This window comes from Hordeum vulgare, chromosome 7H (assembly GCF_904849725.1).
Source record: "Hordeum vulgare subsp. vulgare chromosome 7H, MorexV3_pseudomolecules_assembly, whole genome shotgun sequence".
NCBI lineage: Eukaryota > Viridiplantae > Streptophyta > Magnoliopsida > Poales > Poaceae > Hordeum > Hordeum vulgare.
Genome location: NC_058524.1, coordinates 569,311,832 through 569,383,920, shown reverse-complemented (window position 1 = coordinate 569,383,920; position 72,089 = coordinate 569,311,832).

Sequence of the window (72,089 nt, the reverse complement as noted above, 5' to 3'; positions counted from 1 at the left end):
TCATCAGGCATAGTATCAAGAATAGCATCATCAGGCATAGTATCAAGCATAGCATCATCATAAGCATCATGGGCAACAGAAGTAGCATCATCAAGCACATGCGACATATCAAGATTTCTAGCAGGAGGTGAAGTCGCAAACTTACTCATAACTGAAGGTGAATCAAGTGCAGAGCTAGATGGCAGTTCCTTACCTCTCCTCATAGTGGAAGGCAGGATTTTAGTTCTTGGATCTTTCGGATTCCTCATAGTGATCAGCAGACGTCAATCCGAAGTGACTCAGAGAATATAGCTGTGCCTCCCCGACAACGGCGCCAGAAAAAGGTCTTGATAACCCACAAGTATAGGGGATCGCAACAGTTTTCGAGGGTAGAGTATTCAACCCAAATTTGTTGGTTCACCAAAAGGGAAGCGAAAGAATATTCTCAAGTATTAGCAGCTGAGTTTGTCAGATTCAACCACACCTGAAAGATTAGTGTCTTCAAGCAAAGTATCAGTAGCAAAGTAGTATGATAGCAACGGTGCCAGAAACGATCTGTTGACGGCAAACTATTCCTAACTGTTGTATCAATGGCGCCAGTAAGTTGCACGTGGGCGAGTAACTATTCTTCCCCGACAACAGTGTCGGAAAAGATCTTGCAACAAGTAACAGCGAAGTAGCAAGGAATAGCAGTAGCAGCAGCAGCAAAGTAACAGCAGTAGCAACAATAGTAGCAAAGTGGCACAATCCCTTTTGTAGCAAGGGACAAGCCTAGACAAAGTAACGTAGCAAGGACTAGTAGTAAAAGACTCGTAGGCAGTGGATCGGTGATGGATGAGTGTGACGGATGTGATTCATCATGTAACAACTATAACACGAAGAGATAAGTAACTAGCTCCCGTTCGTCAATCTAATGTAGGCATGTATTCCGTATGTAGTCATACGTGCTTAGGGAAAAGAACTTGCATGACATCTATTGTCCATCCCTCCCGTGGCAGCGGGGTCCTAATGGAAACTACATGATATTAAGGTTCTCCTTTTAATAAAGAACCGGACCAACGCATTAACACTTGGTGAATACATGAACTCCTCATACTATGGTCATCTCCGGGAGTGGTTCCGGCTATTGTCACTCCGGGGTTGCCTGGTCATAACACATAGTAGGTGACTACAACTTGCAAGATAGGATCTAAAACCCACATATATTGGCGACAACATAATAGGTTTAGATCTAAAATCATGGCACTCGGGCCCTAGTGACAAGCATTAAGCATAGCCAAGTAGTAGCAACATCAATCTAGAACATAGTGGATACTAGGGATCAATCCCCATCAAAAACTAACTCGATTACATGATAGATCTCATCCAACTCATCACCGTCCAGCAAGCCTACAATGAGATTACTCACGAACGATGAAGAGCATCATGGAATTATCGATGGAGGAAGGTTGATGATGACGATGGCGACGATTTCCCCTCTCCGGAGCCCAAAACGGACTCCAGATCTGCTCTCGAGATGAAGAACAGGATGTGGCGGCGCCTCCGTATCGTAAAACACGATGAAACCTTCTCTATTATTTTTTCCGGGCGAGACTGAATAAATAGAGCTGAGTTTGGGGGCGGTGGCGCCACGTGGGCCCCACAAGCCCTCACGGCGCGGCCTAGGGGGGTGGCCGCGGCCTGTGGGCTTGTGGCCCACTGGCACGCCCCCTCCGGTGGATCTTTGCGCATGTATTTTTCTTTTATTCCAGAAAAAATCTCCATAAATTTTCAGGACATTCCGAGAACTTTTATTTCTGCACAAAAACAACACCATGGCAATTCTGCCGTAAACAGTGTCAGTCCAGGTTAGTTCCATTCAAATCATGCAAATTAGAATCCAAAACAAGGGCAAAAGAGTTCGGAAAAGTAGATACGACGGAGACGTATCACCACACAAGATAGTTTTGTACCATCATATTTGGTAGACCTTTTCTCAATACTGTCAATGCTCATATTGACTGTGAGAAGCAAACTGTCACTATTGGCTTTGAAGGTGTGTCACATGAGTTCAATTTCTCCAAGTTTGGTAGACAACCTCATGAAAAAGAGTTGTCTAGTAAGGATGAAACTATTGCCTTAGCTTCTATTGCCGTGCCTCCTACTGATCCTTTAGAGAAATACTTGCTTGAGCATGACAATAATATGCATATGGGTGAAAGGGATGAGATAGATAGAGTTGTCTTAGAACAATATCCTATCCTTAAGAATCACTTGCCTATTGAAGTGCTTGGGGATCCACCCCCACCAAAGGGTGATCCTGTGTTCGAGCTTAAACAGTTGCCTGATACTCTTAAGTATGCTTATCTTGATGAAAAAGAGATATATCCTGTTATTATTAGTGCTAGCCTCTCAGAGCATGAAGAAAAGAAGTTATTAAAAACTCTGAGGAAGCACCGTGCCGCTATTGGATATACTCTTGATGATTTTGGGCATTAGTCCCACTCTATGCCAGCACAAGATTAAAACTGATCCTGATTCCAAACCAGTTGCTGATCATCAATGGAGATTGAATCCTAAGATGAAAGGGGTAGTAAGAAAAGAAATACTAAAGTTCGTGGAAGGAGGTATTATCTATCCTGTTTCTCATAGTGATTGGGTGAGTCCGGTGTATTGCGTCCCTAAGAAGGGAGGTATTACCGTTGTCCTAATGATAAGGATGAATTGATCCCACAGAGGATTATTACTGGCTATAGGATGGTGATCGACTTTAGGAAATTGAATAAAGCCACTAGGAAAGATCATTACCCCTTGCCTTTTATCGACCAAATGCTAGAAAGACTGTCTAAACACACACACTTTTGCTTTCTAGACGGTTATTCTGGTTTCTCCCAAATACCAGTTGCACAAGCTGATCAGGAGAAAACCACTTTCACCTACCCTTTCGGTACCTTTGCTTATAGACGTATGCCTTTTGGCTTATGTAATGCACCTGCTACCTTTCAAAGATGTATGATGGCTATATTCTCCGACTTTTGTTAAAAGATTGTTAAGGTTTTCATGGATGACTTCTCCGTTTACGGGTCTTCTTTTGATGATTGCCTTAGCAACCTTGACCGAGTCATGCAGAGATGTAAAGACACCAACCTTGTCTTGAACTGGGAGAAGTGCCACTTTATGGTTAATGAAGGCATCGTCTTAGGACATAAAATTTCTGAAAGAGGTATTGAAGTCGATAAGGCTAAGGTTGATGCAATCGAGAAAATGCCATACCCCACAAATATCAAAGGTATAAGAAGTTTCCTCGGTCATGCTGGTTTCTATAGGAGGTTCATTAAAGACTTCTCTAAGATTTCTAGGCCTCTTACCAATCTCTTGCAAAAGGATATTCCTTTTGTCTTTGACGATGATTGTGAGGAAGCCTTCCAAATACTTAAGAAGGCCTTGATAACTGCACCTATTGTTCAACCACCTGATTGGAACTTACCTTTTGAAATCATGTTGATGCTAGTGATTATGCTGTTGGTGCTGTTCTAGGACAAAGAGTTGATAAGAAGTTGAATGTAATTCACTATGCTAGTAAAACTCTAGACAGTGCCCAAAGAAACTATGCAACTACGAAAAAAAAAATTTAGCAGTCGTGTTTGCATGTGAAAAGTTCAGGTCTTGTATAGTTGATTCCAAAGTCATTATTCACACTGATCACGCTGCTATTAAGTACCTCATGGAGAAGAAAGACGCTAAACCTAGATTTATCAGATGGGTTCTCTTGCTACAAGAATTTTATTTGCCGTCGCGGTTCATACGATGAGATCATCGTGGAGCAAGTTGGAGCCACCATGGGTATCCAGACCCCGCTGATGGTTATTGACCGGAGAGGTGTCTCGGTCATGTCTGCCTGTCTCCCGAACCCGTAGGGTCTACACACTTAAGGTTCGATGATGCTAGGGTTATAGGGAATTGTTGTACGAGGTTACCGAAAGTTGTTTGGAGTCCCGGATGAGATCCCGGACGTCACGAGGAGCTCCGGAATGGTCCGGAGGTAAAGATTGATATATAGGACGGATGGTTTCGGACACCGGAAGTGTTTCGGGCGTCACCGGTAGCGTACCGGGACCACCCGAAAGGGTTCCGGAGGTCCACCGGGAGGGGACACCAGCCACAAAAGGTGACATGGGCCAAAAGGTGGAAGGGAACCAGCCCAGAGTGGGCTGGTGCGCCTCCCACCAGGGGCCCAAGGCGCAGGGGAGAGGGAAGGGGGGGGCAAACCCTAAGCCAGGTGGGCCTAAGGCCCACCAGGGGTGCGCCACACCCCTCCTCCCCTCCTGGCCGCCCCCTCCTGGCGCAGATGGGGGGGGCTGCCGCACCCCTTGGGGGTGGGAACCCTAAGGGATGTGCCCCTCCCTCTCCCCCTATATATAGTTGAGGTTTGGGGATGTTTTGAGACACAGTTTTCCCTCTCCCTCGGCGCAGCCCTGCTCTTCTTTCTCCTCCTCTCTGCCGGTGCTTGGCAAAGCCCTGCCAGGAGACCTCGTCTCTCCATCGACACCACGCCGTCGTGCTGCTAGAGATCTTCCCCAACCTCTCCCTCCTCCTTGCTGGATCAAGGTGCGGGAGACGTCACCGGGCTGCACGTGTGTTGAACGCGGAGGTGCCGTAGTTCGGCACTAGATCAGAATCACACCGCGATCTGAATCGCAGCGAGTACGACTCCATCAACCGCGTTCTAGTAACGGTTCTGCTTAGCAATCTTCAAAGGTATGAAGATGCACTCACCCCTCTCTCGTTGCTGGTCTCTCCATAGGAAGATCTGAATAAGCGTAGGATTTTTTTTTTGAATTTATGCTACGTTACCCAACACTCCGAATCATTAGGGCACTTTTCAACCAAAGTGGATTCATATCCAGCCCCATAATCATTAGGTTTGACACGAGAAAACAAAGATTCAATGGGATTCACACCAAGCACTTTAAGAACTTCGTGATTCTCATCACGAGAACACGCCTTTTTAAGCCATTCATGTCTAGCACGAATTTGGGCGGTTCGTTCTTGGCTCTCAATCATGGAAACACGCATAGCTTTCAAAGTTTCATCCATGTTGATTTTGGGAGGAGCACATCTAACTTTCAAAGCATCAACATCACAAGAAATTCTATCCACGCTCTTAGCCAAATCGTCAATTTTGAGTAGTTTTTCCTCTATGGACGCATTGAAAATCTTTTGAGAGTTGATGAACTCTTTGATATTACTCTCTAGATCAGAGGGTATTCTATTGTAATTTCCATGAGTATTGTTGTAGGAGTTGCCAAAGTTATTAGAGGAGTTACTAGGAAAAGGCCTAGGAACATAGTTTCCTCTAAAAGCGTTGTTGTTGCCAAAGTTATTCCTACCAACAAAATTAACGTCCAAGCTAGCGTTGCTACTCTCAATCAAAGAAGACAAAGGCATATCATTAGGATCCGAAGGAGCACTCCTACTAGCAACCAAATTCATTAACTCATTGATGTTTGTTGTGTATCCCTTGCAAAAGCGCCAGAAATAGTTGTGTCGACACCACCGGGAATCCTTCAGCTGCGGCTACGCCTTAAGGGACTTCCTAGGCAAGTATGCAAAGGATTTCCCCCGTGGCCTTGGAGCCTTGCGTTGGTGTTCCCTCGAAGTGGAAAGGGTGATGTAGCACAGCGACGGTAAGTATTTCCCTCAGTTTGAGAACCAAGGTATCAATCGGGCGGAAGAGTATCTCAAGATCCTGCACAAACACAAAAGCTTGCACCCAACGCTATGAAGGGGTTGTCAATCCCTTATAGATTGTTTGCCAAGTGAGAACTAAAATCAACAAAGTAACAAAGCAAAGTAAAAGCACAGGTGCAAATGATGGATGTGAATAGACCCGGGGGCCGTAGTGTTTACTAGTGGCTTCTCTCATGAAAGCAAGTAGACGATGGGTGAACAAATTACTGTCGAGCAATTGATAGAACCGCGCAAAGTTGTGACCATATCTATGCAATGATTATATCTATAGGCATCATGTCCAAAACAAGTAGACCGATGCTTTCTGCATCTACTACTATTACTCCACACGTCCATCGCTATCCAGCATGCATCTAGTGTATTAAGTCCATAAGAATAGAGTAACGCCTTAAGCAAGATGACATGATGTAGATGGATAATCTCAAACCAATGATAAAAACCCCATCTTTTTACCCTTGATGGAAACTACTTGATGTGTGCCTTGCTGCCCCTAATGTCATTGGGAAAGGTCACCACATGGTAGAACCCAAAACCAAGCACTTCTCCCATTGTAAGAATCAAAGATCTAGTTGGCCACACAAAACCCAAGACTCGAAGAGACTTACAAGGATACCAAATCATGCATATAAGAAATCAGCAAAGACTAAAATATATATCATAGATAATCTGATCACAAATCCATAATTCGCCGGATCTCAATAAACACACCGCCAAAGAAGATTACATCCGATAGATCTCCATGAAGATCATGGAGAACTTTGTATTGAAGATACAAGAGAGAGAAGAAGCCATCTAGCTACTAACTACTGACCCGTAGGTCTGAAGTGAACTACTCACGAGTCATTGAAGGGGCGACGATGATGATGAAGAAGCCCTCCAACTCCAAAGTCCCCTCCGGCAGGGTGCCGGGAAGGGTCTCCAGATGAGATCTCGCGGAAACGGAAGCTTGCGGTGGCGGAAAAGTATTTTCGAGGCTCCCCTGGTTTTTTGCGGAATATTTGGGAATTTATAGGCCAAAGATCCAGGTTAGGGGGCGGCGAGGGAGGCCACAAGCCTGCCCACCGTTGCCTCCCCCTAGTGGCGGAGTGGGGGCTTGCGGGCTCCCTGGAGCCCACCTGGCCTGGCCCAAAGGCCCCCTGATCTTCTTCCGTTCGGGAAAAAATCATTTCGGGTTTTTTATTCCGTTTGGACTCCGTTCCAAAATCAGATCTGAAAAGAGTCAAAAACACGGAATAGCAGGAACTGGCACTTGGCACTGAATTAATAAGTTATTCCCAAAAAAGATATAAAAGGTACATAAAACAACCAAAGAAGACAAGATAACAACGTGAAACCATCAAAAATTATAGATACGTTTGAGACATATCAAGCATCCCCAAGCTTAACTCCTGCTTGTCCTCGAGTAGGGAAGTGATAAAAAATGAATTTTTGATGCTTTCATGCTACCTAGCATAGGTGTCCTTTGTAATTCCTCTTATGTGACGTGAATGGTCAGATCCATTAGATTCAAACAATAGTTTTCTATTGACGTGGAAACAATAATAATTCAAGCCAACTAGCAAAGTAATCATGAACTTTCAAAATAACAAGGCCAAAAGAAAGTTATCCCTACAAAAGCATATAGTCTGGCTATGCTGTATCATCATTGCACAACGAATTTAAATCATGCACAACCCCGGTATTGGCCAAGTAATTGTTTCACACCTTTACTTTCTCAAACCTTTTCAACTCTCGCGCAATACATGAGCATGAGCCATGGTTATAGCACTATAGATGGTGTGGAATGTGGTGGAGGTTGCAAGACAAAAAAGGAGAAGATAGTCACATTAACTAGGCATATCAATGAGCTGTGGAGATGCTCATCAATAGATATCAATGTGAATGAGTAGGGATTTCCATACAAATGATGCAATAGAGCTACGAGTATGTGAAAGCTCTTAAAGAAAACTAGTGGGTGTGCATCCAACTTGCTTGCTCACGAAGACCCAAGGCAATTTTGAGGAAGCCTATCATTGGAATATACAAGCCAAGTTATGTAATGAAAATTTCCCACTAGCTATATGGTGGTGACAAAACGGGAGACTCTCAATCATGAAGATCATGGTGCTTAGTATGCACAAGTGTGGAAAAAGTGGTAGCATTGTCCCTTCTCTCTTTTTCACTCATTTTTTTATTTGGTGGGATCTTTGGCCTCTTTTTTTTGTGGGCTTCTTTGGCCTATTTTATTTCCTCACATGGGACAATGCTCCATTAATGATGATCATCACACTTTCAACTCAAAACTTAGTAACGATGACTCTATATGGAATGCCTTCGGTAGTGTACCGTGGCAATGATCTAGCATGGCATAGACATCAATGGAAACATCATACTAGCTATCTTACGATCACGCATTGGCAATGTAGACGTGGTGGCACATGTCATGGTGGTAGTTGCATGGCAATATATCTCGGAATGGCTTTGAAAAAGCCATAGTAGGTAGGTATGGTGGCTGTTTTGAGGGAGGCTAATGGTGGGTTTTGTGCACCGACAAAAATTCCACGGCACTAAGAAGATAGTGATGGTGGTAGGTGAAAGTGCATCTAAACCATGGACTCAACATTAGTCATGAATAACTCACATACTTGTTGCAAAAGTTTTATTAGTAATCAAAACAAAGCATTCAACGCATACTCCTAGGGGAAGGGTTGGTAGGTATAAACCATCGCGCGATCCCGACCGCCACGCAAAGGATGACAATCAAAAGACTAATCATGCTCAGACTTCATCACATAGCGGTTCACCATACGTGCATGCTACGGGAATCACTAACTTCAACACAAGTATTTCTAGATCCACAACACCTTACTAGCATGACTTCAATATTACCAAAACCAAAACTCAAATCTAATTGAGATGAATCAAATTTCTCTAACTATTCAATGCACATGAAGGTGGAAGTTTTCGTATCCCTTTGGATAACTACCCCTTTTGAGACTACTTTCAAAGCATAGATCAACTACCAAGACACACACCGCTGTGCTCGAAAATATATAAGTGAAGCACATAGAGCAAAAGTATCTAGCTCAAAAGATATAAGTGAAGGACATGTGAGCTGAATTGTCTACCAAAAGATATAAGTGAAGCTCGACAAAATCACGGTGTGTGCATGTATCTCTCTCTAGGTGTGCAGCAAGGATGATTGTATAACAGCAAAAATAAAAGACTCCTACGATACAAGACGCTCCAAGCAAAAACACATAACATGTGGTGAATAAAAATATAGCCCCAAGTAACGTTACCGATGGATTGAAGACGAGAGAGGGGATGCCTTCCCGGGGCATCCCCAAGCTTAGGCTTTTACGACATCCTTGAATCTCTTTGGGTGCCTTGGGCATCCCCAAGCTTGGGCTCTTGCCACTCTTTATCTCTTTGTCCATAAGAACTTCACCCAAAACATGAAAACTTCACAACACGAAACTTAAACAGAAACTCGTGATAACATTAGTACAAGAAAGCAAACCACCACTTCCTCAGGTACTGTAGAAAACTTAAATTCTACTTGTGCTGATGTTGGGTTACTGTACTTCCTATCTTCCATGTCTAATACCCCCCGATACTATCCATAGTTTCATCAAAATAAGCAACCAACACAACAAAAACAAAATCTGTTAACAGCAGACCAGTCTGTAGCAATCTGTATATTTCGTATACCTATGGTACTTCAAAAATTCTGAAACATTACAACAGTGTGAAGAATTTGCCTAGAAATCATCAGCAAAACGAATCAACTCAAAAGCTCTTCTAGAAAAAAATGAAAATTCTTTTCGTGACCAGAAAGTTTCTGTCTTTTCCAGCATGACCAAACGATCATCCCCAAGACTAATCATAACGGTTTTGCTTGGCACAAACGCAAAAAGAAACACAAAAAACACAATCATAACAGAATTATGAAAGTGTGCGAAACACAAAACAGAAATAAAAAGGATAGATTCGTTGGGTTGCCTCCCAACAAGCGCTTTTGTTTAACGCCCTTAGCTTGGCGAAAGGTGATGAAATTACGTATATTCATCTTTGGTGCTCAAACCATAGGTAGCCCTCATCTTAGATTCATAAGGCAATCTTATTTTCTTTCCATGAAATTGCTCCATGCCCTTCTTCAAAGGAAATTGAAATCTAATATTCCCTTCCTTCATATCGATGATAGCACCAATAGTCCTTAGGAAAGGTCTACCAAGAATAATGGGACATGAAGGATTGCAATCTATGTCAAGTACAATGAAATCCACGGGTACATAGTTCTTATTTTCAACAATAAGAACATCATCGATCCTCCCCATGGGTTTCTTGACAGTAGAATCCGCAAGATGAAAATTAAGAGAACACTCTTCAATCTCATGAAAACCAAGAATATCACATAAAGACTTTGGAATCGCGGAAACACTAGGACCCAAATCACACAAAGCATTGCACTCATAGTTTTTGATCTTGATTTTGATAGTAGGTTCCCACTCACCATGAAGTTTTCTAGGTATAGAGACTTCTAGTTCGAGCTTCTCTTCAAGAGATTTCATCATAGCATCTACGATATGCGCGGTAAAGGCTTTGCTTTGGCTATAAGCATGTGGAGATTTTGCAATGGATTGCATCAAAGAAATGCATTCAAACAAGGAGCAATTATCATAATTGAATTCCTTGAAATCCAAAGTGGGAGTTTCATTACTACCCAAAATTTGGACTTCTTCTACTCCACTCTTCACACCTTTATCATCAAGATAGGAGGACTCTGAATCATTGGGGCGTTTTTCAACCAAAGTGGATTCATATCCAGCCCCTCCATAAGTAGGTTTGACACGCGAAAACAAAGATTCAAGAGGAGACACACCAAGCACTTTAAGTTCTTCGTGATTTGCATCACTAGAACGCACCCTTTTAAACCATTCATGTCTAGCGTGAATTTGGGCGGTTCTTTCTTTGCTCTCATTCATGGAGATACGCATAGCTTTCAAAGTTTCATCCAAGTTGATCTTGGGAGGAGCGCATCTAACTTTCAAAGCATCAATATCACAAGACTGTTGGGAAACGTCGCATGGGAAACAAAAATTTTCCTACGCGCACGAAGACCTATCATGGTGATGTCCATCTACGAGAGGGGATTTCCGATCTACATACCCTTGTAGATCGCACAGCAGAAGCGTTAAGAAACGCGGTTGATGTAGTGGAACGTCCTCACATCCCTTGATTTGCCCCACGAACCGTCCCACGAACCGTCCCGCGATCCGTCCCACGATCCGCTCCGATCTAGTGCCGAACGGACGGCACCTCTGCGTTCAGCACACGTACAGCTCGACGATGATCTCGGCCTTCTTGATCTAGCAAGAGAGACGGAGAGGTAGATCAGTTCTCCGACAGCATGACAGCGCTCCGGAGGTTGGTGGTGATGTAATCTCAGCAGGGCTCCGCCCGAGCTCCGCAGAAACGCGATCTAGAGGTAAAACCGTGGAGGTATGTGGTCGGGCTGCCGTGGCAAAAGTTGTCTCAAATCAGCCCTAAAACCCCACTATATATAGTAGGGAGGAAGGGGAGGAGGCAGCCTCAAAACCTAAAGGTTTGACCGAAATTGGAGGTGGAGGAGTCCTACTCCAATCCTACTTGGAGTAGGATTCCACCTTCCCACTTGGAAACTCTTTCCACCTTGTGTTTTTTCCTTCTCAAACCTTATGGGCCTTAGTGGGAATTTATTCCAGCCCACTAGGGGCTGGTTTATCTCTTCCCATAGCCCATGAGGCCCCTTGGGGCGTGACACCCCCCCTGATGGTCCCCGGCACCCCTCCCGGCACTCCCAGTACACTACCGATGAGCCCGAAACTTTTTCGGTAATGCACGAAAACCTTCTGGTAACCAAATGAGGTCATCCTATATATCAATATTTGTTTCCAGACCATTCCGGAAACCCTCGTGTCGTCCGTGATCTCATCCGGGACTCCGAACAACATTCGGTAACCAACCATATAACTCAAATACGCATAAAACAACGTCGAACCTTAAGTGTGCAGATCCTGCGGGTTCGAGAACTATGTACACATGACCCAAGAGACTCCTCGGTCAATATCCAATAGCGGGACCTGGATGCCCATATTGGATACTACATATTCTACGAAGATCTTATCGTTTGAACCTTAGTGCCAAGGATTCATATAATCCCGTATGTCATTCCCTTTGTCCTTCGGTATGTTACTTGCCCGAGATTCGATCCTCAGTATCCGCATACCTATTTCAATCTCGTTTACCAGCAAGTCTCTTTACTCGTTCCGTAATACAAGATCCCGCAACTTACACTAAGTCACATTGCTTGCAAGGCTTGTGTGTGATGTTGTATTACCGAGTGGGCCCCGAGATACCTCTTCGTCATACGGAGTGACAAATCCCAGTCTTGATCCATACTAACTCAACGAACACCTTCGGAGATACCTGTAGCGCATATTTATAGTCACCCAGTTATGTTGCGAGTTGATACACACAAAGCATTCCTCCGGTGTCAGTGAGTTATATGATCTCATGGTCATAGGAACAAATACTTGGCACGCAGAAAACAGTAGCAACAAAATGACACGATCAACATGCTACGTCTATTAGTTTGGGTCTAGTCCATCACATGATTCTCCTAATGATGTGATCCCGTTATCAAGTAACAACACTTGCCTATGGCCAGGAAACTTTGACCATCTTTGATCAACGAGCTAGTCAACTAGAGGCTTACTAGGGACAGTGTTTTGTCTATGTATCCACACAAGTATTGTGTTTCCAATCAATACAATTATAGCATGGATAATAAATGATTATCATGAACAAATAAATATAATAATAACTAATTATTATTGCCTCTAGGGCATATTTCCAACAAAGACATCCTATCTACGCTCCTAGCCAAGTTGTCTATTTTGAGTAGTTTTTCCTCTATGGACGCATTGAAAATCTTTTGAGAGTTGATGAACTCTTTGATATTACTCTCTAGATCAGAGGGTAATTTGTTGTGATTTCCATAAGTGTTGCCGTAGGAATTGCCATAATTGTTAGAGGAGTTACTAGGAAAAGTCCTAGGAACTTAGTTTCCTCTAAAAGCATTGTTGTTGCCAAAATTGTTCCTACCAGCAAAATTCACGTCCAAACTAGCGTTGCTACTCTCAATCAAAGAAGATAGTGGCATGTCATTAGGATCTACGGTAGCATTTCTACTAGCAACCAAATTCATCAACTCGTCCATCTTAGCACTAAGCGAGTTAATCTCTTCTATAGCATGCACCTTTTTGCTAGCAGGCGACCTTTCAGTGTGCCACTGAGAGTAGTTGGTCATGATATTGTCTAGGAGTTTTGTAGCGTCTCCTAACATGATTTCCATGAACGTTCCACCTGAGGCGGAGTCCAAGGTATTGCAAGAAGCAAAATTCAAGCCAACGTAAAAGATTTGTATAATCATCCACAAATTAAAGCCATGAGCGGGACAATTTCTAATCATAAGCTTCATCCTCTTTCAAGATTGTGCAACGTGTTCATGATCAAGTTGCTTGAAATTCATGATATCGTTACGTAAGGAGATGATCTTAGCCGGCGGAAAATACTTGGATATGTAAGCATCTTTGCACTTATCCCAAGAATCGATACTATTTTTAGGCAAAGAAGAAAACCAAGTTTTTGCGCGATCTCGCAAAGAAAAGGAAAAAGTTTCAACTTAATCACGTCATTATCCACATCTCTTTTCTTTTGCATATCACAAAGCTCAATGAAGGTATTGAGATGGGATGCGGCATCTTCACTAGGAAGGCCAGAGAATTGCTCTTTCATAACAAGATTCAGCAAAGCTGCGTTGATTTCATACGATTCCACACTAGTGGCGGGAGCAATCGGAGTACTAATAAAGTCATTATTATTAGTGCTCGAGAAGTCGCAAAGTTTGGTGTTTTCAGACATGATGACTTCAACAACCAAACAAGCACACAAGCAAGCAAGAAAACGGCAAAGGCAAAAGAAAATGGCGAAGGTGAAAGGCGAATGAAAACGACAAATGTGAAGTGGGGGAGAGGAAAACGAGAGGCAACTCGCAAGAAAAGTAAATGGAAGAGAAGAGTTTGTGAGACCTACTTGGATAGATCTTGTTTTATCCTCCCCGGCAACGGCGCTAGAAATACTTCTGATGTTTGTTGTGTATCCCTTGCAACGACGCCAGAAATAGTTGTGTCGACGGCATCAGGAATCCTTCAGTTGCGGCTACACCTTAAGGGACTTCCTAGGCAAGTATGCAAAGGATTTCCCCCGTGGCCTTGGAGCCTTGCGTTGGTGTTCCCTCGAAGCGGAAAGGGTGATGTAGCACAGCGACGGTAAGTATTTCCCTCAGTTTGAGAACCAAGGTATCAATCCGGTGGAAGAGTATCTCAAGATCCTGCACAAACACAAAAGCTTGCACCCAACGCTATGAAGGGGTTGTCAATCCCTTATAGATTGTTTGCCAAGTGAGAACTAAAAGCAACAAAGTAATAAAGCAAAGTAAAAGCGGAGGTGTAAACGATGGATGTGAATAGACCCGGGGGCCGTAGTGTTTACTAGTGGATTCTCTCATGAAAGCAAGTAGACGGTGGGTGAACAAATTACTGTCGAGCAATAGATAGAACCGCGCAAAGTCGTGACGATATCTATGCAATGATTATATCTATAGGCATCACGTCCAAAACAAGTAGACCGATAGTTTCTGCATCTACTACTATTACTCCACACGTCGACCGCTATCCAGCATGCATCTAGTGTATTAAGTCCATAAGAACAGAGTAACGCCTTAAGCAAGATGACATGATGTAGAGGGATAATCTCAAACCAATGATAAAACCCCCATCTTTTTACCCTTGATGGCAACTACTTGATGTGTGCCTTGCTGCCCCTACTGTCACTGGGAAAGGTCACCACATGGTAGAACCCAAAACCAAACACTTCTCCCATTGCAAGAATCAAAGATCTAGTTGGCCAAACAAAACCCAAGACTCGGAGAGACTTACAAGGATATCAAATCATGCATATAAGAAATCAGCAAAGACTCAAATATATATCATAGATAATCTGATCACAAATCCATAATTCATCGGATCTCGACAAACACACCGCCAAAAAAGATTACATCGGATAGATCTCCATGAAGATCATGGAGAACTTTGTATTGAAGATCCAAGAGAGAGAAGAAGCCATCTAGCTACTAACTATGGACCCGTAGGTCTGAAGTGAACTACTCACGAGTCATTGGAGGGGCGATGATGATGATGATGAAGAAGCCCTCCAACTCCAGAGTCCCCTCCGGCAGGGTGCCGGGAAGGGTCTCTAGATGAGATCTTGCGGAAACGGAAGCTTGCGGCGGCGGAAAAGTATTTTCGAGGCTCCCTTGGTTTTTTGCGGAATATTTGGGAATTTGTAGGCCAAAGATCTAGGTGAGGGGGCGGCCAGGGAGGCCACAAGCCTGCCCACCGCCGCCTCCCCCTGGTGGCGGAGTGGGGGCTTGTGGGTTCCCTGGAGCCCACCTGGCCTGGCCCAAAGGCCCCCTGATCATCTTCTGTTCGGGAAAAAATCATTTCGGGGTTTTTCTTCCGTTTGGACTCCGTTCCAAAATCAGATCTGAAAAGAGTCAAAAACACGGAAAAAACAGGAACTGGCACTTGGCACTGAATTAATAAGTTAGTCCCAAAAAAGATATAAAAGGTACATAAAACAACCAAAGAAGACAAGATAATAGCGTGAAACCATCAAAAATTATAGATACGTTTGAGACGTATCACTCGTCTATCTTAGCACTCAACGAGTTAATTTATCTAGTAGGTGACCTTTCAGTGTGCCATTGAGAGTAGTTTGTCATGATGTTGTCTAAGAGCTTTGTGGCTTCTCCTAACGTGATTTCCATGAATGTTCCACCTGAGGCGGAGTCCAAGATATTTCTAGAAGCGAAATTCAAGCCAGCGTAAAAGATTTGAATAATCATCCAAAGACTCAAGCCATGAGCGGGACAGTTTCTAATCATTAATTTCATTCTCTCCCAAGCTTGTGCAACATGTTCATGATCAAGTTGCTTGAAATTCAAGATATCTTTACGTAGAAGATGATCTTAGCCGGCGAAAATACTTGGATATATAAGCATCTTTGCACTTATCCCAAGAATCGATACTATTTTTGGGCAAAGAAGAAAACCAAGTTTTTGTGCGATCTCGCAACGAGAAAGGAAAAAGCTTCAATTTAATCACGTCATTATCCACATCTTTTTTCTTTTGCATATAGCAAAGCTCAATGAAGGTATTGAGATGGGATGTGACATCTTCACTAGGAAGGCTAGAGAATTGCTCTTTCATAACAAGATTCAGCAAAGCGGCATTGATTTCGTATGACTCCGCACTAGTGGCGGGAGCAATCGGAGTACTAATAAAATCATTATTATTAGTATTCGAGAAGTCACAAAGTTTGGTGTTTTCGTTCATGGTGACTTCAGCAAGCAAGCAAGCACATAAGCAAACAAAGAGTAGGCGAGAAAAAGGGCGAACGAAAACGCGAACGAAAAAGGCAAATTGGTGAAGTGGGGGAGAGGAAAATGAGAGGCAAGTGGCAAACAAAGTAAATGCAAGAGATGAGTTTGCGACACCTACTTGGATGAGTTCTTGACTTGATCTTCCTCCCCGGCAATGGCGCCAGAAATTCTTCTGCTATCCCACAGACAACAGCGCCAGAAATTGACACATTGACAGAGGCTGGGCTTGCGTTGGTTCTTCCCTTGAAGAGGAAAGGGTAATGCAGCACAGGAGCAATAAGTATTTCCCTCAGTTTGAGAACCAAGGTATTGATCCATAAGGAGGGTCTTGTCAAGTCCAGAGTACCTGCGCAAACACAAACAAGCTTGCACCCAACGCTTCAAAGGGGTTGTCAATCCCTTCAAGATTGTTTGCAAAGTGAGATCTGAAGGCGAAAAGTGCAATGAAGTAAAAAGTGTAAGGCTGGAAATATGGTGTGGAGTAGACCCTGGGGGCCATAGTGTTCACTAGAGGCTTCTCTCAAAATAGCAAGTCTTACGGTGGGTGAACAAATTACTATCAAGCAATTGATAGAATCGCGCAAAGTCATGACGATATCTAAGGCAATGATCATACATATAGCATCACGTCCGAGACAAGTAGACCGACACTTTCTGCATCTACTACTAGTACTCCACACATCGACCGCTATCCAGCATGCATCTAGTGTATTGAGTTCTTGACGAACGGAGTAATGCTTTAAGCAAGATGACATGATGTAGAGGGATAATCTCAAACCAATGATGAAAACCCCATCTTTTTACCCTTGATGGCAACAACACGATGCGTGCCTCGCTACCCCTTCTGTCACTGGGTGAGGTCACCGCACGGTATGAACCCAAAACCAAGCACTTCTCTCATTGCAAGAATCATAGATCTAGTTGGCCAGACAAAATCCACAACTCGAAGAGAATTACAAGGATATGAAATAAGGCATAAGAGAGATCATAAGAAACTCAAATAAGATTCATAGATAATCTGATCATAAATCCACAATTCATCGGATCTCGACAAACACACCGCAAAAGAAGATTACATCGGATAGATCTCCATGAACATGATGGAGAACTTTGTATTGAAGATCCAAGAGAGAGAAGAAGCCATCTAGTTACTAGCTATGGACCCGTAGGTCTATGGTGAACTACCCACGCATCATCGGAGAGGTCATGGTGTTGATGAAGAAGCCCCCCGTGTCCGAATCCCCCTCCGGCAGGGCACTAGAACGTGCCCTAGATGGGATCTTGCGGAGACAGAAGCTTGCGGTGGCGGAAAAGCGATTGCGATGATCTCATGATTTTTTCTGAAATTTATGAGAATATATAGGAGAAAGACCTAGGTCAGGGGACGTCCAGGGGGCCCACAAGCCTGGATGGCGCGACCACCCCCTGGCCGCGGGGTAGGGGCTTGTGGGTGTTGGAAATATGCCCTAGAGGCAATAATAAATTAGTTATTATTATATTTCTTAGTTCATGATAATCGTTTATTATCCATGCTATAATTGTATTGATTGGAAACACAATACTTGTGTGGATACATAGACAAAACACTGTCCCTAGTAAGCCTCTAGTTGACTAGCTCGTTAATCAAAGATGGTCAAGGTTTCCTGGCCATAGGCAAGTGTTGTCACTTGATAACGGGATCACATCATTAGGAGAATCATGTGATGGACTAGACCCAAACTAATAGACGTAGCATGTTGATCGTGTCATTTTGTTGCTACTGTTTTCTGCGTGTCAAGTATTTATTCCTATGACCATGAGATCATATAACTCACTGACACCGGAGGAATGCTTTGTGTGTATCAAACGTCGCAACGTAACTGGGTGACTATAAAGATGCTCTACAGGTATCTCCGAAGGTGTTAGTTGAGTTAGTATGGATCAAGACTGGGATTTGTCACTCCGTGTGAACGGAGAGGTATCTCGGGGCCCACTCGGTAATACAACATCACACACAAGCCTTGCAAGCAATGTAACTTAGTGTAAGTTGCGGGATCTTGTATTACGGAACGAGTAAAGAGACTTGCCGGTAAACGAGATTGAAATAGGTATGCGGATACTAACGATCGAATCTCGGGCAAGTAACATACCGAAGGACAAAGGGAATGACATACGGGATTATATGAATCCTTGGCACTGAGGTTCAAACGATAAGATCTTCGTAGAATATGTAGGATCCAATATGGGCATCCAGGTCCCGCTATTGGATATTGATCGAGGAGTCTCTCGGGTCATGTCTACATAGTTCTCGAACCCGCAGGGTCTGCACACTTAAGGTTCGACGTTGTTTTATGCGTATTTGAGTTATATGGTTGGTTACCGAATGTTGTTCGGAGTCCCGGATGAGATCACGGACGTCACGAGGGTTTCCGGAATGGTCCGGAAACGAAGATTGATATATAGGATGACCTCATTTGGTTACCGGAAGGTTTTCGTGCATCACCGGAAAAGTTTCGGGCTCATCGGTAGTGTACCGGGAGTGCCGGGAGGGGTGCCGGGGACTATCGGGAGGGGTGTCACGCCCCAAGGGGTCTCATGGGCTATGGGAAGAGATAAACCAGCCCCTAGTGGGCTGGAATAAGTTCCCACTAAGGCCCATAAGGTTTGAGAAGGAAAAAACACAAGGTGGAAAGAGTTTCCAAGTGGGAAGGTGGAATCCTACTCCAAGTAGGATTGGAATAGGACTCCTCCACCTCCAATTTCGGCCAAACCTTTAGGTTTTGAGGCTGCCTCCTCCCCTCCCTCCCACCTATATATACGGAGGTATTAGGGCTGATTTGAGACGACTTTCTCACGGCTGCCCGACCACATACCTCCATAGTTTTTCCTCTAGATCGTGTTTCTGCGGAGCTCGGGCGGAGCCCTGCTGAGACAAGGTCATCACCAACCTCCGGAGCGCCGTCACGCTGCCGGAGAACTCTTCCACCTCTCCGTCTCTCTTGCTGGATCATGAAGGCCGAGATCATCGTCGAGCTGTACGTGTGCTGAACGCGGAGGTGCCGTCCGTTCGGTACTAGATCGTGGGACTGATCGCGGGATTGTTCGCGGGGCGGATCGAGGGACGTGAGGACGTTCCACTACATCAACCGCGTTCTCTAAACGCTTCTGCTGTACGATCTACAAGGGTACGTAGATCACTCATCCCCTCTCGTAGATGGACATCACCATGATAGGTCTTCGTGCGCGTAGGAAAATTTTTGTTTCCCATGCGACGTTCCCCAACAGTGGTATCAGAGCTAGGTTCATGCGTAGATGTCTTCTCGAGGAGAACACAAAAGGTTTTGTGGGCGGTGATGTGCGTTTTGCTGCCCTCCTTAGTCTTTTCTTGATTCCGCGGTATTGTTGGATTGAAGCGGCTTGGACCGACATTACTCGTACGCTTACGAGAGACTGGTTTCATCGTCACGAGTAACCCCCTTTGCTCAAAGATGACTGGCAAGTGACGGTTTCTCCAACTTTAGTTGAATCGGATTTGACCGAGGAGGTCCTTGGATGAGGTTAAATAGCAACTCATATATCTCCGTTGTGGTGTTTGCGTAAGTAAGATGCGATCCTACTAGATACCCTTGGTCACCACGTAAAACATGCAACAACAAAATTAGAGGACGTCTAACTTGTTTTTGCAGGGTATGATTGTGATGTGATATGGCCAACGATGTGATGTGATATATTGGATGTATGAGATGATCATGTTGTAATAGAAATATCGACTTGCACGTCGATGGTACGGCAACCGGCAGGAGCCATAGGGTTGTCTTTATAACTAACGTTTGTGCCTGCAGATGCGTTTACTATTTTGCTAGGACGTAGCTTTAGTAGTAATAGCATAAGTAGCACGACAACCCCGATGGCGACACATTGATGGAGATCATGATGATGGAGATCATGGTGTGGCGCCGGTGACAAGAAGATCGTGCCGGTGCTTTGGTGATGGAGATCAAGAAGCACGTGATGATGGCCATATCATGTCACTTATGAATTGCATGTGATGTTAATCCTTTTATGCACCTTATTTTGCTGAGAACGACGGTAGCATTATGAGGTGATCTCTCACTAAAATTTCAAGACGAAATTGTGTTCTCCCCGACTGTGCACCGTTGCTACAGTTCGTCGTTTCGAGACACCACGTGATGATCGGGTGTGATAGACTCAACGTTCACATACAACGGGTGCAAAACAGTTGCGCACGCGGAACACTCGGGTTAAGCTTGACGAGCCTAGCATGTGCAGACATGGCCTCGGAACACATGAGACCGAAAGGTCGAGCATGAATCGTATAGTTGATATGATTAGCATAGAGATGCTTACCACTGAAACTATTCTCGACTCACGTGATGATCGGACTTGAGATAGCGGATTTGGATCATGTACCACTCAAATGACTAGAGAGATGTACTTTTTGAGTGGGAGTTCTTAAGTAATATGATTAATTGAACTAATTGTCATGAACATAGTCTAATGGTCTTTGCAAATTACGATGTAGCTTGCGCTATAGCTCTACTGTTTTTTATATGTTCCTAGAGAAAATTTAGTTGAAAATTGATAGTAGCAAACTTTGCAGACTGAGTCTGTAAAACCGAGGATTGTCCTCGTTGCTGCACAGAAGGCTTATGTCCTTAATGCACCACTCGGTGTGCTGCACCTCGAGCGTCGTCTGTGGATGCTGTGAACATCCGACATACACGTTTCTGATGACTACACGATAGTTCAGTGCAAAGTACTTAATGGCTTAGAAGCAAGGCACCGAAAACGTTTTAAAATGTCACGGAACATAAATGATGTTCTAAAGAGATGAAATTGTGATTTCATGCTTGTGCCCTTGTTAAGAGGTACGAGACCTCCAACAAGATTCTTTGACCACAAAGTAAAGGAGAAAAGCTCAATCGTTGAGCATGTGCTCAGATTGTCTGAGTACGACAATCACTTGAATCAAGTGGGAGCTAATCTTCCAGATGAGATAGTGATGGTTCTCCAAAAGTCACTGCCACCAAGCTTTGAGAGCTTCGTGATGAACTATAACATATCAAGGATAGATACAATGATCCTTGAGCGATTCGCGACGTTTGACACTGCGAAAGTAGAAATCAAGAAGGAGCATCAATAGTTGATGGTTTGGAAACCCACTAAGTTTCAAGAAAGGCGAGGGCTAGAAGGGATACTTCGTGAAACGGCAAAACAGTTGCTGCGCTAATGAAGAGACCCAAACCCAAACCCGAGACTAAGTGCTTCTGTAATGAGGGGAACAATCACTGAGGCGGAGCAACTCAAGATACTTGGTAGATAAGAAGGCTGGCAAAAGTCGAAAGAAGTGTATTTGATATACATGATGTTGATGTGTACTTTACTAGTACTCCTAGTAGCACGAGGGTATTGGATACCGGTTCGGTTGCTAAGTGATTAGTGACGCGAAATGAAAGCTACGGCATAAACGGAGACTAGCTAAAGGCGAGGTGACGATACGTGTTGGAAGTGTTTCCAAGATTGATATGATCAAACGTCGCACGCTCCCTCTACCATCGGGATTGGTGTTAAACCTAAATAATTGTTATTTGGTGCTTGCGTTAAGCATGAACATGATTGGATCGTGTTTATTGCAATACGATTATTCATTTAAAGAGAATAATGGTTACTCTATTTTCTTGAATAATCACCTTCAATGGTTTATTGAATCTCGATCGTAGTGTTACACATGTTCATGATATTGGTGCCAAAAGATACGAGTTGATGATGATAGTACCACTTACTTGTGCCACTGCCGCTTGAGTCATGTTAGTATAAATTGCATGAAGAGGCTCCATGCTGATGGATCTTTGTACTCACCTGATTTCGAATCACTAGTGACATGCGAATCATACCACATGAGCAAGGCCTTGTTTTCATTGAGATGAAATAAGATAGTAACTTGTTGGAAGTGATACATTTTCATGTATGCAGTCCAATGGGTGCTGAGGCACGCAGTGGATATCATTATGTTCTTACTTCACTGACGATTTGAGTAGATACAGGAGTATTTACTTAATGAATCACAAGTCTAAAATGTTGAAAAGTTCAATTCCGTTTCAGAGTGAAGTTCGTCGTAACAAGAGGATAAACTGTCTACGATATGATCATGGAAATGAATATCTGAGTTACGAGTTTTGGTACACAGTTAAGACAATGTGGAAATTGTTTCGCAGTTCATGCCACCTGGAACATCATAGTGTGATGATGTGTCTGAACGTCATAGCCACGCACTATTTGGTATGGTGCATACTATGATGTCTCTTATCGAATTACCACTATCGTTTATGGGTTATGCATTAGAGACAACCGCACTCACTTTAAATAGGGCACCGCGTATTTCCGTTGAGATGACACAGTATAGACTGAGGTTTAGAGAAATCTAAACTGTCGTTTCTTGAAAGTTTGGGGTTTTGACACTTATGTGAAAAAGTTTCAGTCTGATAAGCTCGAACCCAAAGCGGATAAATGCATCTTCATAGGATATCCAAAATAGTTGGGTACATCTCCTATCTCAGATCCGAAAGCAAAGTGTTTGTTTCTAGAAACGGATCCTTTCTCGAGGAAAGGTTTCTCTCGAAAGAATTGAGTGGGAGGGTAGTAGAACTTGATGAGGTTATCGAACCATCACTTCAACCAGTGTGTAGCAGGGCGCAAGAAGTTGTTCATGTGGCGCCTACACCAATTGAAGTGGAAGCTGATGATGATGATCATTGAGCTTTGAATCAAGTTACTACAAACCTCGTAGGTCGACAAGGTCACGTACTGCTGCAGAGTAGTACGGTAACCCTGTCTTGGAGGTCATGTTGTTGAGCAACAGTGAACCTACGAGTTATGGAGAAAGCGATGGTGGGCCCAGATTCCGACAAATGGCTGGAAGCCATGAAATCCGAGAGAGGGTCCATGTGTGAAAACAAAGTGTAGACTTTGGTAGAACTACTTGATGGTCATAGGACTATTGAGTAAAAATGGATCTTTAAAAGAAGACAGACGATGATGGTGATAAGTCACTATTAAGAAAAGCTCGACTTGTCGCAAAGATGTTTTCGATAAGATCAAACAGTTGACTATGATGAGACTTTCTCACTCGTAGCGATGCTAAAAGTCTGTTAGAATTATGTTAGTTGTTGATGCATTATTTATGAAATATTGCATGTAGGATGTCAAAACATTGTTTTCTCGACGGTTTCCTTGAGCAAACATTGTATGTGATACAACCAGAAGGTTTTGTCGATCCTAAAGATACTAGCAAGTATGCAAGCTCCAGTGATCCTTCAATGGACTGGTGCAAGCATCTCGGAGTTGGAATATACACTTTGATGAGATGATCAAAGATTTTGGGTTTGTACAAGGTTTACGAGAAACTTGTATTTCCAAAGAAGTGAGTGGGAGCACTATAGAATTTCTGATAAGTATATGTGGTTGACATATTGTTGATTAGAAGTAATGTAGAATTTCTGTGAAGCATAAAAGGTTGTTTGAAAGGAGTTTTTCAAAGGAGTACCTGGATTGCGCTACTTGAACGTTGAGCATCAAAGATCTATGGAGATAGATCGAAAGCGCTTAATAGAAGTTTCAACAAGATGCATGCCTTGACAAGTTTTTGAAGGAGTTCAAAATAGATCAGCAAAGAAGGAGTTCTTGGTTGCGTTGTGAGGTGTGAATTTGAGTAAGACTCAAAACCCGACCACGGCAGAATAAAGAGAATAGACGAAGGTCGTCTTCTATGCCTTAGCCGTAGAATCTAAAGTATGCCATGCTGTGTACCGCACCTGATGTGTGCCTTGACTCAAAGTCTGTTGAGGGTACAGAGAGTGATCCATGATTGAATCACTAGCAGCGGTCAAAATTTATCCTTAGTAACTAATGGACTAAGGTATTTTTCTCGATTATGGAGGTGGTTAAAGAGTTCGTCGTAAAGGGTTACGTTGATGCAAGCTTTGACACTAATCCGAATAACTATGAGTAGTGAAACGGATTCGTATAGTAGAGTAGATATTTGGAGCATTTCCGAATAGCACGTAGTAGCAGCATCTGTGAGATGACATAAAGATTTGTAAAGAACGCACGGATCTGAAAGTTTCAGAACCGTTGACTAAAACCTCTCTCACGAGCAAGACATGATGAGACCCCATAACTATATGGGTGTTGGATTCGTTGGAATCACATGGTGATGTGAACTAGATTATTGACTCTAGTGCAAGTGGGAGACTGTTGGAAATATGCCCTAGAGGCAATAATAAATTAGTTATTATTATATTTCTTAGTTCATGATAATCGTTTATTATCCATGCTATAATTGTATTGATTGGAAACACAATACTTGTGTGGATACATAGACAAAACACTATCCCTAGTAAGCCTCTAGTTGACTAGCTCGTTAATCAAAGATGGTCAAGGTTTCCTGGCCATAGGCAAGTGTTGTCACTTGATAACGGGATCACATCATTAGGAGAATCATGTGATGGACTAGACCCAAACTAATAGACGTAGCATGTTGATCGTGTCATTTTGTTGCTACTGTTTTCTGCGTGTCAAGTATTTATTCCTATGACCATGAGATCATATAACTCACTGACACCGGAGGAATGCTTTGTGTGTATCAAACGTCGCAACGTAACTGGGTGACTATAAAGATGCTCTACAGGTATCTCCGAAGGTGTTAGTTGAGTTAGTATGGATCAAGACTGGGATTTGTCACTCCGTGTGAACGGAGAGGTATCTCGGGGCCCACTCGGTAATACAACATCACACACAAGCCTTGCAAGCAATGTAACTTAGTGTAAGTTGCGGGATCTTGTATTACGGAACGAGTAAAGAGACTTGCCGGTAAACTAGATTGAAATAGGTATGCGGATACTAACGATCGAATCTCGGGCAAGTAACATATCGAAGGACAAAGGGAATGACATACGGGATTATATGAATCCTTGGCACTGAGGTTCAAACGATAAGATCTTCGTAGAATATGTAGGATCCAATATGGGCATCCAGGTCCCGCTATTGGATAATGATCGAGGAGTCTCTCGGGTCATGTCTACATAGTTCTCGAACCCGCAGGGTCTGCACACTTAAGGTTCGACGTTGTTTTATGCGTATTTGAGTTATATGGTTGGTTACCGAATGTTGTTCAGAGTCCCGGATGAGATCACGGACGTCACGAGGGTTTCCGGAATGGTCCGGAAACGAAGATTGATATATAGGATGACCTCATTTGGTTACCGGAAGGTTTTCGTGCATCACCGGAAAAGTTTCGGGCTCATCGGTAGTGTACCGGGAGTGCCGGGAGGGGTGCCGGGGACCATCGGGAGGGGTGTCACGCCCCAAGGGGTCTCATGGGCTATGGGAAGAGATAAACCAGCCCCTAGTGGGCTGGAATAAGTTCCCACTAAGGCCCATAAGGTTTGAGAAGGAAAAAACACAAGGTGGAAAGAGTTTCCAAGTGGGAAGGTGGAATCCTACTCCAAGTAGGATTGGAGTAGGACTCCTCCACCTCCAATTTCGGCCAAACCTTTAGGTTTTGAGGCTGCCTCCTCCCCTCCCTCCCACCTATATATACGGAGGTATTAGGGCTGATTTGAGACGACTTTCTCACGGCTGCCCGACCACATACCTCCATAGTTTTTCCTCTAGATCGTGTTTCTGCGGAGCTCGGGCGGAGCCCTGCTGAGACAAGGTCATCACCAACCTCCGGAGCGCCGTCACGCTGCCGGAGAACTCTTCTACCTCTCCGTCTCTCTTGCTGGATCAAGAAGGCCGAGATCATCGTCGAGCTGTACGTGTGCTGAACGCGGAGGTGCCGTCCGTTCGGTACTAGATCGTGGGACTGATCGCGGGATTGTTCGCGGGGCGGATCGAGGGACGTGAGGACGTTCCACTACATCAACCGCGTTCTCTAAACACTTCTGCTGTACGATCTACAAGGGTACGTAGATCACTCATCCCCTCTCGTAGATGGACATCACCATGATAGGTCTTCGTGCGCGTAGGAAAATTTTTGTTTCCCATGCGACGTTCCCCAACAGTGGGGCCCCTGCGGCTCCCCTGCCTTGGCTCCCAAGCTCCCTGATCTTCTTCCGTTCCAAAAAAAATATTTTCGGGGATTTTCTTCCGTTTGGACTCCGTTTCAAAATCTCCTCTGAAAGGGGTCAAAAACATGGAAAAAACTGGAACTGGCACTTGGCACTGAGTTAATAAGTAAGTCCCAGAAAATATATAAAAGGCATGCAAAACATCCAAAGTTTGACAAGATAATAGCATGGAACCATCAAAAATTATAGATACGTTGGAGAAGTATCACTAGACCATTGATGAGGAAGAAGATTATGATCTCAAGGGGAAGGAACAAGCAAGTTCCGAAGAGGAGAAGGCTCCTCTACCTCAACTTGGACACACGCATGTGGAGTTCAAGAAGTCGAGCCTCCCTGACTCAAGGAAGAAGCCTAAGACTTTGTTTATCCCTTCTCGTTTCTTGTAGGAGAGTAAGCAGGAATTATGCCAAAGGGTGTTGAGGCTTGAAGAGGAAAATGATGATCTGAGGGTGAAGAATTTTATGCTCAAGTGGAAATTAAACAAGCTCAAGACCTCTGCAACAAATCCACCACCATCACCTCCAAAGGAATAGAACTAAGCATGGGTATGGGCAATCCCCTTGGCTTGTGCCAAGCTTGGGGGAGTTGCCCCGATATCGTATCACCATCATATCTTTTGCCTTTACCTTTGTTTTCGTTTGTTCCTTTTCAGTTTACTCTTTCTCTAGTAGATTAAAGGTCTTAGTGTTTAAGGCTTGAGATTTGCTTTGTGTCACCCCCGATGTATTCGAGCTCGTGAGCCATATAATAAAGAGTGTCTTAGTTAAGGGCCTCGCCTCATGCCATGATCAAGAGAATGATAAAAGAACAAAAGCATGAAAGATCATGTAATGATCTTATGGGAAGTGGTGGCTTCACATATAAAAAGAATGATGATTGAAACTTGTTGAGGGTAGACAAACGTAGACCTTGGTCATTGTTGCAATTAATGGGAAGTTATAAAGAAGGAGAGGTTCACATATAAATATATCATCTTTGACACCATCTATGATTGTGAACACTCACTAAACTATTGCATGCTTAGAGGTAGATGTGGGACAAGGAAGACAACATAATGAATTGTGTTTGCTTGGTTCCGAATAATGTTATATTACTAGAGATCCCTTAGCATGTGACGATTGCTTCCACCTCATATTAGCCAAAACTCCCGCACCAAGTAGAGATACTACTTGTGCATCCGCAAACCTTCAACCCAGTTTTGCCATGAGAGTCCACCATACCTACCTATGGATTGAATAAGATCCCTCAAGTAAGTTGTCATTGGTGCAAGCAATAAAAATTGCTCCCTAATTTGTATGATCTATTAGTGAGTGGAAAATAAGCTTTGCACGAACCTGTGATGAGGAAGACATAAAAGCGACAGACCGCATAATAAAGTTCTTTATCACAGGAGGCAATATAAAGTGACGTTCCTCCACACTAAGAGGACACACATCCAAACCTCAAAAGCGCATGACAACCTCTGCTTCCCTCTGCGAAGGGCCTATCTTGTACCTTTACTTTTTGCCCTTGAAAGAGTCATGGTGATCTTCACCAATTCCTTATTCCGCCTTTATCTTGGCTAACGTCATATGCTAGGGAAAGATCTATATTCATATGTCAACTTGGAAGTAAGTATTCATGAATTATTATTGTTGACATTACCCTTGAGGTAAATGGTTGGGAGGTGAAACTATAAGCCCCTATCTTTCTCTGTGTCCAACTAAAACTTTGATCTCATGAGTACCACGTGAGTTGTAGCAATTGTAGAGAACGAAAGGATGATTGAGTATGTGGATTTGCTTTACAAGCTCTTATTTGACTCTTTCTGATGTTGTGATAAATTGCAATTGCTTCAATGACTAAAGACTATCGGTTGTTAATTGTCGGTAAGGTTCTTGACCCATACTTTACTTTGTGAAGGAATTGTCAGGGGCCCACGAGCCCAGGAGGTGCCCCCACCTAGGGCGCGTCTGGAAGGCTCGTGGGGCCCACGTGGCTCCGCAGCCTCCATCTCAAACTCTAAATAACCTCTTTCGTCCCAGAAAAAATAAATCAAGAGAGAGCTTTTGGGAAGAAACGCCGCCGCCACAAGGCGGAACTTGAGCAGAACCAATCTAGAGCTCCGGCACGGCCGTCCTGCCGTGGAAACTTCCCTCCTGGAGGGGGAAATCATCGCCATCGTCATCAACAACACTCGTCTCACCGGAGGGGACTCATCTCCATCAACATATTCATCAGCACCATCTCATCTCCAAACCCTAGTTCATCTCTTGTACCCAATCTTCCTCTCGCGACTCCGATTGGTATTTGTAAGGTTGTTAGTAGTGTTAATTATTCCTTGTAGTTGATGCTAGTTGGTTTACTCGGTGGAAGATCATATATTCAGATCCTTAATTCTATTCAATACCTCTCTGATCATGAACATAATTATGCTTTGTGAGTAGTTACGTTTGTTCCTGAGGACATGGGATAAGTCTTGCTATAAGTAGTCATGTGAATTTGGTATTCGTTCGATATTTTGATGCGTTGTATGTTGTCTTTCCTCTAGTGGTATTATGTGAACTTCGACTACATGACACTTCACCATTATTTGGGCCTAGAGGAAGGCATTGGGAAGTAATAGGTAGATGATGAGTTGCTAGAGTGATAGAAGCTTAAACCCTAGTTTATGCGTTGCTTCGCAAGGGGCTGATTTGGATCCACCAGTTTAATGCTATGGTTAGACTTAGTCTTAATTCTTCTTTAGTAGTTGCGGATGCTTGCGGGAGGGGTTAATCATAAGTGGGATGTTTGTCCAAGGAAGGACAACACCCAAGCACCAGTCCACACACATATCAAACTATCAAAGTAGCGAACACGAATCATATGAACATGATGGAAACTAGCTTGACAGAAATCCCCATGTGTCCTCGGGAGCGCTTTACCTTATATAAGAGTTCATCTAGGCTTGTCCCTTGCTACAAAAGGGATTGGGTCATCTTGCTGCACCATTGTTACTATTGTTACTTGCTACTCGTTACGAATTATCTTATCACACAACCATCTATTACCGATAATTTCAGTGCCTGCAGAGAATACCTTGCTGAAAACCACTTGTCATTTCCTTCTGCTCATCGTTGGGTTCGACACTCTTACTTATCAAAAGCACTACGATAGATCCCTACACTTGAGGGTCACACATCAATTACATGTATATTATATATACCTTTGACGTTGCCGGCCTTCTTACCCTCTAAGTACTTGGGGCAGTTCCGCTTCAAGTGACCGGTTCCCTTGCAGTAATAGCACTTAGTCTTAGGCTTGGGTCCATTCTTGCACTTCTTCCCGGCAAATGATTTACCGAGCGCGGCAACTTCTTTGTCGTCCTTCTTGAAGTTCTTCTTACCCTTGCCTTTCTTGAAACTGGTGGTCTTATTCACCATCAACACTTGATGTTCCTTTTTCATTTCCACCTCTGCTGATTTCAGCATCAAATATAACTCAGGAATGGACTTCTCCATCCCTTGCATATTGTAGTTCATAACAAAGCTCTTGTAGCTAGGTGGAAGCGATTGGAGGATTCTGTCAATAACTGAGTCCTCCGGAAGATTAACTCCCAGCCGAGATAAGCGGTTGTGCAACCCAAACATTTTGAGTATGTGCTCGCTGACCAAACCATTTCCTCCATCTTACAACTAAAGAACTTGTCGGAGACTTCATATCTCTCGACCCGGGCATGAGATTGGAAAACCAGTTTCATCATCACTATGCGACTGCCAGGCGTTCATAACGTCTTGAGCCACTAGGACTGTAGGTGCATCACCTAGCGATGCATCAAGGGCATATATTTTCTTGGAAGCTATGAGGATGAGCCTCAAGTTACGGACCGAGCTCGTATATTTGCTTCCATCGTCTTTTAGCTTCGTTTTCTCTAGGAACGCGTTGAAGTTGAGGGGAAAATTAGCGTGGGCCATTGGATCTACAATATAGATTGTAAAGACAATTTTAGACTAAGTTCATGATAATTAAGTTCATTTAATCAAATTATTTAATGAACTCCCACTTAGATAGACATCCCTCTAGTCATCTAACTGATACATGATCCATATCGACTAGGTCGTGTCCAATCATCACGTGAGACGGACTAGTCATCAATGGTGAACATCTCCATGTTGATCACATCAACTATACAACTCCAGTTCGACCTTTTGGTCTCTTGTGTTCAGAGGCCATGTCTGTACATGCTAGGCTCGTCAAGTCAACCTAAGTGTTTTGCGTGTGTAGATCTAGCTTACACCCGTTCTATGCGAACGTTAGAATCTATCACACCCGATCATCACGTGGTGCTTCGACACAATGATCCTTCACAACGGTGCACACTTAGGTGGAACACATTTCTTGAAATTTTAGTGATAGATCATCTTATTTACTACCGTCGTTCTAAGCAAATAAGATGTAATAACATGATAAACATCACATGCAAATCATAAAGTGACATGATATGGACAATATCATCTTGCGCCTTTGATCTCCATCTTCGGGGTGCGGCATGATCACCATCGTCACCGGCACGACTGGTGACCCACAAGTGTAGGGGATCTACGATACGTCCATTTTGCATCATGCTTTCATGTTGATATTTATCGCTTTTTGGGCTGTTATTACACTTCACGATACAATACTTATGCCTTTTCTCTCTTATTTTGCAAGGTTTACATCAAGAGGGCGAATGCCGGCAGCTGGAATTCTGGCCCGAAAAAGGAGCAAGTTTGAGATGCCTATTCTGCGCAACTCCAAAAGCCATGAAAATCAACGTGGATTTTTTTGGGATTTATAAAAAACACTGGGCCGAAGAAGTACCAAAGGGGCGCCAGCAGGGGGCCACAAGCCTGCTAGGCGCGGCCACCCCCTTGGCCGCGCCTAGGGGGCTTGTGGGCTCCTAGCTGGCCCTGTGGTTCCCCCCTTTTGCTACAAAAAGGTTTCAGTCCGGAAAAAAATCAAGAAGAGGCTTTTCGTAGGATTCGTCGCCGCCACGAGGCGGAACTTGAGAAGAACCAATCTAGAGCTCCGGCAGGACAATCCTGCCGAGGAAACTTCCCTCGCGGAGGGGGAAATCGTTGATGTCCCACAAGCGTATGGGATCGCAGCAGTTTTCGAGGGTAGAGTATTCAACCCAAATTTGTTGGTTCGCACGACGAGAAGCAAAAGAATATTCTCAAGTATTAGCAGCTGAGTTTGTCAGATTCAACCACACCTAAAAGATTAATGCCTGCAAGCAAAGTATCAGTAGCAAAGAGTATGATAGCAACGATGCCAGAAACGATCTGTTGACGGCAGACTATTCCTAACTGTTGTATCAATGGCGCTAGTAAAGAGCACGTGGACGGGGAACTATTCTTCTGTGACTGCCTGATGCCGACGTTCCAAAAGATTCCCCTTCTATTCCGTTTTCGTCATGTGTTTGTTTTCATTTGTCGCATCATCATCGCATCATGCGCATCATCAGCATTGCATCCGCACCCCGTTGCCGCCAGTTTTCAAAAGTTGCATCCGTTGTTAGTTGCCGGTTCTCGTCGTTGTCCGCTCTGAGCCCGACCGCACACGCACGCGCCCGCGGCATCGTCAAAACCCTGTTTTAAAAGTGTGTTGAAACTTTCTCTGATCAAGGTGAAACTTGGCATACGGTCGTGATTAGTTATTGCTAAGCCGCCTGTCGAGTTTCGTCGCAATCGGAGTCCGTCTGGTACCCGAACGGTCGACCGTAGCGGCACCGTATTCGGTATATCGTCGGACGTTCGTCGGTGTTTTTAGATACGTTATGGGGTCGCCCGTTTTCCCTCTCATCTGCGCCTAGCCCCTCTGCACAGTGCGTCGACCCTGCTCGCAACCTAGTCCGGGAACTTCCCCCGGACCCGAACTCGGCGGTCGTGACCGTTGGATCCTGATCAACCCCGTTTTACCGCAAACCGTCTTCGGTTTGTCCATTGATCATCCTAACCTATTTTTTTCTGACCGTCCGATTAAAATCGGAGGGTCGAGATGAACCTAAGGCTAGCCTACTAGCTATATATTTGGACTGTAGTCTAAATCAATCCAAAACCTAATTTCTAGGGATCCTCTCCGTGTCCCAACCGCCGGCGCCACCCCCCCCCCTTGACCCATCTCCTTCCTCGGGATCTCTCCTGATCCATCCACCTAGCCCCACCTTGTTTTCCCCATCCGACCAATCCGCAACCGCAGCCACCTGGTTCCCTCGTGCCCAAGCTTGCACACCCGAAGTCCCTAGTCTCCCTTGCACCCTGACGCATCTGTCTGAGTCCATGCGCGTAGGAGGTCGAGCTACCGGAGCTCTGCAACAGCTTGCGTCCAAGCCATTCGAGCCCCTCGTCAGACCATGCACCACTGGGAGAGGAGCTCCCAGTCCTCCACCACGATGTGCTTCCTCGAGACCCTTCCAAGGTCGTCGTACCCTGCACCCCTCCCCTCTGCTATCCACCCCTTCTCTTTTTCCTGCATCTCTGCCTCCCCTTCTCTCTCTCTCATGCCCTGCTCTCTCTCCCTCCCGTGTCAGGTTCAACCATGTCTCTCCTCCACCGAAGCTCGTCGCGTTCGTCCTTGTCTTTCACGTCAAGACGCAGCGCTGCTGCACGGAATTGTCGCCGGCAAGCCGCCTCCGGCTGGACTTGCAGGACCCCGCCTCTTCCTCGAGCTTGGCCGTGCAAGCACCCATGGAGGAGTCGCCCCTGTGTCTCCTCTCTCTCGTAGGAGCTTCCGAGCCATGAATACATGGTCACTGTAGATGAGAAGCGCGCCAGGTCCGGCCTCTTGCCGCCGGCCACCGGATCTGCAGGCTGCCTCGCGGGCGCCAAGGACGGCTCCCATGCAGGACCTCGCCCCCTGGTTCCATCCATGCCGTCGGCACCCCGCTGGAGCCATACGGCTTCCCACTGACGCGAGCAGCTGCAGCCCTGCCTTGGCAACCACAGGATGTGTCTTTGTTCTTCAGTTTCGTCAGGTTGCGCAGGTATATTTCATAGACAGTAGAACCCATGTCTTCTCATGATTCTCTCGTAGTGCGACTGGTCAACGCCTTGGTGAGAAACTAGGAGATCAAGGGTTCGAATCCCCGTTGTTGCATTATATTTTTAGGCTTTCTTTTCCTTCTCCCACGATTTAGCTTCTGTCTTTTCCTTAATTAATTCGAGCCCTGTTTGTTCACACTCCAGTCGATAGCCCAGCTGGTTAGCACTCTGGATTGAGTCCAACAGGTACTGGGTTCGATACCTAGTGCCCTAGTATTTTTTTTCTTTTGCTAACCTTCTTCACCCACGCACACGGCCACTCGGGTCAAAACCTCCTGGGCCACTGCTTTTGGCCCATGCATTGTTTTTCCGTCTTGCGATTTAGCTAATTACCAGGAATTTTCAAAAAAATCTACATATTTTCAAATGCCCGTAGTATCTAATCCGTGCTTCGGATTGCGTTGAGTTATATATGTAACTTGGCTAGAATTTTATGTAGAGTAATATTTTCCAAATCCCATGCATAATTAGAATTGTTTAGTGTGCTGTTTGTATCGGTTTGCGTGTCGACGTGTTGAAACGGTTTAGCCCGTAGTTTTTAAACCGTAGCTACGTTGGAGATGTGCCATATATGTAAATGGGCTAGAACGACGTGTAGAATCACATGCTCCACTTTGTTTTGCTGTTTAACAAACATAAAATGTGGTTAGGACAAATCTGGACAGATTTAGAATTTAACGCGTGAGGTCATTTCGGAGATGCTATATGTCGTTTCCGGCCTCATTTAAAATGCCTAGATAGGTAGTTTAATTTGTGCTTCACCCCTTGCCATGTTAACAACATTTTAATATTACCGTGTTAATAAACGGGAGTGAACTAAATAATTAAATGTGGAGTTTCGTTGATATGCAACTCGTTGCATATCGAGCTTCCCTTAATGTGTAGTGTTTGATTGTTGTGTTTGTCATGCCTTGCATTAGACCATTCATGCATCATATGTGCTGTGCATCGTGTGGTGAATATCGTGTGTTGATTCTTGTTTCCGGTTTGCTTCGTCTCGATAGAGTTCCGCAAGCGTGTTGGATTGTGAGGAACCGTTCGACTAATTCGGTTCGTCTGCTTCACGGAGACATTCTTCTTCCAAGCGGGATCTCAGGAAAGATGACCATTTCCCCAGATACCATTACTATCATTGCCATGCTAGTTTATCGCTTCTATCGATTATGTCTCGTTGCCTACCACATGTTAAATATCAGCCTCTCAACAATGCCTTGAAACCTTCAACTGTTCACAACCTAGCAAACCACTAATTGGCTATGTTACTGCTTGCTTAACCCGGTGTTAGCGTTGCTAGTTGCAGGTGCAGTTGCTTCCATGTGAACGCATGGGTTCCTTGTTATATCACCATATTAATTGCTATTTTAATTTAATGCACCTATATACTTGGTAAAAGGTGGAAGGCTCGGCCTTTCTAGCCTGGTGTTTTGTTCCACCTTTGCCCCCTTAGTTTCAGCTACCGGTGTTATGTTCCATAAATGAGCTCTCCTAACACGATCGGGGTTGTTATGGGGACCCCCTTGATAATTCGTTTTAGATTAAAGCTGGTCTGGCAAGGCCCAACTTTGGTACTACATTTGCCTAACAACCTAATAATAATGCATAGGGACCCGCCGGCACCCGCAGACTAATTTAATCAACCCCCGGGCCAGTGCTCCTCATGAGTGTTGGCCCCACCTGAGCGATGTCCGGCGCCCCTTTGGTCACCCGGAGGTTTAGCGATCCCGACGTCTAGCTCACCCGTCGTGTCCTGAGAACGAGGTACGCGACTCCTATCGGGATCGTCGACACGTCGGGAGATGTTGCTGGATTAGTTTTACCTTTGACGAGATATCTTGTGCATCGGGATTCCGGTGATGCTTTGGGTAATCTCAGAGTTGAGGTTTTCCACTAGGGAATTCGACGAGATCGGGAGCTTCGTGATTGAGGATTTCCATGCGGCTTGTGGTAATTTGTGATGGACTAGTTGGAGCACCCCTGCAGGGTTAAATATTTTTGGAAAGCCATGCCCGCGGTTATGTGGCAACGTGGAAACGTTGTTTAACACTGGTTCTAGATAACTTGAAGTTAACTTAATTAAAATAGGCCAACTATGTGCGTAACCGTGACTGTCTCTTTCGTGAGTTCTTTCTCCGATCGAGGACACGGTGGGGTTATGTCTGACGTAGGTAGGTGTTCAGGATCATTAATTTGATCATGAGTAGTTCACGTCCGCTATGCGTAGATCTTCCCCCTCTTATTTCTTGTACTCGTAAGTTTAGCCACCAAATATATGCTTAGCCGCTGCAGAAACCTCACCACTTAACCATACCTCACCCATTTAGCTTTGCTAGTCTTGATACCTTTGGAAATGAGATTGTTGAGTCCCCAGTGGCTCACAGATTACTACAACACCAGTTGCAGGTACAAGTAAAGGTTACTTGATGCGAGCGCGTTGATTGTTCATTTGGAGTTGCTTCTTCTTCTTCTTCTTCTTCATCGATCTAGGATGGGTTCCAGGCCGGCAGCCTGGGATAGCAAGGATGGAGGTCGCTCTTCTTTTCTCGTTTGTTTTCGTCCGTAGTCGGACCCTGCTCTTACTCTTGATGATTATGTAATGTACTGATGTGACTCTGATGTAGCCTGTGGCGAGTGTAAGCCTACTCTATATATATCTCTTCTTTTCAGTACATGTACTTGTAACGATATCCATTCTTGCGACACGACGAGATGCGCTTCTATCCCCGACGAGGCCCTCGTGCCAAATTGAGGATAGGGTCGCATCTTGGGCGTGACATCTTCCCAGGCAACGGCTCCAGAAAAAGTCTTGCAACAAGTAGCAACGGAGTAGCAAGGAACAGCAGTAGCAGCAGCATCAAGTAACAGTAGTAGCAACAGTAGTAGCAAAGTGATAGCAGCAGCAAAGTGGCCCAATCCCTTTTGTATCAAGGGACAAGCCTAGACAAAGTAACGTAGCGAGGACCAGTAGTAAAAGACTCGTAGGCAGTGGATCGGTGATGGATGAGTTTGACGGATATGATTCATCATGTAACAGCTATAACACGGAGAGATAAGTAACTAGTTCCCGTTCGTCAATCTAATGTAGGCATGTATTCCATATGTAGTGATACGTGCTTAGGGAAAAGAACTTGCATGACATCTATTGTCCATCCCTCACGTGGCAACGGGGTCCTAATGGAAACTACGGGATATTAAGGTTCTCCTTTTAATAAAGAACCGGACCAACGCATTAACACACGGTGAGTACATGAACTCGTCATACTATGGTCATCTCCGGGAGTGGTTCCGGCTATTGTCACTCCGGGGTTGCCGGGTCATAACACATAGTAGGTGACTACAACTTGCAAGATAGGATCTAAAACAGACATATATTGGCGACAACATAATAGGTTCAGATCTGAAATCATGGCACTCGGGCCCTAGTGACAAGCATTAACCATAGCCAAGTAGTAGCAACATCAATCTAGAACATAGTGGATACTAGGGATCAATCCCCGTCAAAAACTAACTCGATTACATGATGGATCTGTTGGGGAACGTCGCATGGGAAACAAAAAAATTCCTACACGCACGAAAACCTATCATGGTGATGTTCATCTACGAGGTGGATTTCAGATCGCACAGCAGAAGCGTTAATAAATGCGGTTGATGTAGTGGAACATCCTCACGTCCCTCGATCCGCCCCGCAAACCGTCCCACGAACCGTCCCGCGATCCGTCCCACGATCCGCTCCGATCTAGTGCCGAACGGACGGCACCTCCGCGTTCAGCACACGTACAGCTCGACGATGATCTCGGCCTTCTTGATCCAGCAAGAGAGACGGAGAGGTAGATGAGTTCTTCGGCAGCGTGACGGCACTCCGGAGGTTGGTGGTGATCTAATCTCAGCAGGGCTCCGCCCGAGCTCCGCAGAAACGCGATCTAGAGGAAAAACCGTGGAGGTATGTGGTCAGGCTGCCGTGGAGAAGTTGTCTCAAATCAGCCCTAAAACCTCCGTATATATAGGGGCGAGGGGAGGGGCCTTGCCTTGGGGCTCAAGGAGCCCCAAGGGGTTTGGCCGATGGGGGGAGGAGAAGTCCTCCTCCAATCCTAGTCCAACTAGGATTGGAAGGTGGAGTCCTTCCCTTCCTTCCCACTTCCCCCTTTTTTTTTCTTTCTCCTTTGATTTTCTATCTCCCTGCGCAGGGGCCTCTCTGGGCTTGCCCACCAGCCCACTAAGGGCTGGTGCGGCACCCCTAAGGCCTATGGGCTTCCCCGGGGTGGGCTGCCCCCCCGGTGAACATCCGGAACCCATTCGTCATTCCCGGTACATTCCCGGTAATTCCGAAAACCTTCCGGTAATCAAATGAGGTCATCCTATATATCAATCTTCATCTCCGGACCATTTCGGAAACCCTCGTGACGTATGTGATCTCATCCGGGACTCCGAACATCATTCGGTAACCAACCATATAACTCAAATACGCATAAAACAACGTTGAACCTTAAGTGTGCAGGCCCTGCGGGTTCGAGAACTATGTAGACATGACCCGAGGGACTCCTCGGTCAATATCCAATAGCGGGACCTGGATGCCCATATTGGATCCTACATATTCTACGAAGATCTTATTGTTTGAACCTCAGTGCCAAGGATTCATATAATCCCGTATGTCATTCCCTTTGTCCTTCGGTATGTTACTTGCCCGAGATTCGATCGTCAGTATCCGCATACCTATTTCAATCTCGTTTACCGGCAAGTCTCTTTTCTCGTTCCGTAATACAAGATCCCGCAACTTACACTAAGTCACATTGCTTGCAAGGCTTGTGTGTGATGTTCTATTACCGAGTGGGCCCCGAGATACCTCTCCGTCACACGGAGTGACAAATCCCAGTCTTGATCCATACTAACTCAACGGCACCTTCGGAGATACCTGTAGAGCATCTTTATAGCCACCCAGTTACGTTTTGAAGTTTGATACACACAAAGTATCCCTCCGGTGTCAGTGTGTTATATGATCTCATGGTCATAGGAATGAATACTTGACACGCAGAAAACAGTAGCAACAAAATGACACGATCAACATGCTACATATATTAGTTTGGGTCTAGTCCATGACATGATTCTCCCAATGATGTGATCCAGTTATCAAGTAACAACACCTTGTACATAGTCAGAAGACCCTGACTATCCTTGATCAAATGGCTAGTCAACTAGAGGCTTGCTAGGGACAGTTTTTTGTCTATGTATCCACACATGCATCTAAGTCTTCATTCAACACAATTATAGCATGGATAATAAACGATTATCTTGACACATGAATTATAATAATAACTTATTTATCATTGCCTCTAGGGCATAATTCCAATAGTCTCCCACTTGCACTAGAGTCAATAATATAGCCCTCACATCACCATGCAAATTACATTGTAATAAATCTAACACCCATACAGTTTTGGTGTTGATCATGCTTTGCCCGTGGAAGAGGTTTAGTCAGCGGGTCTGCTACGTATGGACAAGGTGTTGTTGCTTGATAACTGGATCACGTCATTAGGAGAATCACGTGATGGACTAGACCCAAACTAATAGACGTAGCATGTTGATCGTGTCATTTTGTTGCTACTGTTTTCTGCGTGTCAAGTATTTGTTCCTATGACCATGAGATCATATAACTCACTAACACCGGAGGAATACTTTGTGTGTATCAAACGTCGCAACGTAACTGGGTGACTATAAAGATGCTCTACAGGTATCTCCAAAGGTGTTCGTTGAGTTAGTATGGATCGAGACTGGGATTTGTCACTCCGTGTGACGGAGAGGTATCTCGGGGCCCACTCGGTAATACAACATCACACACAAGCCTTGCAAGCAATGTGACTTAGTGTAAGTTGCGGGATCTTGTATTACGGAACGAGTAAAGAGACTTGCCGGTAAACGAGATTGAAATAGGTATGCGGATACTGACGATCGAATCTCGGGCAAGTAACATACCGAAGGACAAAGGGAATGACATACGGGATTATATGAATCCTTGGCACTGAGGTTAAAACGATAAGATCTTCGTAGAATATGTAGGATCCAATATGGGCATCCAGGTCCCGCTATTGGATATTGACCGAGGAGTCTCTCGGGTCATGTCTAAATAGTTCTCGAACCCGCAGGGTCTGCACACTTAAGGTTCGACGTTGTTTTATGCGTATTTGAGTTATATGGTTGGTTACGGAATGTTGTTCTGAGTCCGGATGAGATCACAGACGTCACGAGGGTTTCTGGAATGGTCCGGAAACGAAGATTGATATATAGGATGACCTCATTTGATTATCGGAAGGTTTTCGGAGTTGCCGGGAATGTACCGGGAATGACGAATGGGTTCCGGGAGTTCACCGGGGGGGCAACCCACTCCGGGGAAGCCCATAGGCCTTGGGGGTGGCACACCAGCCCTTAGTGGGCTGGTGGGACAGCCCAAGAAGGCCCTATGCGCCATAGGAAGAAAATCAAAGAGAAAAGAAAAAAAGGAGGAGGTGGGAAAGGGAAGAAGGACTCCACCTTCCAAACAAAGTAGGATTCGGTTTGGAAGGGGAGACCTTCCCCCCTTGGCTCGGCCGAAACCCTTAGGGGTCCTTGGACCCCAAGGCAAGGCTCCCCCTCTTCCCCCTATATATACGGAGGTTTTAGGGCTGATTTGAGACGACTTTTCCACGGCAGCCCGACCACATACCTCCACGGTTTTTCCTCTAGATCGCGTTTCTGCAGAGCTCGGGCGGAGCCCAGCTGAGACAAGATCATCACCAACCTCCGGAGCGCCGTCACGCTGCCGGAGAACTCTTCTACCTCTTCGTCTCTCTTGCTGGATCAAGACGGCCGAGATCATCGTCGAGCTGTACTGAACGCGAGGTGCCGTCCGTTCGGCACTAGATCGTGGGACTGATCGCGGGACGGTTCGCGGGGCGGATCGACGGACGTGAGGATGTTCCACTACATCAACCGCGTTCACTAACGCTTCTGCTGTACGGTCTACAAGGGTACGTAGATCACACATCCCCTCTCGTAGATGGACACCACCATGATAGGTCTTCGTGCGCGTAGGAAATTTTTTGTTTCCCATGCGACGTTCCCCAACAGTGGCATCATGAGCTAGGTTCATGCGTAGATGTCTTCTCGAGTAGAACACAAAAGTATTTGTGGGCGGTGATGTGCGTTTTGCTGCCCTCCTTAGTCTTTTCTTGATTCTGCGGTATTGTTGGATTGAAGCGGCTTGGACCGACATTACTCGTACGCTTACGAGAGACTGGTTTCATCGGTACGAGTAGCCCCGTTTCTCAAAGATGACTGGCAAGTGTGAGTTTCTCCAACTTTAGTTGAATCGGATTTGACCGAGGAGGTCCTTGGATGAGGTTAAATAGCAACTCATATATCTCCGTTGTGGTGTTTGCGTAAGTAAGATGCGATCCTACTAGATACCCATGGTCACCACGTAAAACATGCAACAACAAAATTAGAGGACGTCTAACTTGTTTTTGCAGGGTATGCTTGTGATGTGATATGGCCAACGATGTGATGTGATATATTGGATGTATGAGATGATCATGTTGTAATAGATAATATCGACTTGCACGTCGATGGTACGGCAACCGGCAGGAGCCATAGGGTTGTCTTTATACTAACGTTTGTCCTTGCAGATGCGTTTACTATTTTGCTAGGATGTAGCTTTAGTAGTAATAGCATGAGTAGCACGACAACCCCGATGGCGACACGTTGATGGAGATCATGGTGTGGCGCCGGTGACAAGAAGATCGTGCTGGTGCTTTGGTGATGGAGATCAAGGAGCACGTGATGATGGTCATATCATGTCACTTATGAATTGCATGTGATGTTAATCCTTTTATGCACCTTATTTTGCTTAGAACGACGGTAGCATTATGAGGTGATCTCTCACTAAAATTTCAAGACGAAATTGTGTTCTCCCCGACTGTGCACCGTTGCTACAGTTCGTCGTTTCGAGACACCACGTGATGATCGGGTGTGATAGACTCAACGTTCACATACAACGGGTGCAAAACAGTTGCGCGCGCGGAACACTCGGGTTAAGCTTGACGAGCCTAGCATGTGCAGACATGGCCTCGGAACACATGAGACCGAAAGGTCGATCATGAATCATATAGATGATATGATTAGCATGGGGATGCTTACCACTGAAACTATACTCAACTCACGTGATGATCGGACTTGAGCTAGTGTAAGTGGATCATGAACCACTCAAATGACTAGAGAGATGTACTTTTTGAGTGGGAGTTTAGCGAATAATTTGATTAAGTTAAACTCTAATTATCTTGAACATAGTCTAAGTCCACTTTGAATATATTTGTGTTGTAGATCATGGCTCACGCTACAGTCACCCTGAATTTTAATACGTTCCTAGAGAAAGCTAAGTTGAAAGATGATGGAAGCAACTTTGTAGACTGGGCGCGTAATCTTAAGCTAATCTTACAAACTGGGAAGAAGGATTATGTCCTTAATGCTGCACTAGGAGATGAACCACCCGCTACGGCTGATCAGGATGTTAAGAACGCCTGGTTAGCACGTAAGGAGTACTACTCAGTAGTTCAATGTGCAGTCTTGTATGGCTTAGAACCGGGACTTCAACATCGCTTTGAGCGTCATGGAGCATTTGAGATGTTCGAGGAGTTGAAGTTTATCTTTCATAAGAACGCCCGGATCGAGAGGTATGAGACCTCCGATAAATTCTATGCTTGCAAGATGGAGGAGAACTCGTCTGTCAATGAACATGTGCTCAAAATGTCTGGGTACTCAAACCGTCTAGCTGAGCTGGGGATTGAACTCCCGCAAGAGGCTATCACTGACAGAATCCTTCAATCACTGCCGCCAAGCTATAAAGGCTTTGTGTTGAACTACAATATGCAAGGGATGAACAAGTCACCTGGCGAGTTGTTTGCGATGCTGAAAGTCGCAGAGTCTGAACTCCGTAAAGAACATCAAGTGTTGATGGTGAATAAGACCACTAGTTTCAACAGAAACGGCAAAGGCAAGAAGGGTAAATCAAAGAAGAGTGGCAAGCCTGTTGCCAATCCGACGAAGAAACCCAAAGCTTGACCTAAGCCTGAAACAGAGTGTTACTATTGCAAGGGTATGGGTCACTCGAAGCGCAATTGCCCCAAGTATCTGGCTGATAAGAAGGCGGCCAAAGAAAAATCAGGTATATTCGATATACATGTTATTGATGTGTACTTAACCGGCTCTCGTAGTAGTGCCTGGGTATTCGATACCGGTTCTGTTGCTCATATTTGCAACTCGAAACAGGAACTGCGGAATAGACGAAGGCTGGCGAAAGATGAAGTGACGATGCGCGTAGGAAATGGTTCCAAGGTTGATGCAATCGCCGTGGGCACAGTCTCACTTCAGTTACCATCAAGATTAGTTATGAACTTGAATCATTGTTATTTAGTGCCTGCGTTGAGCATGAACATTATATCTGGATCTTGTTTATTGCGAGACGGTTACTCTTTTAAGTCAGAGAATAATGGTTGTTCTATTTCTATGAGTAACATCTTTTATGGTCATGCACCCAATGTGAGAGGATTGTTCATATTGAATCTTGATAGCGATACACACACACATAACATTGAGACCAAAAGAGTTAGAGTTAACAATGATAGCGCCATATTTTTGTGGCACTGCCGCTTAGGTCATATTGGTGTAAAGCGCATGAAGAAACTCCATACCGATGGACTTTTGGAGTCACTTGACTTTGATTCACTTGACACGTGCGAACCATGCCTCATGGGCAAGATGACTAAAACTCCGTTCTCCGGAACAATGGAGCGTGCAAGTGACTTGTTGGAAATCGTACATACCGATGTGTGTGGTCCGATGAGCGTAGAGGCACGCGGCGGATATCGTTATTTTCTCACCTTCACTGACGATTTGAGAAGATATGGTTATGTCTACTTAATGAAGCACAAGTCTGAAACATTTGAAAAGTTCAAGCAATTTCAGAGTGAAGTTTAAAATCATCGTAACAAGAAGATCAAGTTCCTACGGTCTGATCGTGGGGGTGAATATCTGAGTTTCGAGTTTGGTGCTCACTTAAGACAATGTGGAATTGTTTCACAGTTGACACCGCCTGGAACACCACAGCGTAATGGTGTGTCCAAACGTCGTAATCGTACTTTGTTAGAGATGGTGCGATCTATGATGTCTCTTACCGATTTGCCGTTATCGTTTTGAGGTTATGCATTAGAAACAACTGCATTCACTTTAAATAGGGCACCATCAAAATCCGTTGAGATGACACCATACGAACTGTGGTATGGCAAAAGGCCAAAGTTGTCGTTTCTTAAAGTTTGGGGATGTGATGCTTATGTCAAAAAGCTTCAGCCTGAAAAGCTGGAACCCAAAGCGGAAAAGTGCATCTTCATAGGTTACCCAAAAGAGACAATTGGGTACACCTTCTATCTCAAATCCGAGGGCAAAGTGTTTGTTGCTAAAAACGGAGCTTTTCTCGAGAAGGAGTTTCTCTCGAGAGAATTGAGTGGGAGGAATATAGAACTTGACGCGGTTGTCGAACCTCTCATCCCTCTGGATGGTGGCGCAGGGCAAGGGGAAACCTCTGTCGTTGCGACGCCGGTTGAGGAGGAAGTTAATGATGATGATCATGAAACTCCAGTTCAAGTTTCTGTCGAACCACGCAGGTCGACGAGACCACGTGCTGCTCCAGAGTGGTACGGTAATCCCGTCTTATCAATCATGTTGTTGGACAACAATGAACCTGCAAATTATGAAGAAGCAATGGTGGGCCCAGATTCCAACAAATGGCTAGAAGCCATGAAGTCCGAGATAGGATCCATGTATGAGAACAAAGTATGGACTTTGGAAGTACTGCCTGAGGGCCGCAAGGCTATTCAGAACAAATGGATCTTTAAGAGGAAGACAGACGCTGACGGCAATGTGACCGTTTATAAAGCTCGACTTGTGGCAAAGGTTTTTTCACAAGTTCAAGGAGTTGACTACGATGAGACATTATCACCCGTAGCGATGCTTAAGTCCGTCAGAATCATGTTAGCAATAGCTGCATTTTTAGATTATGAAATCTGGCAGATGGATGTCAAAACGGCGTTCCTTAACGGTTTCCTTAAGGAAGAATTGTATATGATGCAACCCGAAGGTTTTGTCGATCCTAAGAATGCTAACAAGGTGTGCAAGCTCCAGCGATCCATTTATGGACTGGTGCAAGCATCTCGGAGTTGGAACAAACGCTTTGATGAGGTGATCCAAGCATTTGGGTTTATACAAGTGGTTGGAGAATCTTGTATTTACAAGAAAGTGAGTGGGAGCTCTGTGGCGTTTCTAATATTATATGTGGATGACATATTGCTGATTGGAAACAACGTGGAGTTTTTGGAGAGCATAAAGGATTACTTGAATAAAAGTTTCTCTATGAAGGACCTAGGAGAAGCTGCTTACATTCTAGGCATTAAGATCTACAGGGATAGATCAAAACGCCTGATAGGACTTTCACAAAGCATATACCTTGATAAAGTTTTGAAGAGGTTCAAAATGGAACAATCCAAGAAAGGGTTCTTGCCAGTTTTACAAGGTACGAGATTGAGTAAGACTCAGTGCCCAGCAACTGATGAGGATAGAGAGCATATGCGTGCCGTCCCCTATGCTTCAGCCATAGGTTCTATCATGTATGCAATGTTGTGCACTAGACCGGACGTTAGCCTGGCCATAAGTATGGCAGGTAGGTTCCAGAGTAATCCAGGAGTGGATCACTGGACCACGGTCAAGAATATCCCGAAGTACCTGAAAAGGACTAAGGAGATGTTTCTCGTGTATGGAGGTGACGAAGAGCTCGCCGTAAAAGGTTACGTCGATGCAAGCTTTGACACAGATCCGGACGACTCTAAGTCGCAAACCGGATACGTATTTATTCTTAATGGGGGTGCGGTAAGCTGGTGCAGTTCCAAGCAAAGCGTCGTAGCAGGTTCTACATGTGAAGCGGAGTACATGGCTGCCTCGGAGGCAGCTAAGGAGGGTGTCTGGATGAAGCAGTTCATGACGGATCTTGGAGTGGTGCCAAGCGCACTGAATCCAATAACCTTGTTCTGTGACAACACGAGTGCCATTGCCTTAGCAAAGGAACCACGGTTTCACAAGAAGTCCAGACACATCAAACGACGCTTCAACCTCATCCGCGACTACGTCGAAGGGGAGGACGTAAATATATGCAAAGTGCACATTGATCTGAATGTAGCAGACCCGCTGACTAAACCTCTTCCGCGGGCAAAGCATGATCAACACCAGAACTGTATGGGTGTTAGATTTATTACAATATAATTCGCATGATGATGTGAGGACTAGATTATTGACTCTAGTGCAAGTGGGAGACTGTTGGAATTATGCCCTACAGGCAATAATAAATATAGTTATTATTATAATTCCTGTATCAAGATAATCGTTTATTATCCATGCTATAATTGTATTGAATGAAGACTCATTTACATGTGTGGATACATAGACAAAACATTGTCCCTAGCAAGCCTCTAGTTGGCTAGCCAGTTCATCAAAGATAGTCAGTGTCTTCTGATTATGGACAAGGTGTTGTTGCTTGATAACTGGATCACGTCATTAGGAGAATCACGTGATGGACTAGACCCAAACTAATAGACGTAGCATGTTGATCGTGTCATTTTGTTGCTACTGTTTTCTGCGTGTCAAGTATTTGTTCCTATGACCATGAGATCATATAACTCACTAACACCGGAGGAATACTTTGTGTGTATCAAACGTCGCAACGTAACTGGGTGACTATAAAGATGCTCTACAGGTATCTCCGAGGGTGTTCGTTGAGTTAGTATGGATCGAGACTGGGATTTGTCACTCCGTGTGACGGAGAGGTATCTCGGGGCCCACTCGGTAATACAACATCACACACAAGCCTTGCAAGCAATGTGACTTAGTGTAAGTTGCGGGATCTTCTATTACGGAACGAGTAAAGAGACTTGCCAGTAAACGAGATTGAAATAGGTATGCGGATACTGACGATCGAATCTCGGGCAAGTAACATACCGAAGGACTAAGGGAATGACATACGGGATTATATGAATCCTTGGCACTGAGGTTCAAACGATAAGATCTTCGTAGAATATGTAGGATCCAATATGGGCATCCAGGTCCCGCTATTGGATATTGACCGAGGAGTCTCTCGGGTCATGTCTAAATAGTTCTCGAACCCGCAGGGTCTGCACACTTAAGGTTCGACGTTGTTTTATGCGTATTTGAGTTATATGGTTGGTTACGGAATGTTGTTCTGAGTCCGGATGAGATCACAGACGTCACGAGGGTTTCCGGAATGGTCCGGAAACGAAGATTGATATATAGGATGACCTCATTTGATTATCGGAAGGTTTTCGGAGTTGCCGGGAATGTACCGGGAATGACGAATGGGTTCTGGGAGTTCACCGGGGGGGCAACCCACCCCGGGGAAGCCCATAGGCCTTGGGGGTGGCACACCAGCCCTTAGTGGGCTGGTGGGACAGCCCAAGAAGGCCCTATATATCAATCACTTGGTTCTAGGTTTGTGGTTTCGGTGTATGGAGTATTTCCTCATTGATGAATTACTCTCGAGGACTCTGAGGAATTGGGTTGCTCTTATGACAAGTGTCAGTTCCTAACGGAGCAGCCAACCAGCTAATGGTTGTGGGGGCGGCTATTTATAGCCTGGGAGCATCCCAACATGATTTGACAATAATGCCCTTAAATAATGTGACCGTTGGTGTGGATAAGACCAATGACTTGGCGTGGCTATCAAAACGGTCGGAACTCTCAACTGTGAGAGTCCTCATGTCACTCGTATTCCTCACTTGAGGCTTTTGGTAGGATTAGGCTTGGGTTGAGCATCATGAGGAAATTCATTCCAAAGTGTAACTTCGACCCCCTTTAACAGTACGGTGTTCCTATTACTCAAGTGTGAAGAAAATAAAACAGAAAAAGTAAATCTTCATGCTTCAAAGTCTTCACAATGATTTTCTTCAGGACACACCGAATTCCTCAATTTCAATATCTTCATGAGGAATATCAATTCCATCGCAGATTCTTCGCGATTCAATTCTTCAGCTTCAGACCAATTTCTTCAACCGAAGATATACATTTTTAGGGGTCGATATTCATCAAATATCTCAAACTCCTCAGTGACTTATAGATCCTGTGTACACTCATAAACACATTAGATACTTAACCTATAAATCTTCAAACCACCAAAATCACTAAGGGGCACTAGATGCACTTACAGCAACGGAGTTACTCGTAGCGATGAAACCAGTCTCTCGTAAGCGTACGAGTAATGTCGGTCTGAGCCGCTTCGATCCAACAATACCGCGGAATCAAGAAAAGACTAAGGAGGGCAGCAAATCGCGCATCACCGCCCACAAAAACTTTTGTGTTCTACTCGAGAAGATATCTACGCATGAACCTAGCTCTGATACCACTGTTGGGGAACGTCGCATGGGAAACAAAAAAATTCCTACGCGCACGAAAACCTATCATGGTGATGTTCATCTATGAGGGGGATTTCAGTTCTACGTACCCTTGTAGATGGCACAGCACAAGCGTTAATAAACGCGGTTGGTGTAGTGGAACGTCCTCACGTCCCTCGATCTGCCCTGCGAACCGTCCCACGAACCGTCCCGCGATCCGTCCCACGATCCGCTCCGATCTAGTGCCGAACGGACGGCAACTCCGCGTTCAGCACACGTACAGCTCGACGATGATCTCGGCCTTCTTGATCCAGCAAGAGAGACGGAGAGGTAGATGATTTCTCCGGCAGCATGACGGTGCTCCGGAGGTTGGTGGTGATCTAATCTCAGCAGGGCTCTGCCCGAGCTCCGCAGAAACGCGATCTAGAGGAAAAACCATGGAGGTATGTGGTCGGGCTGTCGTGAAAAAGTTGTCTCAAATCAGCCCTAAAACCTCCGTATATATAGGGGAGGGGAGGGGCCTTGCCTTGGAGCTCAAGGAGCCCCAAGGGGTTCGGCCGATGGGGGGAGGAGGAGTCCTCCTCCAATCCTAGTCCAACTAGGATTGGAAGGTGGAGTCCTTCCCTTCCTTCCCACTTCCCCCTTTTTTTTCTTTCTCCTTTGATTTTCTATCTCCCTGCGCAGGGGCCTCTCTGGGCTTGCCCACCAGCCCACTAAGGGCTGGTGCGGCACCCCTAAGGCCTATGGGCTTCCCCGGGGTGGGCTGCCCCCCGGTGAACATCCGGAACCCATTCGTCATTCCCGGTACATTCCCGGTAATTCCGAAAACCTTCCGGTAATCAAATGAGGTCATCCTATATATCAATCTTCATCTCCGGACCATTCCAGAAACCCTCGTGACGTCCGTGATCTCATCCGGGACTCCGAACATCATTCGGTAACCAACCATATAACTCAAATACGCATAAAACAACGTTGAACCTTAAGCGTGCAGACCCTGCGGGTTCGAGAACTATGTAGACATGACCCGAGGGACTCCTCGGTCAATATCCAATAGCGGGACCTGGATGCCCATATTGGATCCTACATATTCTACGAAGATCTTGTCGTTTGAACCTCAGTGCCAAGGATTCATATAATCCCGTATGTCATTCCCTTTGTCCTTCGGTATGTTACTTGCCCGAGATTCGATCGTCATTATCCGCATACCTATTTCAATCTCGTTTACTGGCAAGTCTCTTTTCTCGTTCTGTAATACAAGATCCTGCAACTTACACTAAGTCACATTGCTTGCAAGGCTTGTGTGTGATGTTGTATTATCGAGTGGGCCCCGAGATACCTCTCCGTCACACGGAGTGACAAATCCCAGTCTTGATCCATACTAACTCAATGGACACCTTCGGAGATACCTATAGAGCATATTTATAGCCACCCAGTTACGTTGTGACGTTTGATACACAAAAAGTATCCCTCCGGTGTCAGTGATTTATATGATCTCATGGTCATAGGAATAAATACTTGACACGCAGAAAACGGTAGCAACAAAATGACACAATCAACATGCTACGTATATTAGTTTGGGTCTAGTCCATCACATGATTCTCCCAATGATGTGATCCAGTTATCAAGTAACAACACCTTGTACATAGTCAGAAGACCCTGACTATCCTTGATCAACTGGCTAGCCAACTAGAGGCTTGCTAGGGACAGTGTTTTGTCTATGTATCCACACATGCATCTAAGTCTTCATTCAACACAATTATAGCATGGATAATAAACCATTATCTTGACACAGGAATTATAATAATAACTTATTTAGCATTGCCTCTAGGGCATAATTGCAACAAGATCTCATCCAACTCATCACCGTCCAGCAAGCCTACGATGAGATTACTCACGAACGATGAATAGAATCATGGAATTGTCAATGGAGGAAGGTTGATGATGACGACGGCGACGATTTCCCCTCTCCGGAGCCCAAAACGGACTCCAGATCTGCCCTCCAGATGAAGAACATGATGTGGTGGCGCCTCCATATCGCAAAACGTGATGAAACCTTCTCTCTCATTTTTTTTCCAGGCGAAACGGAAGATATAGAGCTGAGATTGGGGGCGGTGGTGCCACGTGGGCCCCACAAGCCTACACGACGCGGCCTAGGGGGGTGGCCGCGGCCTATGGGCTTGTGGCCCACTGGCACGCCCCCTCCGGTGGATCTTTGTGCATGTATTTTTTTTTATACCAGAAAAAATCTTTGTAAATTTTCAGGACATTCCGAGAACTTTTATTTCTGCACAAAAACAACACCATGGCAATTCTGCTGAAAACAGCGTCAGTCCGGGTTAGTTCCATTCAAATCATGCAAATTAGAGTCCAAAACAAGGGCAAAAGAGTTCAAAAAAGTAGATACGACAGAGACGTATCAACTCCCCCAAGCTTAAAGCCTTGCTTATCCTCAAGAAATTCAGTTGACAAACTGAAAGACACAAAAGAAAAACTTTGACGAACTCTGTTGGTCTTGTTCTTGCAACTATGTCTAACTCATAACCAGAATTTCAGCAAAATCAATAGCAAACCACATAAGCAAATGACAACTAGGTCTCATGGTAAACTCATATCAATGGCATAATCAACTAGCGAGCAAATAATAATAAGCCTCAAGGGTCAACACTTCAATCAAAACAACATGAAACAGTACGAATAGATGGTATCTCGCTAGCTCTTTCTTAGACCGCAAAACATAAATGCAGAGCACCTTCAAAGAACAAGGGCTGACTAAACATTGTAATTCAAGGCAATGAAGATCCAGTCATAGTCATACTCAACACAGTTAAAAGCAAAGCATAAAAATGATAGAGGTGCTCTCTAATTGGTGCTTTTGTAAGAGGAGGATGACTCAACAGGAACATAAATAGACAGGCCCTTTGCAGAGGGAAGCATTAATTTGCACAGGTGCCAGAGCTCAAGCTTTTAAAACAGAGATAATAATTTTGGGTGGCATGCTTTCATTGTCAATGCAATGACTAAGAGTTCTCAACATCTTCCATGCTACACATGCTATAGGCGGTTCCCAAACAGAAAAGTAAAGTTTTGACTCCCCCACCACCAATCAATCACACTCCACCGCTAGCCGAATCCTCGGGTACCGTCCATACCAACATCAATCCTGGGGGAGTTTTGTTTGCAATTATCTTTTTGATTTGAGCATGGAACTGGGAATTCCAATTACCGGCCCCTTTCTCATGAATGATAGTGAATAAACACATATCGAGGATAACACGCCTAGCATGCAAGATACAAATAGCTCCCTGACACCACATTAGCGGTTCGGGCATGCAAAACAGATTATTTCTTGAAGGTTTAGAGAATGGCACATGAAAATTTACTTGGAACGACAGGTAGATACCGCACATAGGTAGGTATGGTGGACTCATATGGCACAACTTTGGGTTTATGGAAGTGGATGCACAAGCAGTATTCCCGCTTAGTACAAGTGAAGGCTAGCAAAAGACTAAGAAGCGACCAACTAGAGAGCGACAACAGTCATCAAAATGCATTGAGATTAACTAACGTTGAGTGCAAGCATGAATAGGACATAAATCACCATGAACATGAATATCATAGAGGCTATGTTGATTTTGTTTCAACTACATGCGTAAACATGCGCCAAGTCAAGCCACTTGAAACATTCAAAAGAGGATACCATCCTATCATACTACATCATAGTCATATCAACATTCATGTTGGCAACGAAGACAAACCATTATAAGCTCATAGTTAAATAAGCATGGCATAAGCAACTATGATCTCTAAGTTGTCATTGCAAACATGTTTCTCTCACAACAAAGCTGAATCAGGCAGGATGAGCTAGTCATATTTACAAAAACAAAATAGATCGAGTTCATACCAGCTTTTCTAGGCTCAGTCACCTCATCATATATCGTCATTATTGCCTTTCACTTGCACGACCGAACGATGTGAACAATAATAAGTGTGCTCGTGCATTGGACTAAAGCTGGAATCTGCAGGCAAACACAAAGGAGAAGACAAAGTAATATGACTCTTTGACAACTAAACTGGTATGCATGCAAGAGCCACTAAACAGTGTAACCATTATCTTCTACCTTGACCCAAAGAAAAAGAAAACTATCTACACGGGAAGGCTCCCAACAAGCAAAATAAGAAAAAGGAAATCTTTTTATTTTTCTTAAACTAGACAGTCACACGAAAAGAAAACGAGAAAAAGAAAATAAACTAGCATGGATCATACAGTGGCAAAATGTGAACACCGGCTAACAAAGTGAGAGCATAAGCAAGAATGTAAAGTCGGTGAGAACACGTACTCCCCCAAGCTTAGGCTTTTGTCCTAACTTGGTCTACTCCCAAGGATGGTCTTGGCGAAACCCAAAATAATAATGGGGGTTGTACGGGAGCGCTGCAGCCACTGCCTGAATAGCTGCCTCACGGAGACGAGCAACCTTCGCCTCCCTTTCATACTCCTCTGCCTCTCCTATGGTTATGTAATATCTCTATTTTACTTGAAAGTCAAAGAGAGCAGGAGCAGGAAGGGTAATATGGAAAACATGCTGCCGGTTAAATATCAATCGGTAAAGGAGGGATTCATCATCCCTCTCAAGGAACTGGTAGCGTGTCAAAGCAACGCGGTCAAGGAAAGCTGTATGGAGCGGGGGATCTCCTTCGCGGATGGGTACTCCAAGAAAATTTGCTATGCGAGTGGCATAGATACCACCAAACAAATCCCCTTCAATAGCATTCTTATTCAGCCTCCTTGCTATAATAGCTCCCATGTTGAAGCTTTTGTCACCCGTCACTGCGCTCTTAAGGATACTAAGGTCGGGTGCACAGAGGTGACAATGCTCAATCTTGCCATTAATGCATCTGCCTATGAAGAGGGAAAAATAATGCAAGGCAGGAAAATGAATACTCCCCATGGTAGATTGCATAATGTCTCTAGTTTCTCTAACCGTAATACCCACGCAAAAATCTCTAACCGAAGATTTAGGAGGATCGCTGAGGCTACCCGAAGTAGGTATTTTGCAAATTCTACTCAAATCCTCTAAATCCATGGTATACGATTTATCATAGAGATCAAACAGTACCGATGGCTCACAGCCAGCTGAAAATTTGAATATACAAACAAAAGAGGCAGTGAGAGCAACATACTGTTCACATTTATCGGAGATGAATTCTTTGAGTCCGACGTTGTGAACAAGTGCATCAAACTCATCTTTGAAACCTGCCTCAATCATAAATTCATCAGAAGGCCATTCACATGGTTGTACCTGCGCGTCCCTTGGTTGGTAAGGATCAGGCTCACAAATCGCAAGACGGGGACCTCTCTTGCTTGAGGAACCACCATGAAAGTTTCTCCTAAACATCTTCCTTTTCTGAAATTTTCAGTGACCCAAAGGAAAAATGAACAAGGCTCAACTAAAATAGTAGCAACTACTCCCACAAATGCCTAGAGACCATATTACGCATCAAAACTACTTGGGACCAGCTAGAATCAGCATACAAAGCTCAAGAACATGGTCACCAAGGCAGCAAAAATACGCGGAGTATAAGGCACTAGAGCAAAAACTAATTGGACCAATGGAGGAGTCACTTACCAAGGAGTAATTTCCCCAAAACAGTTCGGAGAATGGTGCTTTGAGCAAAGAGATCAAAAATCCCAGCAAGAGGAGCAAGAACACGGGTTTGAGCTGCGAAACGATTTTTTCTGGAGGTAGGAGAAGTGGATGAGAGCAAGAATGAGTGGAGGGGGTGCCTGTGGGCCCCACAAGCCTGGGTGGCGCGGCCAGGGGGGTTCCCGCGCCCCTAGGGCTTGTGGCCCACTGGTGTGGCCCCCAGACAGACTCTTTGTCCCAGTATTTTTCAAAAAATCCAAAAACAATCATACTTGATTTTCACAGCGTTCGGAAAACTTTTATTTTCGGGGTACTTTTCTACCAGACGCTAAGACAGAAAACAGGGAAAACTAAACTAAATCTATCATTTTTCTTCTAAGCAACCTAAAGTGAAAGCTTGGAATAGAGGTTTGTGACTCCTTGATTCATCCATCTCATTGTCATCGAAAGAAATCCGTCAATGGGGTTGATCAAACCCCCTCGACAAATCCTTCTCGAATCACAAAAGAAGACGGAGAATTTTCGAATACTCACTAGGTCACCTCAATGGGGATATGTATCTCCCCAACAAGCAAATCATACTTCATCTTGACACGAGGAATAGGGCATTCAAAGCTCCCAATAAGAATCAATAAAGTTTTTTCGATAGCATTGATGCAATGTACTCGATATTGTTTCTTCGGAAAGTGCATCGTGTTCTCATTACCGTTACGTGGAAAGTGACATTGCCTTTGTTGCAATCTATAACAGCCCCTGTGGTGTTTAAAAATGGTCTTCCGAGGATGACCGCCATGGCATCATCCTCAGGAATATCCAAGATAACAAAGTCTGTTAAGATAGTGGTGTTAGCAACCACAACAGGCACATCCTCGCAAATGCTGATAGGGAAAGCAGTTGATTTGTCGGCCATTTGCAGAGAGATTTCAGTGGGTGTCAACTTATCCAGTTCAAGTCTACGATAAAGAGAGAGAGGCATAGCACTAACACCGGCTCCAAGGTCGCATAACGCAGTTCTATCGTAGTTGCCGTTAATGGAGCAAGGTATAGTGGGCACACCGGGATCACCTAGTTTCTTAGGAGTTCCACCCTTGAAAGTGTAATTAGCAAGCATGGCCGAAATCTCAACCTCGGGTATCCTCCTCTTATTAGTCACAATATCTTTCATGTACTTAGCATACGGAGACATCTTGAGCATATCTGTCAAACGCATCTGCAGAAACACGGGTCTGATCATTTCAACGAATCGCTCAAAATCCTCACCATCCCTTTTCTTGGATGGTTTGGGAGGAAAGGGCATAGGTTTCTGAACCCATGGTTCCCTTTCTTTACCATGCTTCCTAGCAGTGAAGCCATTCTTATCGTATCTTCTATTCTTAGGTTGTGGGTTATCAAGATCAGGTTCAATCTCCACATCCTTTTCATTGCTATGTTGAGCATCAACATGAACATCACTATTGATATCATCATTAGGCTCATGTTCATAACCAGATTGTCTTTCAGCATCAGAGACAGAGACATCATTTGGACTCTCAGGTGTAGCAGCAACAGGGTTGCTAGCGTGCAGGTTCCTATCATATTTCTTCTTCTTTCTAGGATGACTAGGTGCATCAGTGCTAACTCCTTGAGAATCTTGTTCAATTCTCTTCAGATGACCCTCAGGATACACAGGTTCCTGGGTCATTCTACTACCTCTAGTGATGACTCTGACGGAATTGTCTTTCAACTCATTGAGCAAGTCATTTTGAGCTTTAAGTACTTGCTCTACCTGAGTAGTAACCATAGAGGCATGTTTACTCAGAAGCTTAAGATCATTGACGTTTCTGTGCACACAAGCACTTAAATGACCAAGCATACGAGCATTATGTTCCAATTGTCTGCTAACATAATCATTGAAACTCTGTTGTTTGACAACGAAGTTATCAAATTCATCCATGCATAAGCTAGCAGGTTTATCAAAAGGAATATCACTCTCATCAAACCTACGCAGAGAATTTACTTCTACTACCTGCATCGGGTTATCGAGACCATGAATCTCTTCGATAGGTGGTAGATTTTTGACATCTTCAGATTTAATGCCTTTCTCTCGCATAGATTTCTTTGCTTCTTGCATATCTTCAGGATTGAGGAATAGAATACCTCTTTTCCTCGGAGTTGGCTTGGGAGGTGGTTCGGGAGTAGTCCAAGCATTCTCATTGCACAAGATGTTATTCAGTAGAATCTTAGCTTGTTCTACGGTTCGTTCCCTAACAACACTACCGGCACAACTATCTAGGTGGTCTTTAGAAGCATCGGTAAGTCCATTATAGAAGATATCAAGTATTTCATTCTTCTTAAGAGGGTGATCAGGCAAGGCATTCAGTAGCTGGATAAGCCTCCCCCAAGCTTGTGGGAGACTCTCTTCTTCAGCTTGAGCAAAGTTGTATATTTCCTGCAAGGCAGCTTGCTTCTTATGGGCAGGGAAATATTTTTCAGAGAAGTAGTAGATCATATCCTGGGGGCTACGCACACATCCAGGAGCAAGAGAAGTGAACCAAGTCTTAGCATCATCCTTTAGCGAGAAAGGAAACAACTTGAGCATGTAGTAGTGGCGGATCTTTTCCTCACTAGTGAATAGGGTGGCTATATCGTGCAGTTTGGTAAGATGGGCTACAACCATTTCAGACCCATAACCGTGAAAAGGATCAGATTCGACTAGAGTGATTAACTCAGGGTCGACAGAGAATTCATAATCCTTATCGGTCACAAAGATAGGCGAAGTGGCAAACTTCGGGTCGTATTTCATCCTAGCGTTCAGAGATTTTTCTTTCCACTTGCGCAGAAGTTTCTCAACATCATAGCTATCCTTACACGCAAGAAAATCCTCAGCTATCTCTCCCGACATAACATAGCGTGTATCATGCATAACACGCAATTCAGGCATAGTAGCAGGTTCTACTTCAATAGTATCAGCAATTTCAGAAGTATCATCACGTCTAGCAGCAACTCTAGCATTATGTGCATCAAGGAATGCACCAAGTGGCAAAGCAGTATCAGGTATAGCAGGCATAGTATCAAGCATAGCATCATCATAAGCATCATGGGCAACAGAAGTAGCATCATCAAGCACATGCGACATATCAAGATTTCTAGCAGGAGGCGAAGTCGCAAACTTACTCAAAACTGAAGGTGAATCAAGTGCAGAGCTAGATGGCAGTTCCTTACCTCTCCTCGTAGTGGAAGGCAGGATTTTAGTTCTTGGATCTTTCGGATTCCTCATAGTGAGCAGCAGACGAAAATCCCAAGTGACTCAGAGAATATAGTTGTGCTTCCCCGGCGACGGCACCAGAAAAAACCTTGATGTCCCACAAGCGTATAGGATCGCAGCAGTTTTCGAGGGTAGAGTATTCAACACAAATTTGTTGGTTCGCATGACGGGAAGCGAAAGAATATTCTCAAGTATTAGCAGCTGAGTTTGTCAGATTCAACCACACCTGAAATATTAATGTCTGCAAGCAAAGTATCAGTAGCAAAGTAGTATGATAGCAACGGTGCCAAAAACGATCTGTTGACGGCAGACTATTCCTAATTGTTGTATCAATGGCGCTAGTAAACAGCACATGGACGGGGAACTATCCTTCCCAGGCAACGGCTCCAGAAAAAGTCTTGCAACAAGTAGCAGCGGAGTAGCAAGGAACAGCAGTAGCACAAGCAACAAGTAACAGTAGTAGCAACAATAGTAGCAAAGTGACAGCAGTAGCAAAGTGGCTCAATCCTTTTTGTAGCAAGGGACAACCCTAGACAAAGTAACGTAGCGAGGACCAGTAGTAAAAGACTCGTAGGAAGTGGATCGGTGATGGATGAGTTTGACGGATATGATTCATCATGTAACAGCTATAACACGGAGAGATAAGTAACCAGCTCCCGTTCGTCAATCTAATGTAGGCATGTATTCCGTATGTAGTCATACGTGCTTAGGAAAAAGAACTTGCATGACAACTATTGTCCATCCCTCCCGTGGCAGAGGGGTCATAATGGAAACTACGGGATATTAAGGTTCTCCTTTTAATAAAGAACCGGACCAACGCATTAACCCGCGGTGAATACATGAACTCCTCATACTATGGTCATCTCCGGGAGTGGTTCCGGCTATTGTCACTCCGGCGTTGCCGGGTCATAACACATAGTAGGTGACTACAACATGCAAGATAGGATCTAAAACACACATATATTGGCGACAACATAATAGGTTCAGATCTGAAATCATGGCACTCGGGCCCTAGTGACAAGCATTAAGCATAGCCAAGTAGTAGCAACATCAATCTAGAACAAAGTGGATACTAGGGATCAATCCCCGTCAAAAACTAACTCGATTACATGATAGATCTCATCCAATTCATCACCGTCCAGCAACCTACGATGAGATTACTCACGAATGATGAAGAGAATCATGGAATTATCGATGGAGCAAGGTTGATGATGACGATGGTGACGATTTCCCCTCTCCGGAGCCCAAAACGGACTCCAGATCTGCCCTCGAGATGAAGAACAGGATGTGGCAGCGCCTCCGTATCGCAAAATGCGATGAAACCTTCTCTCCGATTTTTTTTCCACGCGAAACGGAAGATATAGAGCTGAGATTGGGGGCGGTGGTGCCATGTGGGCCCCACAAGCCTGCACGGCGCGGCCTAGGGGGGTGGCCGCGGCCCGTGGGCTTGTAGCCCACTGGCACGCCCCCTCCGGTGGATCTTTGTGCATGTATTTTTATTTTATTCCAGAAAAAATCTCCGTAAATTTTTAGGACATTCCGAGAACTTTTATTTCTGCACAAAAACAACACCATGGCAATTCTGTTGAAAACAGCGTCAGTCCGGGTTAGTTCCATTCAAATCATGCAAATTAGAGTCCAAAACAAGGGCAAAAGAGTTCGGAAAAGTAGATACAACGGAGACGTATCAATCGTCGCCATCGTCATCACCAACACTCCTCTCATCGGAGGGGACTCATCACCATCAACATCTTCATCAGCACCATCTCATCTCCAAACCCTAGTTTATCACTTGTAACCCTAGTTCATCACTACCAAGTTACGCACCCCGTGCTCTAAAAGATCTAAGTGAAGCACATAGAGCAAAATTGTCTAGCTCAAAAGATATAAGTGAAGCACATGTGAGCTAAATTGCCTAACTCAAAAGATATAAGCGAAGCTCAACGAGTATTCTAGCAAATTCACGATGAGTGCATGTCTCTCTCAAAAGGAGTGCAGCAAGGATGATTGTGAAACAACAAAAAGAAAAGACTCCTACAATACAAGATGCTCCAAGCAAAACACATATCATGTGGTGAATAAAAATACAGCTCCAAGTAATGTTACCGATGGATTGAAGACAAAAGAGGGGATGCCTTCCCGGGGCATCCCCAAGCTTAGGCTTTTTGGTATCCTTGAATTTGGCTTGGGATGCCTTGGGCATCGCCAAGCTTGAGCTCTTTCCACTCTTTATCCCTTTGTACATGAGAACATCACCCAAAACTTGAAAACTTCACATCACAAAACTTTAAACAGAAACTCATGATATCATTAGCACAAGAAAACAAACTACCACCTCTTTAGGTACTGTAGCAAACTTGATTTGTATTTATATTGGTGTTAGATTACTGTATTCTCACTTCTACATGGCCAGTACCCCCCAATACTATCCATAGTTTCATCAAAACAAGCAACCAACACAACAAAAACAGAATTTGTCAAAAACAGACCAGTCTGTAGCAATCTGTATACTTCGTATACTTATGGTACCTCAAAAATTCTGAGAAATTACGACAGACTGGGCAAATGGCCTATCAACCAGAAGCAAAAAGAATCAACTCAAAATCTCTTTCTGGATAAAAATGATAAATAATTTCATGAGCAAAAAGATTATGTCTTTTTCCAGCAGGATCAAACAACCAACACCAAACTAGTCATAAAGGTTTTTCTTGGCTCAAACACAAAAGACACAATCATAACAGAATTAAGATGGTGTGGACGCAACAAAATAGAAAGCAAAAGATAAATTCATTGGGTTGCCTCCCAACAAGCGCTATTGTTTAATGCCCTTAGCTAGGCAAAAGGTGATGGAATCACGTATCGTCGTCTTTGGTACTCAAACCATAAGTAGCCCTCATCATCTTAAGGTCTTCATCTCTCTTACTAGATGGTTCACCACTATTTTTAGGAATAAAAACAGCCTTGGTGACCTTATTGTGGGCAAAATTTGGAGTGTTCTGCACAGCGGTAAAAGCGGAACCGAAGTTGGTTATAACATCCTCTAGTTTGCCAATCCTAGCGGAATCATGACCTAGTTTTTTGTTAACTGTGGGTTCCCTCTCCTTTAAATTTTTCAAAGTCATTCCCACCTTGGATCCGTACGGAGTGATTTGATTGACCGTGAGTGGGGGTGAACCTACCAAATTTATTAAAGCACCGTAAGAATCAACGGTATGGCTACCCAAGAAATTTCTGCCTACGATGGTGTCAAGAACATACCTATTCCAAGGGGAAATACCCACATAAAAGTTGCGAAGTAGGACGGTAGTAGATTGCTTACGAGTAGATCTACTCTGAGCATTGCAAATCCTATAACAAGCGTCCTTTAAGTTTTCTTCCTCATTTTGCTTGAAATTGAGAACTTCGCTCTCGGGAGTATCGTTCGAAGCGATAGGTCTAGCCATGAGGACACGTAGACTATCCCACTCAAACAGGTAGAAAACAAGCGAAAGAAAAGGGCGAATGAAAAAGGCAAAAATTGTTGTATTTTTTTTCAGAAGTGGGGGAGAGGAAAACGAGAAGCAAAAAAGTAAATGCGACACTTACTTGGATAAGCTTCACCTAGAATAATCCCAGGCATGAGAAATTGACACATTGACGGGAGACTATTCTTGACTTGATCCTCCCCGGCAACGGCGCCAGAAATCCTTCTTGCTACCTCTTGAGCTTGCGTTGGTTTTTCCCTTGAAGAGGAAAGGGTGATGCAGCACAGCAGCAGTAAGTATTTCCCTCAGTTTTGAGAACCAAGGTATCAATCCAGTAGGAGAATCAAGCCAAGTGTCCAGAGTACATGCGCAAACACAAACGAGCTTGCACCCAACGCTATAAAGGGGTTGTCAATCCCTTCAAGTTTGATTCCAAAGTGAGATCTGAAGGCGGAAAGTGCAACGAAGTAAAAGTGTAAGGCTGAAAATATGATGTGAAGTAGACCCCGGGGCCATAGTGTTCACTAGAGGCTTCTCTCAAAATAGCAAATATTATGGTGGGTGAACAAATTACTCTCGAGCAATTGATAGAACTGCGCAAAGTCATGACGATATCTAAGGCAATGATCATATATATAGGCATCACGTCCAAGACAAGTAGACCGATACTTTCTGCATCCACTACTATTACTCCACACATCGACCAATATCCAGCATGCATCTAGTGTATTGAGTTCATGACGAACAGAGTAACGCCTTAAGCAAGATGACATGATGTAGAGGGGTAACCTCAAACCAATGATGTAAACCCCATCTTTTTACCCTTGATGGAAACTACACGATGTGTGCCTCGCCACCCCTTCTGTCACTGGGTGAGGTCCTTGCATGATATGAACCCAAAACCAAGCACTTCTCCCATTGCAAGAATCATAGATCAAGTTGGCCAAACAAAACCCACAACTCGAAGAGAATTACAAGGATATGAAATCATGCATATAAGAGATCAGAAGAAACTCAAATAAGATTCATAGATAATCTGATCACAAATCCACAATTCATCGGATCTCGGCAAACACACCGCAAAGAAGATTACATCGGATAGATCTCCATGAAGATCATGGAGAACTTTGTATTGAAGATCCAAGAGAGAGAAGAAGCCATCTAGCTACTAGCTATGGACCCGAAGGTCTATGGTGAACTACTCACGCATCATCGGAGAGGCAATGGTGTTGATGAAGAAGCCCTCCGTATCCGAATCCGCCCTCCGGCAGGGCACCAGAACGTGCCCCAGATGGGATCTTGCGGAGACAGAAGCTTGCGGCGGCGGAAAAGTATTTTCGTCGATCTCTTGCGTAGTTTTGGATTTTTCAGGAATTTATAGGCGGAAGAGGTAGGGCAGATGAGCCACAGGGGGCCCACAAGCCTGCTAGGCGCGCCCCCTGGCCGCGCATAGGGCTTGTGGCCTCCCCTGGTGGCCTCTGCCTTGGTTCTCACGGCCCCTGCGTATCTTCTGTTCCGGAAAAAATCTTTTCAGAAGTTTTATTCCATTTGGACTCTGTTTAATATTCTCCTCTGAAAAGGGTCAAAAACACGGAAAAAAATAGGAACTGGCACTTGGCACTGAGTTAATAAGTTAGTCCCAAAAAATATATAAAAGGCATACAAAACATCCAAAGTTTGACAAGATAATAGCATGGAACCATCAAAAATTATAGATACGTTGGAGACGTATCACCTAACCATAGAATGAGCTTTAGGATCCAATACTCCTTCGTGCAAAAGTATGTGAACTGGGGTTCAAGTTTCTGTCACTCCGGCAACCTACCATAAGCATTCTTTATACACGATGCATTCCCCTAGGTCCTTAAAAAGGCGAAGTGTTATGTAGTTGACGTTCACATAACACCACTAAAAGAATAACACCATAACTTAAATATCAAACAACACATATTACTTCAACATCATATGACTACTAGCAACTAGACTTGTCCCATGTCCTCAAGAACTAAAGGAACTACTCACGAGACATAAAAGAGATCATGATCATAGGTGATGAAAATATGATAAAGAATTTGGTCATAACAATAATTCTCCAACAAAACTCAATAGCATCCACCACAAAAGAGTAATCAACACCGGTAGAATAGAGGGGATGAATAGTGCAAGGTACAACTCCGATTGCTATGGTAAAGTGAGATGGGGTGAAGATGGAGATGGTGCTGGTGATGATGATGATGGTGATGATGATCTCGATGATGCCCGTGACGATGGTGATGACGATAGGATAATCTCCCCTTCCGAGACGAGTTCTCTGTGGCGGAATCTGCGCGCCGAAAAGGTCTTTTCTTCTTTGTACGTTTCCACCGGAACTCCGAAAAAACTTCTGTTCCCGAAACTTTTAGGTCACAATGGTCATATAGGCCAAAGGAGAGCACCGGAGGCGGGACCCACCACCCAAGCGGCCTCTACGTGCGGCCTAGGGGTGACCCGCGCCACCAAGTCGCCTCGGTGCCTGTTGGGCCCCCTCCGGCCCTTCTTCGGCATGTCTTCGTGATTCGTTCGAAAACTTCTTCCCTGTAAATTTCAGCGCGGTTGGGGATGTTCTGATATGGCAACTCTTCATGCTATTTCTCTGTTGAATCCTGCGTGTGCTGTTTCGGCACTAGAAAGTTGTAAACTGTGTAAAATAAGCCAAAACACTATAAGAACAACATCATAATGTGAAATATATCAATGAATAGAGACAAACTATGATACAAAATAGTGATGCATTTTGGACGTATCAACGACACCATGACCTCCATCATCGTGTCTCAATGAAGTTGTCTCGCCAACTATTACTTCTACTACTATGGCTAACGGTTAGCAATAAAGTAAAGTAATCATATGGCATTTTTGATTGACATGCAGGTCATACAATATATTAAGGCAACTCCTATGGCTCCTGCCGGTTGTCATACTCATCAACATGCAAGTCGTGAATCCTATTACAAGAACATGATCAATATCATACATCACATATATTTCATCACATCCTTTTGGCCATATCACATCACATACATACCCTGCAAAAACTAGTTAGACGTCCTCTAATTGTTGTTGCAGGTTTTACGTGGCTGCTATGGGTTTCTAGCAAGAACGTTTCTTACCTACGTAACAACCACAACGGTGATATGCCAATTGCTATTTACCCTTCATAAGGACCCTCTTCATCGAATCTGATCTAACTAAAGTGGGAGAGACAGACACCCGCTAGACACCTTATGCAACAAGTGCATGTTAGGCGGTGGAACCAGTCTCACGTAAGCGTACGTGTAAAGTCGGTCTGGGCCGCTTCATCCCACAATGCCGCCGAATCAAGATAGGACTAGTAACGGTAAGCAAATTGACCAAACCATCGTCCACAACTTACTTGTGTTCTACTCTTGCATATAATCTACGCATAGACCTAGCTCATGATGCCACTTTGGGGAACATAGTAATAATTCAAAATTTTCCTATGTATCACCTAGATCGATCTAGGAGATAATAGAAACGAGAAAGGGAGAGAATCTTCATACCGTTGAAGATCGCTAAGCGGAAGCGTTACAATGAACGCGGTTGATGGAGTCGTACTCGCGCCGATTCAAATCGCGGAAGATCCTATCCAAGCACCGAACGAAAGGTGCCTCCGCGTTCAACACGCGTACAGCCCAGGGCCGTCTCCTCCTTCTTGATCCATCAAGGGGAGAGTGGCGTTGAGGGAGAGCTCCGGCAGCACAACGATGCGGTGGAGGTGGAGCTTGTGGTTCTCCGGCAGGGTTTCGCCAAGCGCCGCGGAGGAGGAGAAGTGGAGGGGTAGGGTTGCGCCAAGGGGGAGGGCTCAGGTGTGTGCGCAGCTGATGACCCACAAGTATAGGGGATCTATCATAGTCCTTTCGATAAGTAAGAGTGTCGAACCCAACGAGGAGCAGAAGGATCTGACAAGTGGTTTTCAGCAAGGTAATCTCTGCAAGCACTAAAATTATCGGTAACAAGTAGTTGTGTGGTGAGATGATTCGTAGCAAGTAGCAAGTAACAAAAGTAACAACGGTGCAGAAAAGTGGCCCAATCCCTTTTGTAGCAAGGGACAAGCCTGGATAAAGTCTTATAGGAGGTAAAGCGCTCCCGAGGACACATGGGAATTTCTATCAAGCTAGTTTTCATCATGTTCATATGATTCGCGTTCGCTACTTTGATAGTTTGATATGTGGGTGGACCGTCGCTTGGGTACTGCCCTTACTTGGACAAGCATCCCACTTATGATTAACCCCTCTCGCAAGCATCCGCAACTACGAAAGAAGAATTAAGACAAAGTCTAACCATAGCATTAAACTAGTGGATCCAAATCAGCCCCTTACGGAGCAACGCATAAACTAGGGTTTAAGCTTGTGTCACTCTAGCAACCCATCATCTACTTACTACTTCCCAATGTCTTCCTCTAGGCCCAAATAATGGTGAAGTGTCATGTAGTCGACGTTCACATAACACCACTAGAGGAGAGATAACATACAACACATGAAAATATCGAACGAATACCAAATTCACATGACTACTTATAGCATGACTTATCCCATGTCATCGGGAACAAAAGTGGCTACTCACAAAGCATAATCATATTCATGACCAGAGAGGTAATGAATAGCATCAAGGATCTGAACATATTATCTTCCACCAAGCAATCCAACTAGCATCAACTACAAAGAGTAATTAACACTACTAGCAACCTTACAAGTACCAATCGGAGTCGCGAGACGGAGATTGGTTACAAGAGATGAACTAGGGTTTGGAGATGAGATGGTGCTGATGAAGATGTTGATGGTGATGAGTCCCCTCCAATGAGAGGAGTGTTGGTGATGATGATGGCCATGATTTCCCCCTCTGGGAGGCAAGTTTCCCCGACAGGATCGTCCTGCCGGAGCTCTAGATTGCTTCTGCTCAAGTTCCGCCTCGTGGCGGCGGTGAATCCTCCGAAAGGCCTCCTCCTGATTTTTTATGGAATGGAACCCTTCTTGTAGAAAAATAGGGGGGCAGAGGGCCAAGTGGGAGCCCACGAGCCCCCTAGGCGCGACCAGGGGGCCGCGCCTAGCAGGCTTGTGGCCTCCTGCTGGCTCCCCTCTGGTACTTCTTCGGCCCAGTATTTGTTTATAAATCCCAAAAAAATCCTCGTTGATTTTCACGGCTTTTGGAGTTGCACATAATAGGTATCTCAAACTTGCTCCCTTTTCAGGCCAGAATTCCAGCTGCCGGCATTCTCCCTCTTCATGTAAACCTTGCAAAATAAGAGAGAAAAGGCATAAGTATTGTACCGTGAAGTGTAATGACAGCCCAAAAAGCGATAACTATCAACATGAAAGCATGATGCAAAATGGACGTATCAACTCCCCCAAGCTTAGACCTCGCTTGTCCTCAAGCGAAAGCCGAGATCGATAAATATGCCCACATGTTTAGAGAGGGAGGTGTCGACAAAACAAAATACGGACATGCAGGCATCTTGATCATAATGAGAACATCAATACCATCATATAATCTCTCATGCTAAAGTGATAATTCCTTTACAAAGTAAAGTATGGATCAAGAACCTTACTGAGACTTAAGAACCAATAGCCTATAGTCATTGAAGCAATTGCAATTTATCACAACATCGGAAAGAGTCAAATAAGAGCTTGTAAAGCATATCCACATACTCAATCCTCCTTTTGTCTTCTACAATTGCTACAACTCATGTGATACTCATGAGATCAAAGTTTCAGTCGGACACAGAGAAAGATAGGGACTTATAGTTTCGCCTCCCAACCATTTACCTCAAGGGTAATGTCAACAATAATAATTCATGAATACTTACTTCCAAGTTGACATATGAATATAGATCTTTCCCTAGCATATGACGTTAGCCAAGATAAAGGGGAAATAAAGAATTGGTGTAGATCACCATGACTCTTTCAAGGGCAAAAAGTAAAGATACAAGATAGGCCCTTCGCAGAGGGAAGCAGAGGTTGTCATGCACTTTTGAGGTTTGGATGTGTGTCCTCTTAGTGCGGAGGAACGTCACTTTATATTGCCTCCTGTGATAAAGAACTTTATTATGCAGTTCATCGCTTTTATGTCTTCCTCATCACAGGTTCGTACAAAGCTTATTTTCCACACACTAATAGATCATACATAATTAGGGAGCAATTTTTATTGCTTGCACCGATGACAACTTACTTGAGGGATCTTATTCAATCCATAGGTAGGTATGGTGGACTCCCATGGCAAAACTGGGTTGAAGGTTTATGGATGCACAAGTAGTATCTCTACTTGGTGCGGGACATTTGGCTAATATGAGGTGGAAGCAATGGTCACATGCTAAGGGATCTCTAGTCATATAACATTGTTCGGAACCAAGAAAACACAATTCATTATGTTTTCTTCATTGTCCAACTTCCACTTCTAAGCATGTAATAGTGTAGTGAGTGTTCACAATCATAGATGGTGTCAAGGATGATATATTTATATGTGAACCTCTCCTTCTTTATCACTTCCTATTAATTGCAACAATGACCAAGGTCTACGTTTGTCTACCCTCAACAAGTTTCAATCATCATTCTTTTTATATGTGAAGCCATCACTTCCCATAAGATCATTACATGATCTTTCATGCTTTTGTTGTATCATCATTCTTTTGATCATGGCATGAGAGAAGGCCCTTAACTAAAACACTCTTTATTATATGGCTCACAAGCTCAAATACATCGGGGGTGACATAAAGCAAAACTCAAGCCTAAAACACTAAGAACTTTATTCTACTAGAGAAAGATAAAACCGAAAAGGAACGAACTAAAACAAAGGTAAAGGCAAAATATGTGATGGTGATACGATATCGGGGAAACTCCCCCAAGCTTGGCACCAGCCAAGGGGATTGCCCATACCCATGCTTAGTTGTCTTCCTTTGGAGGTGATGGTGGTGGAGTTGTTGCAACCTGGGTTTGATCCTCCGTCTTCCAAAGCATAGGTGCTCCCTCATGGAAAGATGACCGAGTCTCCGGAATACTCAAATCTGCAGCCAACCGTATTGATTTAAATCTATACTCATACTCACAGTTTTGGTTCTGCAGGTCATAGATCTGGGCTTGGAGGTGATCAATTCGGTCATAGAGCCTGGAGAGGTGCTTCCCAATGTCATTGGCATCGATCTTGTGCTTGTTGGTGAACTCCGTGATCATCATGTGGTTGGCGTTGAGTCCACGCTCCACCATCCCTTGGCACTTGAAGACTTGTTGCTCCATTGCTTCGAGCCTCACCTCCACGCTTTCGGTCTTCTTGGGCCCCTCAACATCACGGATGTGCAGCATCCCCTCACGCATCTCAATAGATTGAGGGTGTTGCAGCACTCCCGCGAGGTAGGGATTGATGACCTTCTCGAAGATCTTGTCCTTCAGAGCTTTTGGTGACACCATAGCGATCTAGATCTGCAACAGAAACAGGCTCGAAATGAAAACAGAGAAAATTTGCGTGATACGAGGGTCAGACCCTTCGGGAGAATATATAATGATTTTTTTCTTATCAGAAGGAGTACTCCACAAGGACACAGAGTCCGGGAGGCACACGAGGTGGCCACAATCCCCCCAGGCGTGGCCAGGGGGGTGGCCCGCGCCTGGCAGGCTTGTCGCCTCCTCGTGCGCTTTCCGGACTACTTCAAATTTTTCTATTTTTTCAAAAATTCCAAAACAGAGAAAAAATCATACTAGAAAAGTTTTGGAGTCTGTTTACTTACCGAATCACATACTTCTTCGTTTTCGAAGTCTAAAACAGGCTGATAAATATCCCTTATGTACTCCTCCGGAGTTATGGTATTGATAATATTGCTTTCAACATTTATGGGAGTACCTGAGATATAATGCTTGATTCTTTGCCCATTTACCACTCTCGGAAAATTACCTTGTGTGTTGTTGATCTTGATGGCACCGGAACGATATACTTCCTCAACAATGTAAGGACCTTCCCACTTGGAGAGAAGCTTGCCTGCAAAAAATCTTAAACGAGAATTATATAGCAAGACATAATCACCTACAATGAACTCACGCTTTTGTATCCTTTTATCATGCCACCTATTAACCTTTTCTTTGAACAACTTGGCATTTTCATATGCCTGAGTTCTCCATTCATCAGGCGAGCTAATATCAAATAACCTCTTCTCACCAGCAAGTTTGAAATCAAAGTTGAGCTCTTTGATTGCCCAATAAGCCTTATGCTCTAGATCAAGAGGTAAATGACATGCTTTACCGTACACCATTTTGTACGGGGACATGCCCATGGGATTCTTGTAGGCACTTCTATAAGCCCACAGTGCATCATCGAGCTTCTTAGACCAATTCTTTCTAGACCTGTTGACGGTCTTTTGCAGAATTAATTTAATCTCTTTATTGCTTAGCTCTACTTGACCACTGGACTGAGGATGATAGGGAGAGGCAATTCTATGATTGACATTGTACTTAGCAAGCATTTTACGGAAAGCACTATGAATGAAATGTGAACCACCGTCGGTCATTATATATCTAGGGACTCCAAATCTAGGGAAATAACTTCTTTAAGCATCCTGATAGAGGTGTGCTACGGCAACAAAAGTCCTTCCCCGGCAACGGCGCCAGAAATCCTTCTGCTACTTCTCAAACAACAGCGCCAGAGATTGACACGTTGACGGAGATTGGGCTTGCGTTGGTTTTTCCCTTGAAGAGGAAAGGGTGATGCAGCACAGGAGCAGTAAGTATTTCCCTTAGTTTGAGAACCAAGGTATTGATCCAGAAGGAGGGTCTCGTCAAGTCCAGAGTACCTGCGCAAACACAAACAAGCTTGCACCCAACACTTCAAAGGGGTTGTTAATCCCTTCAAGATTGTTTGCAAAGTGAGATCTCAAGGCGGAAAGTGCAACGACGTAAAAAGTGTAAGGCTGAAAATATGGTGTGGAGTAGACCCTGGGGGCCATAGTGTTCACTAGAGGCTTCTCTCAAAATAGAAAATATCACGGTGGGTGAACAAATTAGTCTCGAGCAATTGATAGAACCGCGCAAAGTCATGACGATATCTAAGGCAATGATCATACATATAGGCATCACGTCCGAGACAAGTAGACCGATACTTTCTGCATCCACTACTATTACTCCACACATCGACCGCTATCCAGCATGCATCTAGTGTATTGAGTTCATGACGAACAGAGTAACGCTTTAAGCAAGATTACATGATGTAGAGGGATAATCTCAAACCAATGATGAAAACCCCATCTTTTTACCCTTGATGGCAACAACACGATGCGTGCCTCGCTACCCCTTCTATCACTGGGTGAGGTCACCGCACGGTATGAACCCAAAAACAAGCACTTCTCCCATTGCAAGAATCATAGATCTAGTTGGCCAAACAAAACCCACAACTCGAGTAGAATTACAAGGATATGAAATCATGCATAAGAGAGATCAGAAGAAACTCAAATAAGATTCATAGATAATCTGATCATAAATCCACAATTCACCGGATCTCGACAAACACACCGCAAAAGAAGATTACATCGGATAGATCTCCATGAAGATCATGGAGAACTTTGTATTGATGATCCAAGAGAGAGAAGAAGCCATCTAGTTACTAGCTATGGACCCATAGGTCTATGGTGAACTACTCACGCATCATCGGAGAGGTCATGGTGTTGATGAAGAAGCCCTCTGTATCCGAATCTCCCCTCCGACAGGGCACGAGAACGTGCCCAAGATGGGATCTTGCGGAGACAGAAGCTTGCAGCGGTGGAAACGTACTTTCGATGATCTCCTGATTTTTTTGGGATTTTTAGGGAATTTATAGGCGTAACCCCTACGTCAGAGGGCGCCCGGGGGGCCCACAAGACTGTGGGCCGCGGCCTCCCCCCTGGCCGCGGGGTGGGGGCTTGTGGGGCCCCTGAGGCTCCCCTGCCTTAGCTCTCAAGCTTCCCGATCTTCTTCCGTTCTGGAAAAAATCTTTTCGGGGATTTTCTTCTGTTTGGACTCCGTTTCAAAATCTCCTCTGAAAGGGGTCGAAAACATGGAAAAAACAGGAAATGGCACTTGGCACTGAGTTAATAAATTAGTCCCAAAAAATATATAAAAGGCATGCATAACATCCAAAGTTTGACAAGATAATAGCATGAAACCATCAAAAATTATAGATACGTTGGAGACGTATCAAGGTGTTGCGATCAGCACTACTAGTTGGGATAGCTTCTACCCACTTGGTGACGTAATCAACAACAACTAGGATATGAGTATACCCGTTGGATTCTGGAAAAGGTCCCATATAATCAAAGTCCCAAACATCAAATGGTTCAATGACAAGTGAATAGTTCATAGGCATTTCCTGACGTTTACCGATATTACCTATTCTTTGACATTCTCACAAGACAGGACAAACTTACGGGCATCCTTGAAGAGAGTGAGCCAATAGAAACCTGATTGCAATACCTTGTGTGCAGTTCTATCTCCCGCATGGTGTCCTCCCTAGGCCTCGGAGTGACACTTCTGTAGGATCTGTCCCAGTTCATGTTCAGGTACACAACGTCTAATAACACCATCTACTCCTTCCTTATAAAGGCGAGGATCATCCCAAAAGTAATGTCTCAAATCAAAGAAGAATTTCTTCTTTTGCTGGTATGTAAAACTAGGTGGTATATATTTGGCAACGATATAGTTTGCATAATCAGCATACCACGGTATACTACGTGAAGCATTGATGACATTCAATTGCTCATTAGGAAAGCTATCATCAATAGGTTGTGGGTCATCAAGAACATTCTCCAACCTAGACAAGTTATCTGCTACTGGGTTATCAGCACCCTTCCTATCGACAACATGCAAATCAAATTCTTGTAGCAAGAGAACCCATCTAATGAGTCTAGGTTTAGCGTCTTTCTTCTCCATGAGGTACTTAATAGCAGCGTGATCAGTGTGGATAGTGACTTTGGATTCAACTATGTAAGACCTGAACTTTTCACATGCAAACACGACTGCTAAAATTCCTTTTCCGTAGTAGCATAGTTTCTTTGGGCACTGTCTAGAGTTTTACTAGCATAGTGAATAACATTCAACTTCTTATCAACTATTTGTCCTAGAACAGCACCAACAGCATAATCACTAGCATCACACATGATTTCAAAAGGTAAGTTCCAATCAGGTGGTTGAACAATAGGCGCAGTTATCAAGGCCTTCTTAAGTAGTTCGAAGGCTTCCTCAAATTCATCATCAAAAACAAAAGGAATATCCTTTTGCAAGAGATTGGTAAGAGGCCTAGAAATCTTAGAGAAGTCTTTAATAAACCTTCTATAGAAACCAGCATGACCAAGGAAACTTCTTATACCTTTGATATCTATGGGGCATGGCATTTTCTTGATTGCATCAACCTTAGCCTTATCGACTTCAATACCTCTTTCATTAATTTTATGTCCTAAGACGATGCCTTCATTAACCATAAAGTGGCACTTCTCCCAATTCAAGACAAGATTGGTATCTTTACATATCTGCAAGACTCGATCAAGGTTGCTGAGGCAATCCTCAAAAGAAGACCCGTAAACGGAGAAGTCATCCATGAAAACCTCAACAATCTTTTCGCAAAAGTCAAAGAATATAGCCATCATGCATCTTTGAAAGGTAGCACGTGCATTACATAAGCCAAAAGGCATACGTCTATAAGCAAAGGTACTGAAAGGGCAGGTGAAAGTGCTTTTCTCTTGATCAGATTTGCAACAGGTATTTGGGAGAAACCAGAATAACCATCTAGAAAGCAGAAGTGTGTGTGTTTAGACAGTCTTTCTAGCATTTGGTCGATAAAAGGCAAAGGGTAAT